This window comes from Sycon ciliatum, chromosome 9 (assembly GCF_964019385.1).
Source record: "Sycon ciliatum chromosome 9, ocSycCili1.1, whole genome shotgun sequence".
Classification (NCBI taxonomy): domain Eukaryota; kingdom Metazoa; phylum Porifera; class Calcarea; order Leucosolenida; family Sycettidae; genus Sycon; species Sycon ciliatum.
The window spans coordinates 24122436-24184354 of NC_088651.1; the positions used below are offsets into that span (position 1 = coordinate 24122436).

Consider the following 61919-nt stretch of genomic DNA (forward strand, 5'->3'; position numbering starts at 1 on the left):
TTGCATTTTATTAATTAGCCCGTAAAAGAGGCCTAGTATCTGATACTTGTAGTTGTACGGCCGGGTACGGGACGATTTCGCGTGGATAAAATCACGCTTTCCGAAACGGACGTTAGTTCATTCACCCACCCACAAGTTAGTTCACCCAACCTGGAATTTATTTTGTACGTGTACCCGCGTTCAGTGAGTGCGTTCGATTATGCACGCGAATCGATTCGCGCCATTCACATCACCCTATGTGAATAGCGTTATAATTTCCCATTTTTCTTGATTTTGTATTTAGCGCTTTCGGGTGTTATTATTGTTAGGGTAGAAATGCATACATTATAAATGACATGTACAGTGGTGGCCAAAAGTTTTGACCCACCCCATGGAATCGTCAGTACAGCTCAGCCTGGCTCCTAAACACGTCGTTTTTGACTTCTTTGAGGCCAAAGCCGATTGAAACTTGGCAAGGACACTAAAATTTGCAAGAATCCGTTGTCAACTGAGATTTGTGATGGATCACCATACATTTGGGTGGGTCAAAACTTATGGCCACGTGACCAAATTTTGCTGTACAGTACCGTACGGTTTCAAAAAAGTTGTCAGGCTGATGCACGTGCTGGGAAAGTTGAAAATCAACACTTGACTTCTCACTTTGAGAGTTTGCGATATCAAACTTGACAATTTTGACGACGGAGATGGTATTTTCAGCCAGGATAGTGAACCGAGGTCAGATTAGCAAGGATGTGAGGGAAATGGTCGTGAAGGTGAGTGTTGACGGTCTCTTTTGGCGTGGTATCGCTCCTCTGTTGGATTTGAGTGATCCTACGATACGTAGAATTGTCAGGAAACAAAAATTGACTACATTTCACCACGATCAGACCGACCAAGAGAGACCAGTGCAAGACAAGATCGCCACCATATCATGAAATCAATGGCGAATCGCCTCAAATCCGTCACTGCCTGCGAGCTGAGATGGTGAGCGACGGTGAGAACGCGATTTCTGTGCGTTCTGTGAGACGCAGGTTGCAGAGAGCAGGCCTACGTGGCTGTATGGCCATCAAATGGCCCTTCATCAGTGCTGTGAATAAGGCAAAACGCCTTAAATTTGTATAGACGCACAAGGACTGGAGCAGTGATGACTGGTGGTAATTTCTGTGGACTGATGAGTCTAAAATCAACCTCAGGGGCTCTGGTGATGCAGTTTACGTCAGGAGGTGGACAGGATAGGCTCTGGCTGGCACATGCACCCGCAAAACTGTGAAGCGCCGCGACGGCAATATCAATGTATGGGACCCATGGCCAGCAACGGCGTGGCGCGCATTTGCCGGGTGATGGATACGATGAATGCGGACCAGTACCTCGCATCCTCTGAAAACATGATGTTGCTGAGCATGATGCAGCTTGTGGGTGGTGTGGGTGGTGTCTTATGGCCGCAAACGCTCCGCAAACAGAACGGAGGCGCGGCAGACGGTGAACGGCATCACCGTCCTGACATGGCCCCTGCAGCCACCTGACCTCAATCCAACTGAGAATCTCTGCAAAATTGCTGGGCTGAAGCAGCACGATGTCGAAATAACCCCCAGAAACCAGTATGAGCTGTGGCGAGTGTGCCAGGAGGTATAGAAGTTGATTTCTCCTCACGAGCGCAAGAAGATCGTCGAGTCAATGCGGCAGCGTATGCAAGCGATCATCAAGGCCAAGGGATGGGTTACAAAGTGGTGGATGTATCTGGAATAGGCCGGGACTGACTTCTAGACTTTAGCTTAGTTGAATACTTTTTAGAAATCACACTATTCCGTGTATCCTATGGGCGGTTTATGATAGTGCGGGCGTTGGCCATAAGTTTTGACCCACCTTTTACATATACTTGACCACAGTAGTCCCCAGATGACTCTGTGTTTCAGCATTTTTCATTTCTACTTCACTATAGGGCTTGAAAGTGATGACGTCAAAAACGGCCAGGGAGTAGTAAGTTGACATCAGATTTCTATTTTGGATCCACTAAGGTGTGACTTTGCTATTGCCTAAGTATGTGGGTGCATAGCAACCCACTCATGTCGCATGCAGGTGCGACTTTTATTTTGCCACCAGTTGTCACCACGCCCCCAATAGCCAAATCAGTCAGTTTCACTGGCTACATCACCTTCCTGTGAGTAAGACCGCTTGAAATGTGCTTGGATCCATACAAAAGCTGGATCCAAGTGGATCCAGTTTTTGAATTTTTGAAATTGTTGCTATGCTGTGACGTAGCACTTTCAAGCCCTATTCTGCCTGATTCAGAGGTCCTCGACCAAAAATTTAGTAGCTTACAGCCCAAACCTTCAGAATTCGAAAAATCTGCATGGTGGGTCAAAACTTTTGACCACCACTGTACATGTACATGACTTGATTGCGACTACTACTACTAGTACTGTAGTACATGCACGTAAATGTAAGCCTCGTCATAAGCTATAATTAGATCTCCCATGCTTGTAACCTTGTTGTCAGCACTTCTAGAACTAGCACTTCTACCACCACTTCCTTTTAGGTAGTCAATCACGTCGTTGATTCCGGACTGCTCCATACCTTACAGTAATATGCCTGATGAGTAATGTTGCATAATAGATATCTCACCTTCTAGAATACCTCGCTTAGTCACTACTAGTATGTTAATGTTACGCAATGCTCATTTCATCTACATGTATAGCAATGATGATCTAGGTTTACCTGCTCCACTATTCTAGAACTTGTAGAAGGATGATTTCGTAATCCTTGTCTTACCACCAACCTTAGTTCTCTACCTTCGCTATAAAAGCTGCTGCCTTTCTAGTTTCCTACGGGATTAGTTTCTTGCCGATTAAGACCAGCTCTCCGCCGCAGAATCCGCGCAGATCAGTTCCCTGTGGATTAGTTTCAGGCTAGATTACAGTGTATTACCTGAGAACTCTTTCTCTCTCTCTCTGAATAAGTGTGCAATTCTGTATGATAACCATTATCCATTACTGTACCCTCGTGCTCTGCCGACTGAGCGAAACCGGGACTTAACATTATTTATTTTTCTTATTTTCGCACTAAATTATTATTTTTTGGCTACCGTTCTGCTTTCGTTTCGCGTGGATATTTTTCTCAGTACGAGTACATGTACAGTCGTATAATAAAATACCTAAAATTAGAAAAATGTGAATAGCGTGAATGGATTGCGAATCGATTCGTGGGTCATGGCATGAAAATCGAACGACTTGAAAAGTTGAATGTATGCGAATGGATTCAAGAATTGATTCAAGTGCATAATCTGATAATCGAACGCAGCCACTGTGATCATGTAAAAATGTTGTTGATTTTCACAGAACGACGTACAATGTCATGTAGATCTACGTACACTGGAGCTACCGTGCATGCACCCGCGCCGCCTGGCGGGACCTGTCAGGACTAAGTAGCGTATAAAAAAGGAACGTTGCCTGCCGGCCCACGGCACGAGTATCATTCTGGCACCTCACACGACCGTTCAGGGGCGGTTTTGTACCTCAGGAAAGTGTGAAAGTGCAAGGCAAGTGGTGTCTTGCTAGCTAAGTGATTGGTTGTTAGCTAAAGCTTGGTTTTCGCTCCCAACGTTTATCCATTCTTGGAACCTCACATTGTTCTAATGCCGTGTAATGGTCCAGGTAGTACAAAGGTCGGTGGTCAGCAAAGGGATCCGCAAAATAGATTCCTGCTGAGTCTTTTTGCAGAGTGCTTCGTGGTGACCAAAGTCTGAAACGATTTACGTCCATTGTGAAAAGATGGACTGCCGATCGTGGAACGCTCTTTCCTTAGTTTCTGCCGTTCTATGGATAGTCTGCTTACCAAGCATATCCAACGCCACGAGTGAGTGTGATTTGGTCCTTTGTCTGTGTTTGCTGTTCGTGTTACGTTCGGTCCCGTAGAGTTTCTTATGGCTGGTCCACACTTGGCCGATTTTTCGGCTGACATGATATCGCACGAAACAGTCTGCGGCAGCTAAACCGACCAAGTGTCTCGGTATCAACACTGTTCAAGCTCGCCAAGCAGAAAAAAGAAAACTGAAAAGAAAATGAATGAAAAGTAAAGGTGACAGAAAAAACGTTGAATGGAAAGAAAATGAAGGGGATTCCTGCACACAGGAAGAAATATGGCGTGTATGTAGAGCTCAGTGCTGCTATTATTCGTGAGATGGAACTTCAATGCCAAGTATGTGTGTGTGCACTTGTATGTGTGTGTGTGTGTGTGTGTGTGTGTGTGTGTCGCTCCCGGGAGCGACCATAGTCTTGTTGCCGCCAGGTTTTAGGCTCGGCAGGGTCTTGTGGAAACCGCGGAAATCCACAAAGAGAGTACGATTTGCAGTGCATAATCTGCCCGCAGTGGTTTCGACAGATGCTGAGGGAAACCACCGGAGGAAGGTTGACGACTACCAGGAAAACATCAATGCCAAGATTGATGCAGTGGCGGACGCGGAAACGGTAGACGAGAAATGGAATGCGATGCGGGACGTGGTGACGGCGGCAGCTGCGGACACTCTCGGTCATCAGAGGAGACGGCAGCCTGATTGGTTTACGGAAAGCCAGGACGGGCTGCGGCCACTGCTGGACGCGCGCAATGCATGCTATCGAACATGGATCACTAGTGGCCGGAATCAGGAAGAGTATTCGCGCTACCGTGTTGCGCGCACGAGGGCTCGCGCTGCCACCCGAGCTGCGAAGAATGATTGGTTTGCTGCCATGGCACAACGTACTGAGAAGGGGCGCTTTGACTCGGCGCGCATTTGGGCCGGTATCAAAACCATGCAGACGGCTCGGCGAGGGCTTGTGGGTGTAACTGCAGTCGCTGTGCGGGACGAGAACGGAAATGTCTGTAATTCACCGGCGGATCAGGGCCGCACATGGCACCGTCACTTCTCCAAGGTTTACAATGTTCCAACCTCGTATGAACCTGCAACTGTTGCCACCATTGAGCAACAGGAAGTGTGTGAAGACCTCGCCGATCCACCTACTCTGGAAGAGCTTAGGCAAGCTGTGCGCCGACTACGGAACGGAAAAGCAGCAGGAGGCTCTGGAATCTTACCGGAACTGCTGAAGGCTGGTGGGGATGGCCTCATGATGGCACTACTAGACCTTGTCCAGACAGTGTGGAATGCAGAGCGGGTGCCCCAGGAGTGGGTGGACTGCCAGCTTGTCCCGATACCAAAAAAAGGAAATCTATCCAGCTGTGACAATTGGAGGGGCATCGCTCTTCTGGAGGTGGTAGGAAAGGCTGTTGCTGGCCTCGTCCAGACAAGATTGCAGCGGCTCGCGGAAGACATCCTACCAGACACGCAGTGTGGATTCCGCAAAGGCAGATCTTGTGCGGACATGATCTTCGCGGTGAGACAAATATCTGAGAAACTATATGAACATCGCTGCTCTGGTTTCATGGTTTTTGTTGATCTACGGAAGGCCTATGATTCCGTCACCCGTAAGTGCATGTGGGAAATTCTCCGGAAGGCGGGCGTACCTGACAAGCTGGTTACCATTATCAGCTCATTTCATACCTCTATGTCTGCAAACCTGTCGATCCCGGGCATCGAGGCCGAGCCTATTGAGGTGCAAAATGGCCTTCGACAAGGTTGTTGTATGGCCCCAGTATTGTTCAATATATTCATGTGGGCAGTATTCCAGCTGTGGCTGCGTGAGGTTGCGGACATACCTGAGATTGGACTTCCCGTCTCCTCTAACTCTGGACCGTCTCTCCTTTTCAAACGCCAGAAGACTGACACAATCAACATCCATCGTGACTGTCAATTCGCAGACGATTCGGCACTTATTGCTACAACTCACCATGGTGCCACACTTGCGCTCAGCCGGTTCATGGACGTCGCAACTCGCTTCGGCCTCACCATCAACCTATCAAAAACCAAAGTAATGGCGGTCGGCTTCGGCATTTCTCCGGAGGATCGTCGTCCATTGGTGGTTGGCGGGGAAATTGTCGAGAGTGTGCATGACTTTCGCTACCTAGGCTCCATCATCCATACTGGTGGCCGCACCGCAGTGGACACTCGGTCCCGAATAGCGTCAGCATCTAGGGCATTCGGAGCATTGCGTCGATCTGTCTTTGATGATGGCGATCTTTCACTGGCAACGAAGCGAATGGTGTATGATGCATGTGTGGCTTCTCTTCTCCTTTACGGAGCGGAGTGTTGGGTACCACTGAAAAGCGAGCTTGCGGCGCTGTCCGCCTTCCATCTTCGCTGCGTTTCCGTGATCTTAGCCCTCGGTAGAAGAGACACCTGGGACTTCCACATCAACAGGAAGACCATTCTGGAGGCCTGGGATCGTCGAGATCCAGTGGATATTACCACACGTGTTCTTCGCTGCCGTCTGGAGTGGCTAGGCCATCTAGCTAGGATGGACGGCGATAGAACTCCGCGCCAGCTCCTGTTTGGTGCGCTCCTTCCGCCGAGGCCGGCTTGCGGTCCTCGGAAACGGTGGCGAGACTCTGTCAGAGCTGACCTCTCCGCAGTGAATATCGACCACACGGAATGGTACGACCTCGCCCAGGAGCGTGGGAAATGGCGCAGTGCGTATTCCGCTCAACCAGTACCGCGATCGGCTCAGCGTGACACTTCTGTGCTCTGCGATGTTTGCCAGCGTACTTTCGCCCACCAGAAATACAAGAATCGCCACAAGTGCCTGGCCGAGAGGAGGAAGCCCATATCTGAGCAGTCCGGCAGCCGACTATGTAATGCGTGCGGGAGATGGTTCTTGAGTGCTGGCGGGCTAGCTTCGCATAAGTGTCTCTCCAACTCGGCTGCTGAAGTGGCGCCGGTCTCGGCTGTGGCATCGGCAGACTCGGTCCGGAAACAGCGGGTTGCCCTGCCCTGCTGCAGAGCGCATTGTCTCGGCTGCGGTCGCTGCTGCAAGTCATCCCGTGGTTTCGACCTGCATAGCTGTGCTAATTTCCTGTCCAGGAAGTAGAGCGGCGTTTCTGGGTCCAATGCTGAACTCAGTGCTGTTGACCCCTGCACAGGGGACACGTGACCATTTGATGGCAGTGTTACCAAGGACCAAGGTGTGTGTGTGTGTGTTTGTGTACTTGCCTGTATGTGTGAACGCATGATGCGTGTACGTTTGTGTGTGTGTGTGTGTGTGTGTGTGTGTTCGTGTCTGTCTGGTGCACACACAGCACATACTTGCCAACCCCTGGCGAACAGTTTCCTTGGCACTGATTACGTTTTTCCTTGATTTTGTACATTTTTCCTTGATCTGCAATTTTACATCATAATTGTGCAAAATATTGTATATGACATCATAGTGACGTCCCCATGACCACAAAACATTCGCAAATAGTACAACATATACGACAAAAAAGTACCTTTTCATGCGCTAACTCAAAAGTTCTCGCTCGGTAGACCTTCGTTTTGGGCACAGCACTACGAGCGAGCGTCCAAAACACTGAAAATCAACAAAAAAGAGGTTGACAGATATTTGGAAAATCCGGTAGATGTTATAACGTTTCCCTTATACCGGGACGAAAGCGATTTTTCCTTGATTTTCCCGGAAATACCGGTAGGGTTGGCAAGTATGCCAGCACACGTTGCTATGGCTCCTGCTGTGGCATTGCTATCATCGCCTCCGGCTATGGGCGTCAAATGGTCTGATTTTTTTTTTTTGCTGACCTGCCTTGACGAGTTGTCGCGGAGATCTAGAAAAAAATTCACCCGTATTCAGTCATTGATCTACGGTTCATTCATCGGGAAATGAAAACTCTATTCAGAAGATGCGAGAGAGCTTGACTGTTTACAACAGCCACTCTTGCCAGGTTTTGCAATGTAATCATCTCTCCATTCGTCTTCTTATCTGCTATGCTTTATTTGCAGCCCCGGCAGGACCTTCCACCACCACCGCTAGTAAGCTTCGGACATTCGTAATGCAAGACACGGGTTTTTGAACTCGCATTGTCGGGCTTTACAGATTGAAAAGAAGATGTCTGCATCACGGTTAAACAAAGAAACACCGTGCAACGTGCGAGGTGTATTCTGAATTTATCGTTTCAATGTTGGCATCTTTCTCCCTATTTTGAGTGATAACAATCCATTATGTGCGCACTTCACTTGTGTGTGCCGCAACCTAGAATTCCCTGTACATCTCTTTGCGCATCCGGCACGGCTGACTTGGCCAGCATGCCTAGCAGATAGTTGCGTGGTTGAAATCAGGGTCCCTCAACAGAAAGATGTGCTCACCCCTGTGCATGTGGTGTGTCCAGGGTTTGGCTGGCGGAGGTGATTTTTTTGTGATTTCTCAGAACTTTTGAGCATAGTACCCTCTTGCTAATCCCCCCCCCCCTTCCCCCACCCTCCCCACCCCATTCCCAACACACAGCACTAATCCCCGTCTCAGCTTAGGCACGAAACTGAAAGCAATCAGTTCGAATATATACACAACTTGCCTGCACAGTTGTGTTTAGTCTTTGATATACCTTGGTTGATAGCTACAGGTAGAGCCTGTTGCAAGAGCCATCTTCTACTTTATCCTTCAGGTCAGAAGGAGGCTTCATGTGTTGCATTTGTTATTTTTTTGCTGACGTGGATTCTATTCTATGCTTGTTGATCATGTCTATATTTCAGGCTGCGCAAGTCTGACTTGTTACAACGGAGCATATTGTTATATATTTTTTGGAACGCCCACCTGCAGCTGTACCTTGTTTTACTACGGTATCCAGTGCCAATACTATGCGTTTGCAAGTGAGTGGTATAGATTCTTAGTTGGAGGCAAGAAAATCCGCACATGAAGTCCAAAAGCCATTTTAGTTTCAACTAGGATTAAATTTCCTGTCCTTTTTACAGACACCTATGATAAGACCACCAAACCGGGTCAGGCTTTCACACCATGCCTGTAGCCAGAGGGACCTGCTCATAACTTAGGCCGGATAGAAGTGTGGTGGGTGAAGCGTTCCCTATTGACAGGCTCCAAGCGCGTCTCCATGACTACATAGGTAGTGACGTTTGTCGGGACGCTTGCTGTGATATATCTACCATATTACCTGAACAGAAACGGAGGGAGTGGTTGGTGTGGACAGGTTTTTTGTTGGTGTTGTACACACAGTACAGGGATCATTCGGTCCCTTAGAGTTTCTTGCGCTTTTTTTATGTTTGAAAAGTACGACCGTACTCTCCTGCCCCTGAAGAGCTTTGCCCGTGTTTGAGACGGTGCACAAATGTACATCGGTGCTGCTTCTGATCGCGCTGTCAAGCTCGCGCTTTGCTGCTTATGTGTTGTGTTGTTTAGGTGCAGCCACGCCAACACCATCCTCAACCACTGAGTACACGATCACGACCACTGGTAGTAAGTTTCCGCCATACGTGATGCGAACAGGTCTCACAGGTTTTTGAACTACTGCAGCCGGTTAGGGCTTCACTGATGGAAAAGAGGACATTCTTCATCAGGTTCACGCAATGAAATTACTTGCAATGTGAATTAAAAGAACTCTGAGCAATTAACGGCAAATAAAAACCCGGTTGTTTCATAGCTGTGTGCAAATTGTATCATTCAATTGCATGTGAGAGGCCTGCAGGAGAGTTGATGTTGAGTTGAAGTGACTTGCATTGCTGGCCCGCACGCTGGCGATGCTTTTATGATTCCTGGAGAGTCAATTTCGGCGTTCCAGGAAATTGCAGACCAACATGTGTCACGCACAGATAAGACGAAGTGACAGTATGACAAACCTCATTCTCGACATATGCAGTACCAGTGCTCACGCAACGCAGGCGCAGGACTACAGGGCGTTTATCCTGTCCGTAAGTCAGTGGTTTGAATACCACCGGCTTCTCGTCAAGAAATTTGGTCAGAAAAGGTTTGGGATAGCCATTTTCCAAGAGTATGGAGGAAAGTCGAAACGCGACAGATGTGGAGAGCATATTCGATGGACACGATAAACTAGGGCTTTGACCAAATTCCTTTTTGGCTTTGTTGGTGTGTAGATTCCCCACGGAATGTATAAGCCAGTAAAGGGAAGCCTTCGATAAGCTATCCTGTCCAAAGAACGAGTGTTAAAAATTTGATGCTAACATCCAGAAGGAGGCTTCAAGTGCTGCATTTCGCTATTTTTTGCTGACGTGGATTCTGTTCTGTGCTTATTAATCATGTCTATACTACAGGCTGCGCAACTCAGACTTGTTACCATGGAGCATGTTATCTATCGTATGGAACGCCCACCTGCGGCTGCAAATTATTTTACTACGGTTACCATTGTCAGTACTATGCGTTTGCAAGTGAGTTGTATGCAAGAGGTACACAAAAGGAAGTATAATAGGGCTGTTTTGTTGTTGCTCAGAGTTTCATGCCAAAAACCATCATCAGACAACATAATGAGAATAGAAAAAAGAAGTGAGTGGTACAGATTCTTACTTGGAGGAAAGAAAATCAGCACACGAAGTACAGAAACCATTTAGTTTTTTGACAAGGCCTTTTTGTGCCATTACTTTTCTAGTCGAACACAATGGTGATTAACATGGCAGCAAGCATCAATTTTCCTCGTCCTTTATAGACACCTATGACAAGACCGTCAAACGGGTCAGGCTTTCACACCATGCCTATGGCCAGCAGGACCTGCTTTTTGTTTTACGAGTACTTCCGTGAATATAACAAGTCTCTTTTATGGGCAAAATTTACACAATGGATTAAAATGTAATGAAACATACTTCGAAGTACACTGGAGAAGAAATCAAAAAAATCATGTGTAAAATAAGGATTTTCAAACCCCGAACAAAAAACTTCAAATCATTTTCTTACATTTAAAGATATAAAATAAATTATTGCTAACGAACTCAATCAATCAACTCAACTCAAAAGGAGAAAAACAATAACAAAACGAAAAAGATCAAAAAGGAGCTGCTCATAGGCAATACAAGTGTGGTGGGCGAAGCGTTTCCTATTGACAGGCTCCAAGCGAGGCTCCATGGCTACATCGGCAGTGACGTTTGTCAGGACGCTTCCTGTGATATATCCACCATATTACCTGAACAGAAACGGGGGAAGTGAAAGGGAGTGGCTGGTGTGGAAAGGGTGTTTTGTACACACCATACAGGGACCATTCGGTCCCTTAGAGTTTCGTTTGCTTTTTACGTTTCTGCCCCAGAAGAGTTTAGCCAGTGTTTGAGACGGTGCATAAGTGATTCTGCTCTGATCGCGCTGCCAAGCTTGCGCTTTCTAGGAGACCAGGGACACTCGTCCTCGCGAATCCACATCATTACACCACGTTCGTTTGCGCAGAAAGCATATTGTTCGTGATGCTAGGTGTGTGTGTGTGTGTGTGTGTGTGTGTGTGTGTGTGTGTGTGTGTGTGTGTGTGTGTGTTGGGATTCACTGGCCAGAAAAAGTCACTTCAAATAGCTGTATGGCGGTGACCAGGCTGAATAGTGACGGTCAATTCTTCAGCCTTGCAAGCTGTTGAATGGTGCAATCCCAGCACAAGTTGCTATGGCTTCTGCCGTAGCATTGCTATCATCGCCTCCGGCGATGGGCGTCAAAAAGGTCAAAAGGTGTGTGTGTATGTATGTGTGTGTAGTGTACGGTGTTAGATTATAGTGGAACTCAGTTACATGTAGTACGTACACCTGTTGTAGAAGTGCATGGCGAGTTACTGCCCAGGGTTGTGCTGCATGTGAGGGTACCGTATTTTCCCGTAAGTTAGTTCTCCCCAATGACTTAGTATCCCCCTATCAAAAATACTTTCAAGTACACTTTCCACTGCCGAGGTTATCACTCCGAAAGATAGTAAGTTTGTACCCGTCCTACATGTACAGACACCGTACAGTACATACATCATATGCACGGACACAAGAGTTGCGCAGGCTTCTCACTGCGAGTCATTTACCCCCGATAAAAAGGTACTCCCCGAAAGATAGTACCACCCCCGAAAGTTAGTACTCATGTGGCTGCTAAGTTCGAAAGTTAATACGTACTAACTTACGGGGAAATACGGTAGTATGGAGAGATAGTTTGTAAGTGCCATACTGTTTTTAATATATGTACAGTAAAATGGGTCAAGGTGACCACTCGGATGAGGCGACCACCTGTCCTAGAAGACCACAAAAACCAGGACCGAGGGATGCTATTTCCAGTCAAATGACCCTGGCTAAGGGGACCACCTGGTAACAGAGACCACCGTGTGAAGGTCCCTTGAGCGGTCGTCTTAGACAGGTTTCACTGTATATACGTGTATGTGTGTGTGTGTGTGTGTGTGTGTGTGTGTGTGTGTGTGTGTGTGTGTGTGTGTGTGTGTGTGTGTGTGTGTGTGTGTGTGTGTGTGTGTGTGTGTGTGTGTGTGTGTGTGTGTGTGTGTGTGTGTGTGTGTGTGTGTGTGTGTGTGTGTGTGTGTGTGTGTGTGTGTGTGGTTCTGAGTTGTTGAGTTGAGTGACGGTTGGGGATTTTTTTCCTCCGTCTTCTGCAAGTAGATTTCAGCCACGGGCTGGCTTCTGGCCAAGGCCAGAGCCAGCCCTGGTTAGATAGGTTGCGCTGAACAAGACGACGTACATATTGTCATCGCGGGCAAGGAAATAAATCAGTGTCGACACCATGGTCACTTCCGATGTGACCACTCGTACTGGACCTCATCCGCCTGAGCGCGGAGGCTCTGCAAACCCCCGCTTAGAGTTCGGCTCGCAACGTGCACCAGCAGCAAGGAGATTTGTGTTGTCCATGGGGACGTGGAACGTCAGAACTTTGGTGAACGTGGACGGCGATTTGAACACTGCCTCAAAAAATATCAAAAATTCAAAAAGACAACTCCGCGAGGAGAGAAAAATCGATCTTGTTTTCCGGCAACTGCAGCGCTACAGTATGGACGTCGTTGGACTTCAGGAGACCCTCTGGTTTGGAACTAATTCCTACCAAGTCGACGACTGTCTCGTCTTGGCGAGTGGCCGTCCGACTCCGTCTGATGGGGAGTCGGCGCGGCGTGGTGAAGGAGTTGCAGTTGTAATGCGCGGTCGTTGCAGGGACGCATTTGTTCGCGGTGGCTCGCAGTGGAAGGGGCACAGCTCGAGATTGATTTCTGCCAGGGTCAAGTTCGAGTGTGGACGGAACCGTTCGCCATTGTATGTTCACATCGCCGTCGGATATGCACCGACGTTCGCCAGACCGCGCGCTGAAAAAACTGCGTTTTATGACAGCTTGCAGACCTTCATTGACAGCGTTCCAAAGTCAGACCAGTATTGCATTCTTGGTGACTTCAATGCTAGAGTTGGAGTTGTCGAGGTGGATGATGAGTGGAGTGATGTGCGGGGGCAGCATGGTTTTTGTCGTATGAACTCAGCAGGAGAGGAGCTGCTCAATTCCTTGGCACGAAATGGAGCTGTTGTATGCAACACATTATGCAGGAAGAAGGAAATCCATAAACATACCTGGTTTCATCCACGCTACAAGCACCTGCACTGTATTGATTATTGCATCATACCACAAGCACATCGGTCGCAGTGTTTGGACTGCCAAGCAATACGTAATGCGGAATGCGACACTGACCATAAGTTTCTAGGCATGAAATATCCTCTAGGTGCCATGCCCAGTTCACATGTCTCCCGCAATGGTGTTGGTCGATCGAAACCCATTGCTGTGTCGCGCCTGCGTAGTGGTGCTCCGGAGGATATGGAGGTTGCGCGTGAGAGATTCTCCAAGGGCATGGATGCTGAGCTTGAGAAGGTTCGGACCCCGAATCCGTCCATCGAGGAGAGGTGGAGTACCCTCAGGACGACCACCATCAACGTTGCCAGCGACTGCCTGGGTCGGGAGAGGCGTCGACAGCCAGAATGGTTTACAGACAAGCGCACTGAGATCGAGTCGGTACTCCGTGATCTTGACAGTTGTTACTCAACCTGGATGTCAACACGGAGGGCCAGTGATCTGTATTTGTACAAGAAATCTCGTAGTGCGGCGTGGTGCACCATGCGGAGGCTGAAGCGAGACTGGCTGCTGAGACAGGCAAAGGATTGTGAATGGTTTGGCTTGACGGCGAAGAGCGGTTGGGAGTGTATCGGTAACATCAAGACCGCCTTGGGTGGTATGCGTCCCCGTGCAGCAACTGCTATCAGAAACAAGCAAGGAGAGATCTGTGACACGGCTGAGGCCACCGGTGGAAGGTGGCGTGAACATTTCGATGGCCTCCTGAATATTGCCAGTGCTTACGACTTGGAGGTAGTGGACTCGATCGAGCAGCGGCCGGTTATGAAGGAGCTTGGTGTCGTGCCTGGTGTGATGAGATTTGGCGTGCATTGCGAGGGATGAAGTGTGGCAAAGCATGCGGCGGATCCGAGATATCTGTGGAGATGCTGAGGTACGGTGGCCCTACCCTGATTGCGAAGTTGCATGAACTGAAACGGGTGGTGTGGGAGACTGGCAGCGTTCCACAGGATTGGTCTGATGCTATCCTCGTCCCCATCCCCAAGAAAGGTGACCTGGGGTCTTGCGACAACTGGCGTGGGATATCGTTACTGGATGTGGCTGGAAAGCTAGTTGCTCGCATGATTGCCAATCGTCTGCAGGTTTTCGGAGAAAGGTGCTTGCCTGACTCGCAGTGTGGTTTCCGCAGGGGCCGTGGTTGTTCGGATATGGTGTTTGCTGTGCAGCAGATCCTGGAAAGGTTGCACGAACATGCCACGAAAGGTTTCGCTGTATTCATTGGTCTGAAGAAACCGTACGACTCGGTTCCGCAGAGTGCTATGTGGAGAGTGTTGGCTAGACTTGGCGTCCCAGGGAATCTGATCACCATCATCAGTTCCTTCCATAGCGACATGACTGCCAGTATTCGTGTGGGTGGAGACCTGCTTTCACCGATTCAGGTTAAGAATGGCTTGCGGCAATGTTGCACTATGGCCCCAGTTTTGTTTAACCTATATATGTGTGCAGTGTTCGAGAGATGGCGTGGTGTGATTCCTGATGATGGTGAGCTGGGGATCCCACTCGTCCAGCTTCGGAGGGAGCGGCTTTTCAACACCAGATTGGCAGAGTATCGCAGAGTTCGGCTGACGGAGTGTCAGTTTGCGGATGATTCAGCCCTGCTCGCAGTTACGCATGCTGGTGCTGAGAGGGCTCTATCCTCGTTCAGGGATGTAGCTGGTGCGTTTGGCCTTAGTATGTCCAAGACCAAATTCATGGCGGCTGGGGCTGGTATTGTGGATGCCGACCAGACCCCTTTGGATGGTGGTGTTGACCACGTTGAGGCCTTTCGCTATCTCGGTTGTCGTGTTACAGCAGACGCCCGGAGCTCATTTTGATGTGTCTCGGCGAGTTGCTGCTGCATCGGGTGCGTTCTGTACACTGCGGGAGTCGGTTTTCGACAGTGATGACTTCAGCATCGCCATCAAGCGCATTGTGTATGGAGTGACTGTCCTGGTGGTCCTTCTTTATGGATCTGAGAGTTGGACCGTCAGGCAGCGTGATGTCCGTCGCCTGGAGTCCTTTCACCTGCAGTGCGTGCACTCCATCCTGAGGATAAATTGTGGCCGGCAGATCGAGGAGCACATCTCCTCTCTCCAGGTTCTCAGGATGTGGGGCGATATGGAGGAGATCGCGGATAAAGTCAGAGTCCGCCGACTTCGATGGCTTGGCCACGTGTCCCGCATGCAAGATCGGATCCCTCGCCAGCTGCTGTACGGCGCGTTACCCTCCAAACGTCCACCGCATGGACCCCGTAAGCGCTGGAAGGATTCCGCGAAGTGCGACTTGATGGCTGTTGGGGTTCCTCTAGAGCAGCTTGGTGACATCGTCCAAGATCGACAGGGATGGCGGGTCACCTGCCGTGATGCTGTCAACGCTATTGTCCAGTCCCGCATGGAGCCTGTGGCGAAGCCCCTCATCTGTGGCACTTGTGCGCGCAGTTTTCGTCGGCCGCAGGATATTGCGAGGCACAAGTGTAACGCTGTTAGCGCGGCCCGCGCGCGCTGAGCGTTCCCCGCCCGGTGGACAACACGTCTCCTGGTCTGCCCCGTATGGGGCCACATAGCCAGTCATGGCAGTGGAAGCAGGAAGGAAGGAAGGTGTGTGTGGAGAAGTGTGTGTGTGGGGAGGGGGGGGGGAGGGCTCATTTGTATGCGTGAACGCGCCTGCGTGTCTGCATATACCGTGAGACTTGTTTACGACGACCGCTCAAGAGACCTTCAAAATGTGGTCTCTGTTACCAGGTGGTCGCCCTACCCATGGTCAACTAACTGGAAGTGGCATCCCTTGGTCTTGGTTCCAGTGGTCTTCTTTAATAGTCGTCTTATCCGAGTGGTCGCCTTGACAGGTTTTACCGTACGCGTCTGTTTATGTACTCGTCTGGATGTGTGTACTGTAAAACCGGAAAGTCTAACGAGTCACAAATTCTAACGTTTTAACGACCACTGTTTATTCGCTGTTTGAAGAAACGTCATCCTAAACCCGGTGTGTAAAGATGCATACGCAGTCAACGTCGCTTATAACGACACTCAGTGGGGCATCAAAGAAGTGTCCTTATTCGCGAAGTGTCGTTATACCCGAAGTCTCATTTTTATAATATTATTGTATATTATCCTAGTATTACAGTTAGATGGGGCTTTGCTCTGGGCATGGAAATTCTGACGTTATTCATGAATTGTCGTTATATCCGCAGTCGTTATTAGCGAAGTTGACTGTACATCGATGCATGCTCTGGGAGGCCAGGTAGCCATCGTTAAACTTTCTGCACGTTATCATGCCAATATTACAAAAACCCATTCGGGACGGATACGAGAATAATAATAATTACAAAAACGTTAAAAAACGTTTTGGTCGTTAGACTTTCCCCTTTTACAGTATGTGTGTATGTGTGTATTTAGGTTTGTTGTCCAGGTTTCATTCACTGGGAAATGCAGATTCTGTGCAGGAGATGCCAGAGAGCTTGGCTACTCATAATAGCCATGCTTGCTAGGTTGTGCGATATGATTATGTCCCAATTCCTCTTCTTATGTGTTGTGTTGTAGTTGCGACCACGCCAACACCATCCTCAGCCCCTGAGAGTAAGTTTCAGCCATACGTGATGCGAACAGAATTCACAGGTTTGTGAACTAGCCTGTTTGGGCATCACTGATTGAAAAGAAGACATTCTTCATTAGGTCCACGCAACGAAATTCCCTGCAATGTGTACTAAAAAGACCTGGTTGTTTTATAGCTGTGTAAAACGCAATCCACACAGTTTAGCCAATTTAGTAACCAAACGTTTTCGTTCCCTTTTCATATTGGGTAAGTACAGGGAATAATGGAAAAAAATGTCAAAATACAGCAACTTATAGAGCTAAAGCAAAAGCATAGTTCGAGAACCTCACGCTATACGTGTGGAAAATAAAATTCGGCTGAACAGGTCAAAAACAGGGTGAAGGTATTATTATATATTATCCTAGTATTACAGTTAGATGGGGCTTTGCTCTGGGCATGGAAATTCTGACGTTATTCATGAATTGTCGTTATATCCGCAGTCGTTATTAGCGAAGTTGACTGTACATCGATGCATGCTCTGGGAGGCCAGGTAGCCATCGTTAATGATAGCTTGCATACCGTCCTACCGGTAGGACCTGTGGTCCTACCGGTAGGACCCAAGAAATCGAGCTGCAAAAGTGCTTTTGGTTGAGAATTTTTTTGAAACAATTTTTGAGATGAGGTCTTTGTCAGGCAAAGTAATGGCGCAAAATGCAAGGCTATGTCCAGTACATTGAGTATGCGCAATTTTATCGATTGTCAAAATGGCCGCACATAATGCTGTCGGTGCGCTAGCAACTCTGTCCAAAGTGAATTTTGACCATGGCACATCAATTGTGGTGAGGTCCTAATGTTTTTATTAGCTTGCCAAGGCCGTGGAATGCGTAATATCATACTCCGTTTCCATGGTTACCATGGGTTGTTACCATGGAATTTCGTAGTATGCCTTGTGCGATCACGTCTAAAATTTGTGGACTCCTTCATTAGCCCCTTAGCAACAGTTTAGGGTCAAGTTTTAGGTCAATGTTAGAACAGAGGCCATGCAACATGTCTGTGTATGATGGTCCTACCGGTATGTCCTACCGGTAGGACCGAGGTCTATGCAAGCTATCATTAAACTTTCTGCACGTTATCATGCCAATATTACAAAAACCCATTCGGGACGGATACGAGAATAATAATAATTACAAAAACGTTAAAAAACGTTTTGGTCGTTAGACTTTCCCCTTTTACAGTATGTGTGTATGTGTGTATTTAGGTTTGTTGTCCAGGTTTCATTCACTGGGAAATGCAGATTCTGTGCAGGAGATGCCAGAGAGCTTGGCTACTCATAATAGCCATGCTTGCTAGGTTGTGCGATATGATTATGTCCCAATTCCTCTTCTTATGTGTTGTGTTGTAGTTGCGACCACGCCAACACCATCCTCAGCCCCTGAGAGTAAGTTTCAGCCATACGTGATGCGAACAGAATTCACAGGTTTGTGAACTAGCCTGTTTGGGCATCACTGATTGAAAAGAAGACATTCTTCATTAGGTCCACGCAACGAAATTCCCTGCAATGTGTACTAAAAAGACCTGGTTGTTTTATAGCTGTGTAAAACGCAATCCACACAGTTTAGCCAGTTTAGTAACCAAACGTTTTCGTTCCCTTTTCATATTGGGTAAGTACAGGGAATAATGGAAAAAAATGTCAAAATACAGCAACTTATAGAGCTAAAGCAAAAGCATAGTTCGATAACCTCACGCTATACGTGTGGAAAATAAAATTCGGCTGAACAGGTCAAAAACAGGGTGAAGGTATTATTATATATTATCCTAGTATTACAGTTAGATGGGGCTTTGCTCTGGGCATGGAAATTCTGACGTTATTCATGAATTGTCGTTATATCCGCAGTCGTTATTAGCGAAGTTGACTGTACATCGATGCATGCTCTGGGAGGCCAGGTAGCCATCGTTAAACTTTCTGCACGTTATCATGCCAATATTACAAAAACCCATTCGGGACGGATACGAGAATAATAATAATTACAAAAACGTTAAAAAACGTTTTGGTCGTTAGACTTTCCCCTTTTACAGTATGTGTGTATGTGTGTATTTAGGTTTGTTGTCCAGGTTTCATTCACTGGGAAATGCAGATTCTGTGCAGGAGATGCCAGAGAGCTTGGCTACTCATAATAGCCATGCTTGCTAGGTTGTGCGATATGATTATGTCCCAATTCCTCTTCTTATGTGTTGTGTTGTAGTTGCGACCACGCCAACACCATCCTCAGCCCCTGAGAGTAAGTTTCAGCCATACGTGATGCGAACAGAATTCACAGGTTTGTGAACTAGCCTGTTTGGGCATCACTGATTGAAAAGAAGACATTCTTCATTAGGTCCACGCAACGAAATTCCCTGCAATGTGTACTAAAAAGACCTGGTTGTTTTATAGCTGTGTAAAACGCAATCCACACAGTTTAGCCAATTTAGTAACCAAACGTTTTCGTTCCCTTTTCATATTGGGTAAGTACAGGGAATAATGGAAAAAAATGTCAAAATACAGCAACTTATAGAGCTAAAGCAAAAGCATAGTTCGAGAACCTCACGCTATACGTGTGGAAAATAAAATTCGGCTGAACAGGTCAAAAACAGGGTGAAGGTGAAGAAATGACAAAAAAACTTATTGAATACATCAATGAGGAGAAGCATTTCCGACACTTTTACCATGATTAGCGGCAAACAAATGGGACAACCTACTGACATGCGGATCAGAATGTGTGGTAGCAATAGTTTGTACCGTATGGCACAGGTCAGCCTGGCTACTGCTGGGTTGTAGTACCAATGGCAGCTTCAGTGCTTGTTTCACTCCCTGTAAAAGACTCCCGAACATGTTTTATTTTTCCTCTTTGTACTTTTTCTTGCTCTCTTTTGCTGTCCACTCAGCCCCCGACTCCAGCCTGAGTGGAAGCACAATTGCCTTGATCTGCGTCTGCCTCATCGTTATCCTGTGTATCGTCATTGGCGTATCTTGCCTGATAGTCCGCTTTTCCAGAAAGCTGAGTCTGAATCGGGAATACCAGCTCCTTATGGCTTCGGACGAGGAGGAACAAGAAGACACAGTACCAGAACCAACAACGACAACACCACCAACAACAACAAGCCACACTGTTGCACCCCCGAGCGATCCAACCTTCCCCGGGCACACCACGTGTCTTGAGCGTGCTGCTGGCACAGTGCCCCCGCCAACACAAAACCCACATGACACTGCAGATGCAATGTCCCATCCAGATCACAACCCACATGACACTGCTGGCACAGTGCCCCATCCAGCACACAACCCATACGACACTGCCAGTACCATGTCCCATGCAGCTCACAACCCATACTGTGCCGCCTACACAGTGCCCCAGCCAGCACACAACCCACATCATGCGGCAGGTATGATTCCCCAGCCAGCATACAATCCACAAAACACAGTCAGTGCAATGTACCATCCAGCCCACAACCCACACGATACCATGTACACAATGCCCCATCCAGCAGCACATGACACACATCACACGGCAGGCACAACGGAGCAGAAAGGATACCTGCCTGGCCACATGCCCGCATACACATCTGGTGCTTCAATGCCTGGACTGGCCAGTATGGCTGGCTTCTCGGCCGACCAAGCAGCTGCCATTTCCGAAACAGCCCCGCCAGCTTATGAAGATTCCGATCCAATGCCCCATTGTGTCAAGCATTGACTTTTTTTCACAAGGCAATATTCGCTGCTTCCGATTTAAACAGGATGTGAAAGCTTACACCGGCAGGCAACAACTAGGCATCTCTCTCCCGATCTTGTTAGTGACAGTCAACGTGTTATAATACTTCGTTCCCCATCTTAGTTCCCTCCAATTGAGGATTATTCAAGGGGTTATTTTTTTGATTTGCCAATGCTCCTTCATGATAGATATACCCATTGCATGATCATCCCACTTTTTCAGGAATGTGTAGGTCGTGCATTGTTACTGTCAAGGCTGCACTACATATCGCCTTGCATCATCTACTTTCGTTAACCGGTGTTACGCCTTATCCTGGATATCACTGGAACGTCATGTCCATGGGAGAAAGAACTACTCACTGAATTTTGTATGTGCCAAGTAGCCTCGTTCGCTTGGCACTTCATTCCGCCTCTCTGATCCTGTTTTGCAATTTGAAACACTTTAAAAAAAGTATTTTAAATTTGCCTTTGATCCATTGATATTCTAGATCAATAGGCTACTCTCGCTAGTTGAGGGCAGTGGTGAGTTACTTCAAAGTCCGTTAAATGATTGACCAAAGAACATGTTGTCAAGTGAAGATCTTATGGATAGCTAGAACATCACTTGTGCAGCTGCTGTTCTTTTCTTCTCCTCTTTTCTTACTTCCTGCACTTACGCAGTACCCTGCTGCTTCTCTCCTTCTGCAGCCATGTTCCTACGGAGAAATTGCATTACCATTACCAGGGTCAGTGCACTCAATAGGGCTTGAAAGTGCTACGTCACAGCATAGCAACAATGTCAAAAATTCAAAAATTGGATCCACTTGGATCCAGTTTTTGTATGGATCCAAGCACATTTCAAGCCGTCTTACTCACAGCAAGGTGATGTTACCAGTGAAACTGACTGATTTGGCTACTGGGGGCGGGGTTACAACTGGTGCCGAAGTAAAAGTCTCCCCTGCATACGACATGCTTGGGTTGCTATGCACCCACATACTGAGGCAATAGCGAAGTCACACCTTAGTGGATCCAAAATAGAAATCTGATGTCAACTTAGTACTCCCTGGCCGTTTTTGACGTCATCACTTTCAAGCCCTATGCCAATGGCAGTCAGAATGCTATCCCTGCATGTACACTATCTGTAATAGTTTTACCTTGACACTTCTTGCTTGTCTTATGGTAACACCTTGTGTTCCTACTATTCTCACTCCTGCGGTTCTTGCCTTTCTTTTGCTTTATAACCTCTGGTTTGAACATCATTCGGGGAATTCTCCAATCAATCAAGTCTATACTGTTACACTGGTAGCTTGAGGACGGTTGAGATCATCGTTTGCCCTTTGACGTGCCTTGTGCTCCTGGCCGCTACTGCTCTGCTATACGCCGCTTTCCGTGAGATCCGCCGCGCTCGGGACAACGCGGCTGCTACAGTTGGATGACATCAATTACCTGCTACATCAAGTCCTCCGGATCTAGCCCCGTGTCGATCGCGTTCTCTCTCCCAAACAAGCCCGAGCGTCAAACGCGTTACCAGAGAACCGAATGTTTTCCATGGCAACCCTTCCGAGTTCAAAGAGTGGGTATTTACGGTCGAGTTAGCCTTGAAGTGCTCACCTCAAGGTGACCCGGAGAGCCAAGTTAACTTTGTGGCTAGCTACCTCGCTGGGAATGCGCGTCTTTGGCTAATTTCTTCCATGGAAGCAGGTGAGCAATTTTCGGATTGGCATTCTTTGAAAAGCGCCCTAGCGCGAGTGTATGGCCCGCACTATGACGGGGAAAGAGTGCGGTTGGATATGTTCTCTATCCAACAGCGTGGGTCAATTGAATCGTACCTAACGGAGTTTTCTCGGCTAAGTTTACAGGTGCCGGAACTTGACGAACTCTCCAGAGCCTTGCTATTTGTCAACGGCCTGCACGGTAACATGCGGACCTTGGTAGTGAAGGAACACCCCACTACACTGTCAGCCGCCGTTCAGTCAGCGCTAGCAGTCGCCTCAGACAGCCGATTTCAGCGCAGACCACCACTGGCGACCGCGCCGGGATTCGCACCACCATCAGGTAGCAGAAAGCTAACAAAACTAAGCCCCGAGGAACGTGAGACATTACGAGCCCAGGGGGGCTGCTTCGCATGTCGTCGACCAGGCCATATGGCCCAGAATTGCCCGCAGCATCGAGATCACCCAAACGGTGGACGTCAGTAAGGCCGATGCGATTACTGACGCAGCAAGAAAAGGCATCACCTGCGTGTAGTGTGTGCTCCGTCTCTACCCGTAACCGATTCAGTAGCCTCGCTGTGGAGGATGTTGACGATGATGCTGAATGCTCCGAAGCCAATTTCAAGCGAGATGTTACACCAACTATTGAGGCCCAGGTTACCAGCGTCAATGTGTAAACGGAACATGAGCTCCTGCGTGTAGAAGGCAAAATCAACGGTCGTCGCGCGCTTATGTTAATAGATTCCGGCTCGACCCATGATTTCATTGCCGAACAGTTTGCCAGGAGAGTTAACCTGCCAACCGAAATTGGCTCGGAAAACCTGAATGTCACGCTGGCTGATGGAGCATCAAGCTCGTTTCCCATGGAGACGACCCATGAATTGAAGGTTATCGTAGGCGACTTCAGCGATAACCAAACCTTCACGGTGTTCCCCCTTCATCGCTATGATGCTATATTGGGGAAACCTTGGTTAACGCGTAACAATCCAGACATAAACTTCCGGACGAATGAAGTCAGGTTGAACTCGAATGGTTTGCCTTGTGCGTCGCCCAGTCAAAGCGAACCGACCGCTCCTGTGGAGGCGATGTTCATATCTGGTCGTCAGGCTAGGCATGCTCTTAGGAGTGGAGACGAAGGTGTTCTGGCGTGGGTCAGCGTAGAAGACGGCATTGGCAAGGAACCTCCCGACAAATCCACTCAGAACGAACACCCAGATCTCAAGGCCATGTTCCGTGACTATGACGATCTTTTCCCGGATGATCTGCCAGCTAGACTCCCACCAGAGAGGTCTGTAGACCACGAAATCCGCCTGGAGGAAGGCTCATCACCCCCATCGCGACCTGCCTATCGCCTGCCCAGGCCAGAAATGGAGGAATTGAAGAAACAGCTCACAGAACTCTTGAAAAAGGGTTTCGTAGAACCAAGTAAGTCCCCCTTTGGTGCACCGGTGTTTTTTGTCAAGAAAGCTGATGGTTCGTTATGCATGGTCTGCGATTAGAGTGAGCTAAACAAGATAACTGTTAAGAACAAGGCGTGCTTGCCCAATGTGGATGATTTATTCGATACCGTACAGGGCGCTAGGTACTTCACGAAACTAGACCTCCGATCAGGGTATAATCAGATTCGCATTCAAGCTGAGGACGTGCCCAAAACCGCGATTAACACTCCCTTTGGGCATTACCAATTTAGGGTCATGGGATTTGGTCTCACCAATGCACCGGCAACATTTCAATCCATGATGAATACGATTCTTCAACCATATCTGAGGGAGTTCGTAGTCGTGTTCCTAGATGACATACTCATCTTAAGCAAAACGTGGTCGGAGCATATGCAGCATGTCCGGTCGGTATTGAGCGTGCTCCGGGACAACCAGTTATTTTGCAAACGGTCAAAATGTGAATTTGGCGTGGAGAGTGTGCGGTTCCTGGGACATTGCATCGATGGACTGCTCATCGCCCCTGACCCAGACAAGATTGCCGCAGTAAAGGTCTGGCCCGCTCCGACTTCCGTCACAGACGTGAGGCAATTTCTTGGATTTACGAATTATTTTAGGCGATTCATAGATCAATACTCATCGCTCTCTAAGAACTTAGAGGAGATAACGGGAAAACATGCACGATTCGAGTGGAACAGCTCTCGGCAACATGCCTTTGAATCGCTAAAGCATGCCTTGTTGAATGCGCCCCTATTGCGGCTGGCTGATGTGAACCGACCATTCAGAGTGGTAACAGATGCAAGCGATTTCGACTTGGGATGTGTTCTTCTCCAAGAACTAGAGGAAGATGCCTGGCATCCAGTGGCTTATGCTAGCCGAAAATTGTCTGCTGCTGAACAGAATTATACAGCTACAGAAAGAGAAACATTGGCCGTAGTGTTTGCGCTAAAGACCTGGCGCATCTACCTCTTTCAACACTTTGAGGTCATTACAGACAACATGGCGGTAGTTTATCTGAAAACAAAACCAAGCATTACAAAGAGAGAGGCGCGATGGGTTGAATTCCTAGCTGACTATGACTACACAGTCCATCACAGACCCGGCAGAGAGAACCCTGCAGATCCCCTTTCGCGTCGCCCAGATCTCCATGAGAGTAACCTCGTGGAGAATGCAGTACCACGTTTGAATGCTATTGAGTATGCTTTAGCAATGAATGATGACGTGTCCAATACAATATCAGATGCCTACCAGAGAGACAAAGAGCTAACTCCCATCATAGAAAGATTGAAGCATTCTCTCCGAGATAATTTGCATGATCGCTATTATTGGGACGAATCCACTGATCGCTTGTACCTCAAGGCATCCCCCAATAACCGGCTGTGCATACCACAGTGCGGTGTCCGGTTAAAGCTCATTCAAGAACACCATGAGTGTGCAACGGCTGGCCACCCGGGTCGTGATCGAACGTACTTCCGCCTAGCACGTTTTTTCTACTGGCCCCGAATGGGTCTCGATATGAAGAGATTTGTCAAAACCTGTGATCTCTGCCAGCGAACGATGGGAGGTCAGCCACGAACAGGGCTTCTCCAGTCACTTCCAATACCTAATAGTCCTTGGCAGGATATCTCAATGGATTTTATTGTTAGATTGCCCCTTACTTCTCGTGGCTTCGACGCAATTTACACCTTTGTGGACCGACTTACGAAATGCGTACATCTTGTTCCAACAAACTCGAAGATTGATGCTAAGGGCAGCGCTAAACTGTACATTCAAAACGTGTTTCGTCTGCACGGGCTGAGCTCGACCATTGTTTCCGATCGCGATCCACGATTCACTGCAGCTTTTTTCAAAGAAGTATTCTCTCAGCTAGGAACTAAATTGGCATTCAGCACTGCTAACCACCCTCAAACGGATGGTTTGACAGAGAGAGTTAACCGGCAAGTGGGAGAAGTTCTAAGAGCATTTGTGAACTTGAGACAGGACAATTGGGATTCGCTTCTACCACTCTGCGAGTTTGCAATAAATAGTTCACAACAGTCATCTGTAGCTAATACACCGTTCTATCTGAACTATGGGTTTGACCCTAAGTCCCCGCCCGAATTCATTCTTACGGGAGGGGAAAGGAGTGATTCGGTCGATTGGCTTCATGAGCAGGAAGCCGCACTAAGGATAGCTCGAGATGCAATGCTCGACGCCCAGGCAAGGCAAGCTATATACGCAGACCAGACGAGAACGCCCAGTGATTTGAAGGTTGGTGATAGCGTTCTTGTCTACAGAGACTTTCTACTGACCCCGGAAGCTCGTGGCCAGCCCTCTCGGAAGTTGCAACCCAAGTGGTTTGGTCCTTATCGTATCCAGGCTAAGATTGGAGCGAATGCTTTTCGCTTGGAACTACCCCGTGAACTTCGCTGCCATCCCGTGTTTAATGTCACTGCTCTTAAACGCTACGAAGAGAACACGATTCCTGGAAGACACCAACCCCCGCCTCCGCCCTTCACAGATCTAGATGGACACACACGCTATGTTGTCGAAGCCGTTTTGAATCACCGACACCGTAGTGGTGAGCAACACTTCCTGGTGCATTGGAAGGGTTACCCCAGCAGCAAAGCTACGTGGGAGCCCGCTGGCAACCTATGTGATGAGTCTGGTCGGAATATTAAAACGCTGCAGAACTATCTAGCCTCGCAACGACAGCAGCCTTGATCTAACTAGGCTGAGCCATATGCATCTCTTACTGAGATAGTTAATAATATGTTATAGACTGATAAATATAGTTTTGCGTCATCTCCTTGTGAGAGTGATGAAGTTGAGTTGGATTACACTTCAATGTGGTTATGCATGTGCATGAGTGATTATTTAATATTCCCCTTTCCACAATTGCACCTCCTAACTGGATTGTGTTATCTAATAGAACCTTGGGCTTCCTATGGGGCCGGGAGAGTGTAATAGTTTTACCTTGACACTTCTTGCTTGTCTTATGGTAACACCTTGTGTTCCTACTATTCTCACTCCTGCGGTTCTCGCCTTTCTTTTGCTTTATAACCTCTGGTTTGAACATCATTCGGGGAATTCTCCAATCAATCAAGTCTATACTGTTACACTATCACGTTCTTGCCGTGTATGCTTGGTGTAACTTACTCTTTCATGCACGCTGTATTAAAGTAATTCGCCCATCTTGAGACAGGTTAGAACAAAATGAGCTGACAAAGACACCAAGGTAAGATTACTACGAATGAAAAGTCACGATGGACAAATACAGTAGACATGCGCGAAGCAGGCAGGAAGATCTGAATACGAAGCAGGCAGCAAGATAATACGCAACGAGAGCATATCGCAGCTTAAATCGTGATGAAAAGTTACTGCGATTCTATAACAATTAATCTCCCTGGAAAAATATCTGTTGGAGCACCTCGGGACCAAGCAGGGTAGCAAGAGGCAAAAGTGATAGTAGGCTCAGCAGATGGTTCACGCAACGCATTGTCCGCCACACAGCAGGTCATAGTGTCCGGAGCGGGAGGGGATAACAAGTTTTCAGCCGGAGAATCGGCAGATTCATGTGACGCCGCTGGCGCAGCATGAAGAGAAAAAAACTCAGGAAATCAGATTCAAGTCCTGCATGGAAGTGGTGATGCTTCCGAAAGTGGAGTTGGGTACTGTTGTTTGTTCTCTACGTCCGTGACATTGCGAAAGAGCTGTCCCCTTACAACGTTGCGACCCTGCATTTTGAGGACGATATCTCAATTAGATCCAGCAGCATGAGCACGGATGAGGTGTCCCAAAATCTCTCAAGTGCTGTCCAGCACCTCGCCGATTGGCTTAGGAACAGCGGTCTCATCTTGAATGAAACGAAGACGCAGATCATGTCGATATCGCCAGTACGATCTCAAACATTTGACTTGCAAGTGCAATGTAATGGACTGCCTCTGCCAACTGTTCGCTCTGCGAAATATTTAGGTCTCCACTTTGATGCGGACATGAGCTGGAACACCATGGTTGACCACGTCGCACGGGGCGTCGCGTCGAAAGTTGGCGTGCTCAGACGATACGCTACGTTCCTGCCTTTTCAATGTCGCATAGCCTATTTTCGTTCTTTCATTTTATCACACTTTATGTATGCCGCTTCTGCTTACTTACCATTTCTCACGGCTTATCAAAGTCGACGGCTTAATGGGCTCTTCAAGCGTGCTGTAAGCACAGTCTGTCGGTACCTCCCGGGACACCGACAAGCAATATTCTTACACGTATGAACATCCAAACATTGACCACATACGCCAACATGCACCTTCTGGTTTTTATCTGGCGTTGTATCCATGACTCCTTTAACATCAGCATGTTGTTTGCTAACTTTTTCAGCCACAGTATTTCCACTCAAACTCGTGGTGGGCACAGCAATTTACTGATTGTCCCAGCCAGCCCAACTGCATATCTTGCCAAACGTGTTACCTATGCTGGGACCATCTTATGGAACCAGCTCCCCGCTGCGGTCAGGCAAGAAAGAAAACGCAATCGCTTTAAGTCAATGGCTCTTGCTTTTTTGCTTACCAGATAAATAAGCCATTTTACAAATACTGTATGCACTGCTCTTTACGTTATTTTCTCCCTATGCAAGTCGCAACTCCTGTTTTGAGTTGTTTTTCTTCTCTCTTTTTCTTTCCCTACTAGTTGCTGTTACACTCACTGATCCTTATGCACAGATATACAGCATTCCCTCACTAGTGGGACCATTGTTATTAGGCTAGGGCCTGTTTTGGACTTCCCACTCTAAATAAAGAATACAAACAAACAAAACAAACATGTTACTTGTGATCTAGCACAAGGTTGACTTGGATGCGTCAAATATGTATTTGGCCTTTGGCCTCTGGTTAGTGGATCTGATATATCGTCTCCCACCGTTTAGAAGCTGCATTAATCGCCTGATCATGTGGTAGCTCTTGGCGAATTATGCTCAAAAGAGACAAAGCATTGGCAGATTCTGCTCGACTCCTTTCAGGCTGTGAAATCTGCAGAACCATGCACATCTTATGGCAGGCACTTCTTCGAATTCTGCTCCAATTCTTTAACCACATATCAAAAACATGCATGTAACATACCAACAAAGGTACCAAGATCTGCCAATTTCTGCCGGCATTATCCGCTAAGGTTCTAGTGGGGTGGGGGCGTCCCACGGAATCGGTGAGGCGGTCCTTGACCTAGGTGTACTTCACGCGAGGCCGTTACTTTTGTATTGTTTTCATTTACTCCTGGTGTATTGATTTCCCCGATCCCACGTCGGACCCTATTGCGGGGTTCTAGCGAAGACCTACGATTTCGTTGATGTTGGCAAGCATTGCATACAGTAGTCTTTGCAGTATTACTGTTTATCACTATCTTAGTATTGACTCCCATTGATTTTAGCTATACCTAAGCAGTCAAATATTCCTGCATATTTCACTCCTTAGCCCTATTATTGACTGCTTTTATTTGACTGCTTAGGGGTTCCGCAGTCGAACGGTGCCTAGTGCAGCATGGTGACTGTATGAGTGCGTGATGGTGCAATGGTTGTGCAATCATAAAACCGGGATTCATGAGTAGGGTCCAGCGGATAATGCTCCGAGAATGTTCGTATAATGCTAACCATAGTGCTCTAAAAACTGCCTTATAATGCTGATTATAATGCTTCAGCAAGGGATATAATGCTCTTGGTTTCGGACAAAAATGGAAGAATGTCTGCACATTGTCAAACGTCCAGGAAATTATGCATATCTGCATCTGAAGCTGCCACCTATCACTCACGAGCTCCACCACTTCTTAGCACTATAAAACATGATGGCTTCTACATTGATTGCTCTCCATTCCAACTTTGATGCAGGGTTGTGGAATAATAGTCGGCGTATCAAATATTTCCCCTAATTATCCATTTAGTGAGAGATGAAACCATTATTGCAGGTAGTCATTCATTGTTGGGATGAAGTTAATCTTGGCAAATAGTATTCCTGCCTGCAGACAAGCTGTCACTGAGTCCACTCTGTGAATAATGTCTTCATCTGGAACACCAGACATGAGGCCAGCTCCTGAGATCCGATCTCAGATGGAGAGCCCTCCCATTTGCGGAAATCCTGAAAACACGTGGTCAAAATCTATTTTTTTCCACTCTACATCCTTTGCTTGTGCTCTCATCTCCTTGAGATGGTGTGTAGAATTACATGTATGGCTTGCCACAATACTCTTCCTTTCTGATAGCATTTGACCGTAGGCCTGGCATTACTACCGTCCAGGCGTCCACAACTAACTGAACGTGCTTCGTCAGGACAGTAAGACAGGCGCTGCTGAGCAATCGACTTGGTACTAAGTCCATGAAAAATTGTAGTTCTTTTCGAGCCTCCTGAGCTGGACTCGGCAAAGGCAGTTCTTTTGGAACGAGGTATTTCTGTTTATAGCCGCTCCTTCATCCTGGTCCAAATTTAGCAATGCAACAGTGTCTACTTCAGTTTCGCTAGAGATGCTATCGCCAGAGCCTCTGGCACAACTAGAAAACTCTTCTTCGTCTGTTTGGTATTCACTTCGCGTATGTCTCCTCCATAGCTCTCCATTATTCTAAAAGTAAAAGAAACCTCATAAATAATTTCTCCGGATTTGTGTCACTTGAATTGCCTCGGCCTCGGTTGGGCATGCTTCACAAATGGCTTGTATACATTCACCTGACCACATCGCTACAATCATAACGTTTTTATGTAGCAATAGACTTATAGTTACTCAATCTGCGGACAGCATGTAGCAATAGTTATGTAACGTTAGTGCTAAAGGTGTTACGTGTCTACACAATCATAAAGTCAAGCGCCGGTACAATGCATAGTGCTCAAATGCCCGGAATGGGCGGAGCGTAGTACGCAAGGGGTACACAAAAGGTGTAAAATAGGGCTGTTTCGTTGTTACGCAGATTTTCATGGCAAAAACCAATCATCAGACAACATCTTATGATCATGATTGTAGCCGATTGTTGCCTGGGATTTCCACTATGAAACTCGTTATGCCGCTCAAACCTCACATAATGCTCGTTTTGTTCCTTTCCTATGCTTCATAATGCTCTGATGCTCGGATAGTCGTATAATGACGAATATAATGCCGGCATTATCCGCTGGACCCTATTGATGAGGTTATCGTTCTGGAATTTGAAGTTCTTGAGTTCGATCATGTTGATTTACACAGATCAGAACGTGCCGTGGTATTTCCATGTTCAAATCTTTCTTTTTTTTTAAATTCTGAACGTTCGGGGTAGTTTAAAAATTTTCTGAACGTTCGGGGTAGATCTACAGACCTCGAACCCAAAACGAAAAATTTTGTTCTTAGATCTACCGGTAACAATCCTGCTGGTGGAGTGATCTAACGAAAGATTTCGTGAACGAAAATGTGTACAGTTACACTATACTGCGTAGCTTGCCACAGTGCCGGTGCAGGAGCAATAGGGAGGTTCCGGAGTACGATTTTTCGTGCCAAAATCCGTACAGGCGCTACGGATTTTTTTTACGTCGTTTTCGAGCAGTGAAATGTTCCGGAGTACGGAACTTATGTGTTTGCGTCATTGCCTAGGTTACAATCGTAAACACGCCACATTCCCGCGCTATGCCTTTTTATTTTGAAAATTTGTACCGAAATCAAAACTTCCCGCGGAAAATCCATGTTTCTCGTACCAAATTTGTACGCGAAAAATCTTTCTGCACCCGATGACGCAAAATCTCCATACGAAACATGGTTCGTGTGAAAGCCAGTCCACACGGATTCTCCGTGCCGAAAAATCGTATGGAGCAAGCCTGGAAAAAATCCGTAGCGCCCACACGGATTTTGGCACGGAAAATCGTACCCCGGAACCTCTCTATTAGCTGGCACTTCATTCGTCCGTTCAGAAGCCGTTTTCGTACCTCAGGAAAGTGTGCGGAAAGTGCAAGACTCCGTGGGGACTTGCAATGCTAGCTAGCTAGCGCCGTGGCTTGGGTTTCGCTCCAAATGTTTATTTGGAATCTTTCATTACGCTAATGGTCGAGTTCCTAGTAGTACAGAGATCGTTGCTCAGTGAAGGAATCCGCGATTCCAACTGAGTTTTTGCAAGGTGCTTCGTGGTGACCAAAGTCTGATTTACTTCCATTGTAAAAAAATATGGACGGTCGATCGCGGAACGTTCTTTTCTTAGTTCCTGCCTTGCTATGGCTGATCGTGTTGCCTAGTTTGTCCAACGCCACACGTGAGTATGAATTGGTCATTTGTCTCTGTTTGTGGCTCATGTTGCGATAGGTCCTGTATAGTTTCTTGCGCCCTCTATGTTTGAAAAGTACTTGAGCTGACTGTGGGCTTTCGGCCATATTTGAGCCGGTGCATGCTTCAGTGCTGTTCCGATCGCGCAGGAAATCTTGCTCCCTACACTACCGAACTACGTAGGGCAGTAAAACTCAATCTACACATTGGCTCTGCGTTCCTGTGCACAGAAAGCCGCGTGTTTGTGATGCTAGGTCAGTGTAGTACACGCTGGCATTCTTTTCATGAGAGAACTGCATTCCCAATGAATGAAACCTAGACAACATACTGAATCAATATCTGGGTACAATGTACTCGAAGTATAACATTCTCTAGACCCCAGCGACTACTCATCAACACAGTTGAACAATACACACACACACACACATACACACACATACACACACACACACACACACACACACACACACACACACACACACACATACACACGCACACCATGTACATGAACAATGTACCATGTATACGCCCGTCGCAAGAGAAGAACGCAAATCTGCAAATGCACTGGATGTGCATCCACAGATTTTCTCCTGTAGCAACGATAGCGAACAAGATCTGAATGAGACAGATCAAGACTTGCGCCAGATAACTGTCTAATCCACACAACTGGCCAAGCCGCACGGGACTGGGAGCAGGTGGAGAAAAGGCAGTTACGACACATGTGAATCGGCCACCAATGCACTCGCACACACACACACACACACACACACACACACACACACATATACACACACACACACACACACACACACACACACACACACACACACACACAGCAGTACACAAACACCCGCACATACACGTATGCATGCACTCACTCGCTCAGGGAATGACACACACACACACACACACACACACACACACACACAAACACACACAAACACACACCAAGTCAAAAACAGATACAGACACAGACCCTAGAAGACACAAACATACTTCGTTACACTTACACTGAACCCAACTTGGCTGAAAAGATATTCCCCGCTCAGTACACTCGGGTCAACGATATTATATCAGGGATACTCTGTCCCTCATGCTTTCCCCCGTGCTGAACACTCGTTAATTTGTTTGGGAGTATTCCCCTCGTATTCATAACATGAGCCATGCATACCAATACCTTTCTGGACTCCTGAGTGCTAGACCACCTGCACAACCCATAGGGAGTAACAACCATACTTGACAGGACGGCAACACACGGGATTGTGTATTAGCAATGCCTGGGCTTCACTGATCGAAAAGAAAATATTCTGCATTATATTCACGCAACAAAATCACCTGCAAGGGGTATTCAGAATTTATGCAATTTCTGAAGCAACAACTGTTCTCGCCCACCAGTAGCGTCTCCAGGGCTTGGCTGCCGGACATGTACAATGTTTTTTTCGGCTTGGTCAGAATGTTTGGAGCAGAGTATCCTCCTCCCTCCCCCCCCCCCCCCTCCCCTATGCATAGAGACAAACATTAATCAGATGACTCCGACGTTGATCAGATGATTCTGATCAGATGATTTTTTTATATGTTTTATTCCAAGCAATACATGGCTGGGGTAGCCAATGACCACTGCATCCTTTGCTTGTGCTCTCATCTCCTCCTTGAGATGGTGTGGGTTTGATTCCTACGTTGATCACATGACTCCGACGTTGATCACATGACTCCGACGTTGATCACATTACTCCGACGGTGATCACATGACTTCGACGGTGATCACATGACTCCTGCGTTGATCACATGACTCCGACGTTGATCACATGACTCTGACGGTGATCACATGACTTCGACGGTGATCACATGACTCCGACGTTGATCACATGACTCGGACGATGGTCGCATGACTCCGACGTTTATCACATGACTCTGACCTTGATCTTATGACTCCGACGTTGATCACATGACTCCGACGTTGATCGCATGACTCCGACATTGATCACATGACTCTGACCTTGATCACATGACTTTGGCCATGATCTCCGTTTGCAAACTTTGTGGTCATTACCTTCTGCATCTAAGGTGTTTATAGGAAAAATGCATGATTGTGTGTTTGTGTTTTCGTAGTTTATTTTATTGTATTGTGTTCATGTGCTATTGTTTTGTGTATTTGTACATTTTGTCTATTTTTCAGCTTGCCCCAGTCAGCAATGTCAGAACGGTGCAACATGTCTTTTGACAGGTGATGGTAGCACATACATCTGCTTCTGCACCAGCTCCTGGTATGGTCCCCAGTGCCAGTATTCATTCTTACAGCCCACAGGTATGTTGTTTGAAACTTTGCCAAGTCTTGGCTTTGAACATACCGTGCTGGAGGAATACTGTCTAGAGTTTGTACAGTATATTTTACGCATTGTGTATGTGTGCAAAATCAGGCACATCATATACATCTACTACACCTGGCACGGAATCGGATTTTGTAGAGCTAGAGTCTAGCCATGGGTTCACATCGATCAGATAGCAAAAAGATTCATCAAACGTATTATTCATTACTTGGAGGGAAGAGATGCAAACGGGAAAATCCTGAAGAAAAATTGACTGTCACCATCAGGGCTCAAACTAAACGTATTATGAGTTGCATTGGCAATGGAACGGTTCTCTTGTTGTTACTGTGGATATTTTACAAGAGTACTACTTCCGACGGCCTGAGTCTGGACTATTCTCTCTCTGTAATAAGCATAGGATATTTCTGGCGCTCTCCAGCTTTCAAATGTCACCCTGTGTAACAGGGCCTCATTCTTTCTTTTCATAATGTATCTCTGTTCTTCTGTGTTTTTAAAGATACATTCTAATACATATGCCACCTACTATCTCTTCCCGGTCCTATCCTCTTCTTGTGGCATTTCCTGCCGGTGTCTAGCCTGTTCTTCCGACTACTGCAACTACAAAGGCAATTGCACTTATAACGTATTGCGCCTGAAGCAATGTTCATGCAGTCCCGGCTATACCGGTGCTCTGTGTGCCACTGAGATATTCACAAGTGAGTTCTTTTGGTGATTCTGCGAAACCTTTAAAGGCATCGTTGCTCCACATTGAACGAAATTAGAAGTGGACTTGTCAAGTATCTTTTTGCTCCATTTTTTCTATCGATGTAGCCGCCCATATTCATCTAAACGGTAGTTAGACCCAGCTGTAACAAAGGGAAGTTTGATACCATAATAACACGATCAGGGAAAAGGATTTCAGTGACTGAACCTAACTGCACCATTCCATGTGGACGCCAACTTAGAGCTAACAAAGCTAATCATTCTTTTTCGTCCTCTGAATTGAGTCATTGCCTTATCTTTTCTTGATGCTTTTGTTTGCGTCTTCATCATCTTGTCTTCATCATTTTGCCTCTGTTTCCGCTGGTGTGCAGGTTGTTCATCGTCCTATTGCCACTACAATGGCGACTGTACGTCGGACCCGTTTGGACAGGAGTCATGTTCCTGCCATGCCGGGTTCCTTGGCCTATGGTGCGAAGCAGTGGATACTTCAAATGGTGAGTCTATTTTTATGCGAGTGTTGCGGGCGAAGGACAGTCCTGCTCAATGAAATCCGGTCGCGTCACTCAAGTTTGTGCCTTGCACCGTTTCGCAGCCCGGTGTTCGCAGGTCTAGGACTGCACAATGCCCGGCGCACACTTTAGTGACTCGACTGGAATTCAGTGAGCGACACTGTATAATGGTATTATGACGTGAAACAGTGGATTGTGAGTCTATATCTTTGTGTGTGAATTAATATTAACCCTTTACCAGCCGCAGGATTTACTTCCTCCGCGTCATCGAAATTGTCGCAGTTTGACTTTTGATATGAAACGGGTTTTTTACTCACCAGCACTCGTACCAGAGGCAAGGAATCGGACATAGGCGACGGTCATCAGTATAGAGTGACGGCAAAGTTCTATTTTCTGTTATTGGAAGCTGGAATTTTTGAACTAGACGCAATTTCTTCGCTGATGTCGCTGCGATGGTAATTTCGACTCGCTGAGATCAGTCAGGCGTTGCAGCCTCCACATTTCTCGTGCTTATGGCCATTCACTCAAGCCTCATTACTGTTTAACCTTAGCTGGGGTGAGAATGACTTCGTGGAACAAGTGGCAGCGCTTGGAGAAACATCGAGGGGTCAGCAAACTAAATGCCTTCACCAGCGATAAAATTTGTCGCTCTGGCCGAGACACTCGGTACATGATTGTACCTGCAAGAGCCGTGTAGACTCTACACGTAGTGCTAGTGTCTGTACTAGTGATGCACACGCAGGTGCCGTACCATGATACCAGTGAATCAGGGCCGGGCCGGCAGTGATGCTGAAAAAAAGGGCACGCTGGACGTGATAGTACACTTACCTGCATGAGCTGTGACCACACAGCTAAAATAAATGGGCATGCCGCGGCTAAAAAAAGTTCATTTCAAGATCGAGGTGATTCCGCCGACGGTAATCAACCGACCTTGCAAGGATCGTGTATTCTTACTAGGCTTCGTTGGTGGTGAAGTAGAAATCATCCAGAGCTAGCAGACTACAAGTATAGCAGCTCTTGTCCTGTGGAGAAAGTCAAAGCGTTTGAGATGAGGCGCGACCAACTTTCAACCTTCCTTGAAATATTTCGGAACGATAATTTTGCGTCCATTGACATCAGCGACGACAAGGACTTCATCTCTGCATCAAAACTCTCAGTCCAACTGTCCTGGAACGTTACTCTAGTCTTCAGACTATCATACTGTGTAATAAGTTTTGAATAGCTTAGCTTATGGAGTTGTCAGTAACAAGTGACAAGTCACTAGTCAAACTGCGACAATTTCGATGACGCGGAGGAAGTATATGTAATAAAACGGGGTCCACTAGATTGAGAATAGAGACTAAACGGTAAATAATTTGTATTGACACCTTTATAGTTCTGAAAAGCTGGTAGAATTATCTTTCATATGAGACTAAAACCAAGCTGATAACATGTAGAATCGTTGCCATTCATGGCGAACAATAACTCGAGCAATGTGGCCGAATTAGCAAATTCGAGGACCATGACAATATGTACACTGTTCAGCTTCAGCTCATGCACCAGTTCATCTGTCAAGATTCAAACACCAGTAGAACCAGGCTCAGTGTTCTTGCGCTCATTTTTGATGCATGTCACGCATCATGGGCTGTGCAGCGTGCGCTGCACTGGGGAAATCGCAAACACATACTTCAGCATGAAGTGCGTCACAGCCACACATACACACTTGAAATTTCAACTCCACCCGTTTGCTGGACTTCGAGCTTCGGCGCTTGAGTATTTTACTTCGCGCTATATCGAATGATGCATCGTTGGAAAGCTGCGTTTAATAGCTTTCCAATGAGCCGTCATATGTTGAATATGAAGTAGGCAGACCGACGTTATAGCTGTTTGTACAGTGCTCTATGCTCGTTTAGCATGAAATGTGTCACAGTCACACGCTTGAAATTTCAACTTCACCCGTTTCCTGGACTTCGAGCTTCGGCGCTTGAGTATTTTACTTTGTGCTGTATCGAATAAAACATCGTTGGAAAGCTGCGTTCAATAGCTTTCCAATGAGCCGTCATTTGTTGAATTTAAAATAGGCAGACCGAAGTTATAGCTGTTTGTACAGTGCTCTATGCTCGTTTAGGATGAAGTGCGTCACGCTTGAAATTTCAACTTCACTCGGGTGCATTCAACCGTGATTTTCTCGAAAAAAATGATGTGCAGCACACGGTTTTCTCGATAGTAGGTGATTCCGTAGGTTTTCAGCAGTAGTTTGTGATTAGTCCGACTGCGGTGCGGCAAAAAACCATGGTTTATAGAGCGAAAAACGAATGCGTCGAATTCGACGCATTCGCACTATGTACGGCTGGTAAAGGGTTAAGGAGTAATATGTACGGTGTGAACTTGTCAAAGGCATCCTGGGGAATGACGTCCATCGTACATAGAGCCAGAGAACTTGATGGAGAAGGCTCCTGCGGGACATCGGGCGGGATGTAGTAGGGGCAAGGTGGCCCACAGCCAACCACCCACTCCGAGTCCCAACCAGACAGTAGATGCAATGAGTTTTAAAATGAACGGTTTTATCACTATTATGGCCCTCAGCACTAAGTTTAATGTAAAAGTTTTAGTAGGACAAACTACTGTTGTATGCCGAAGAACAGGGGGGAGGAGGGGGGGGGGGGGGGGAGGGGATTAAGCCTCCTAGACTAGACCGTTGTTATTTTCATGCTTCGCAGTCTATGCACAGTTCAGTCACCGCGCATACATTGGTATGCTGTGTTTGGTAAAATTCCAGCCTTGTCGTTCTTCGCCGCTCCGTTCTTCGGCGCCCGGCAGTGCGGCAGTTTGTACCACAGTGCCAGGTGACATGAAAATTGTAGCACATGTTTGCAATGGGGTTGGGGGCCGGGAGGGGGGGGGGGGGGGCTTCTCTGGTCCTTCCCCCATTGACGCCCGCTTGATTCGGTGTTGTATGGACATGTCAAAGTCATTTGCACTGCTTGATCCCGGGACCGCCCGGCTAAGAGAGATATCAGCGTTTTTGTTTTGTCTTCAGAGACAAAACTGTGGGTAAGTCCACGCCTTCTTACCGCTGGGTAGAAGTACCTTCTGTGCTTGCAGTACATTCTTGTTTCCTGTATCAAGTTACTATCAACGACTTCCAAACATGCTTTACTTTGCCTCTTGCCTTTGTTTCCTGATCTCTTCAGATATCAGCTCAGCTCCCGACACCAAGTCCAGCCCGAGAACAGCCATAATCGCCTCGATCAGCGTAGCTATCGGCGCATTGCTGTGTGTCACCGTCGTGCTAGTATGTCTGATCCTTCGCTCGGCCAGAAAAAGAAGGCTGAATCGTAACCACCAGCTCCTGATGGCGTCGGAGGAGGACCAAGTGGGCACATGCCCTGCACCACCAGCAACAATACCAGCAATGACACCAGCTACATCCGGTGCATGTCAAGTGGCTCCTGCAGCTCCGTGCACTCAAGCTGACAACGCCGATAGCCCGACTTCGCCGGTAGTGTCGGCCTCCATTCATACAGCCAGTGGAGGCAACGCTGATGCATCCCTGAACGTTCACACAATCCTGAGGGAGGACAAGTGTTCTGAGTATGCTGCTGGCACCGTGCCCCAGCCAACGCACAACCCACACGATACTGCAGATGCAATATCCCAGCCAATACAAAACCCACATCATGCAGCCTGTGCAACGTCCCAGCCAACACACAACCCACATCATGCAGCCAGTGCAATGTCCCAGCCAACATACAACCCACATCATGCAGCCAGTGCAACGTCCCATCCTGCTCACAACACATGCTGTACCGCCTACACAATGCTCCATCCAGCACACAATCCACATCATGCGGCAGGTATGATTCCCCAGCCAGCATACAATCCACATCACACAGCCGGTGCAATGTACCATCCAGCACACAACCCACACGATACCATGTACACAATGCCCCATCCAGCAGCACACGACACACACCACACGGCAGGCACAACGGAGCAGAAAGGATACCTGCCTGACCACGTGCCCACGCACACACCTGGTGCTTCAATACCTGGACCGGCCAGTATGGCAGGCTTCTCGGCCGACCAAGCAGCTGCCATCGCCGCTACCGCCCCGCCAGCTTATGAGGATGCCGTTCCAATGTCCCAGCGTGTCAAGCATTGATTGTGTCACAAGGCAATCATCGATGCTTTCGATTTACACAGGATGTGAAAGCTTACGGCTGCAGACAACAACTAGGTACGTCTCTCCAAATATTGTTAGTGACCGTCAACATGTTATAAAGCTGCATTTCCCATCTTAATTCCCTCCAATTGAGGATTTTTAAAAGGTGTATTTTATTGACTTGTCAATGCTCCTTCATGATAGATATACACATTGCATGATCATCCCACTTTCTCAGGCTTTGTTCCAATGCACCTGTAAGTGGTGTGTTGTGGCTGTCAAGCCCGCATTACATATCGACCTGCATTACATATAGACCTGCATTACATATAGACCTGCATTACATATAGACCTGCATGGCATATCGGCCTGCATTGCATATCGGCCTGAATCATTTACTTTCATTGTCGGGTGTTTAGCCTTCCCATGGATATTGCTTTTAAACAGGTCCGTGGAAGAAAGAACAACTCACTGATTGCTATTATGTAACAAGAAGCCTCGTTCGCTTGGCACTTCATTCTACCTCTCAGATCCTTTTCGTATTACCAATACCTTTTTCCACCATTGACCCATTAGATCGTTAGGCTACTCTCGCTAGATAAGGACAGTAGTATGTCAAGTCAATAGAGAATCTGTTAGATGAAAATTTATGAATCACCACACATGTTTTTCTGTTCAAATCTTGCGGAGAGCTATTATAGAACATTTATCATGCAGCTTCTGTTTTTTTTCTTTTTCATTATTTACGTCCTACACTTCTGAAGTACGCTGCTGCTTCTCTTTCTGCAGCCACGGTCCTATGCAGAAATTGCATTACCAGTATCGGGGCATTACTTTCAATGGCAATGGCAACCAAAGTGCTATCCATGCAAGTACATTGATAGATTGTGACGTATCCTTGAAGTTGTTATAACTTACTCTTTCATGCTCGCTGCACGCAACACCCTGAGTAATTCGCCCACAATTGATCTGCATGAAGTTTAGAACAAGAATGAGCTGACAATGACACCAAGGTAAGAATGAAAAGCAATGATGGAACAATACCGTAGACCTGCGCGAAGCAGCCAGCAAGATAATACGCAGCGAGAGCAACACTTAGCTGAAATCGTAATTAAGTGACTACACGCTATGTCAGGTATTCGCCCCTGAAAACATCCGTTGGAGCACGTCGAGACCCAGCAGGGTAGCAAGAGGCAAAGGTGAGAGCAGGATCAGCAGACAGTTCACACAACGTATTAGCCGCCACACAGTAGGTCACAGTGTCCGGAGCCGGACGGGACGAAACAGCAGACAATTCAGCCGGAGAATCGGCAGACGCGTGTGACACCTCTGGCGCAGCATTAAGAGAAAAAACTCAGGAAATCATATTGAAGTCCTGCTTGGCAGTGGGCGGATTTTTCTAACCGTGATGCCTCCCAAAGTGAAGTGGGCACTGACGTTACGTGTGGTCTAGCACAAGGTGGACTTGGATGCGTCAAATATGTTTTCGGGCTTTGGACTCTGGTGGAGTGGTGGGTAGATCTGATCTGTCAGTAGCACCCCCCCCCCCCCCCCCCATCCCCATCGTTTAGGAGCATTAGTCGCCATATCATGCATGGGGTAGCTCTTGGCGGATCATGCTCGAAAAGTTGGCAGATTCTGCTCGACTCCTAGAAAGCAGTGAAATCGGTGGAACCATACAAACCTTATGACAGGCACTCGAATTCTGCTCCATTTCTTTTAACCACAGACCAAAAATGCATGAAACTGACCAGCAAAAGTACCAAAATCTACGAATTTTCTGCCGGCATTATCCGCCAAGGTGCTGGGCTATCATGGGGTGAGGGCGACCCACGGAAGTTGCAAGGCGGTCCTTGACCTAGCTGTGTTTCACGCGAGGCCGTAATTCCTTTGTTGCTTGCCTTTACCATATTTACTCCTGGTGTATCGATATCCCCGATTCCACGTCGGACCCTATAATGGGTTCTAGTGAAAATTTACGATTTCATGATTGATATTCCCAAGCATCGCATTGCATTGCTTACGCGGTAGTCTTTACAAGCAATGTGTGTGTGTGTAGCATCTGGCACACCAAGATGCGGTGTAATGTGGATAAAAGCACGCTTTCCGAAACGAAAATGAGTTCGTCCACGCACACCAGACCAATGCTGAGTTTGACCATGTTGATTTACACAGAACGTTCCATACACATGTACGAATCATTTTTACTGATGAGTTGTTCTGTCAATCCCCCCGGTTAGTAGAAGTAGTGCCGTGGTAGTGCAGCGTAGCCGGCCGGTTCAGGAGCAATCTGCCACTTCATTCGTCCGTTCAGAAGCCGTTTTCGTACCTCAGGAAAGTGCAAGACTCCGTGGGGTCTTGCTAGCTAGCTAGCGGCTTGACTTGGGTTTCGCTCCCAAAGTTTATGTTGGAATCTTTCATTACGCTAATGGTCGAGTTAGTATACAGCTCGTTGCTTATCGAAGGGATCCTCAAATTGATTCCCATTGAGTTTTTGCAAAGTGCTTCGTGGTGACCCAAGTCTGAAACGATTTACTTCCATTGAAAAAAATATGGAGTGCCGATCGTGGAACGCTCTTTTCTTAGTTCCTACCGTGCTATGGCTGATCTCGTTGCCCAGTTTGTCCAACGCCATAAGTGAGTACGAACGGATCATTTGCCTCTGTTTGTGGTTCATGCTACGATAGGTCCTGTATAGTTTCTTGCCCCCTCTATCTTTGAAAGTACTTGTCTGCCCCTGACTGTGGAGTTTCGCCCACGTTTGAGCCGGTGCATGCTTCAGGGCTGTTCCGATCGTGCAGGAAACCTTGCTCCCTACACTACCGCACTACGTAGGCCAGTAAAACCATACCTATTGAATCTACTGCGTGACTCTGCGTTCCTGTGCACAGCAAGCCGCGTGTTTGTGACATTAGTACTAGGGCCGTGTAGCATGCTGGTATTCTGTTTATGAGAGAACGGCATTCCCAATGAATGAAACCTAGACAACAATCATGCTGAATCAATATCTGGGCACAATGTACATCATTTTCTTGACCTCAGCGACAGCTCACCAACACAGTTGGAATACTCTTCCCACTGACTGCCGTCTGGCCCCGTCTAGTCTTACTCTGTATGTAAACATGGTAAAAATTCACCTAGGGTTCCCTGTAAAAAGGCAACGCCACTTGGGACTCCCCTAGTAAAATAATAAAATATACTACTACTATTACTACTACTACTACTACTACAGTTGAACAAGACACACACATGCACACACGCACACACACGCAAACACACACACACACACACGCATGCGCACGCACACACATTCACGCACATACACACACACAAACGAACATACATATGAATACAAAACACACATACGTACATGCGTGCACCCACCCACACACCACCCACACACTCACACACAAACACACACACACTCACAAAAACACGCACCAACGGAAACACAGATACAGGCACAGACAAGGACACAACACATTCCTATACACTTACAAGGAACCCCGCTCGTCTCTAAATTTATACCCTGCTTAGTTCACCCGGTTCAAAGATATAGCCTTCTCAGTTGACTCGGGTCAATGATAAAAGTTTCAGGAAACGGTTTCAATGAATTCCATCGGGTCAAAGAGAAACGTTTCAGAAAACCCATTCAATTCCATCGGGTCAAAGATATACCCCGCTCAGTAAACTTGTTTCAAAGATGCATTTTACCCCCCTCAATTTACACCACGAGTAAATAAGGCAGTGGTAATGTCGGCCATGCTCTACATTTGGGACAGCAAGTGGGATAAATGGATTATACCATGCATACTCTGTGCATATCGTGTCGATCATTTGTTCCCACTTGCTGAAGCACTCGTTAATTTGTTTGGGGTATACCCTCATATTCATGACATGAGCCATGCATACCAAGGCCTTTCTGGACTCCTGAGTCCCAGACCACCTCCACAACCCATAGGGAATAACAACCACACGTGACAGGAAGGCAACACACGGGATTGTGTATTAGCAATGCTTGGGCTTCACTGATCGAAAAGAAATTGTTCTGCATTACATGCACGCAACAAAATCACCTGTTAGCGGTATTCTGGAATTTATACAATTTCTGCTTTTTATTTTTATTATGAGTGATGGTAGACAGGTTCCTCACTAAATTAATCCGAGCAACTTTACGTAATTGGGCGGGGAAACCCGCGAATTCGCGAGTTTGCACTCCAATTACGTAAGATTGTCTACACAGAGCACGGAATGGAGCTCTAGTAACGGAGGTGCTCGGTAAGTGGATTGAGGTATAAATGATTGTATGACTCTTTCCCTGGGCCGTACACTGTCGCGTTCGCAGTTGCCCTGGGCAGCTACGCTATTCGAAAACTCTGTGTGGGAGAACACCGATACACATGCGGTGTACGTAAGACTTTCGGTAGATCGACTGCGTTTTTCACTCGAAGTACTAACGTAGGTACGTTGTGCCCGAACCTCTCCAATGATGAATTATGCGTGCAATTAACATGTGTGCTCTGCAACCTAGAGATCCTGTGCGTTGCAAAGTGTAACTGTAATTTCTTACTTAGCAAGTATACACTATCTTGCAAAGCATATTGTCACATGGATAAAATCACGCTCACTGGAGCAACGACTGTTCTCGCCCACCAGTAGCATCTCCAGGGTTTGGCTGCCGGATGTGTACAAGGGTTTTTTCTGCTTGGTCAGAATGTTTGGAGCAGAGTACCCTCCCCTCCCCCCTGTGCATAGAGACAAACATTAATCAGATGACTCCGACGTTGATCACATGACTCCGACGTTGATCACATGACTTCGACGTTGATCACATGACTCCGACGGTGATCACATGACCTCGACGTTGATCACATAACGCAGACGGTGATCACATGACTTCGACGTTGATCACATGACTCCGACGTTGATCACATGACTCCGACGTTGATCACATGACTCCGACGTTGATCGCATGACTTTGCCCATTGTCTCCATTTTCCAAACTTGGTGATCATTACCTTCTGCATCTAAGGTGTTCATAGGAAAAAATGCATGAGTGTTTGTTTGTGTTTTTGTAGTTTATGTTATTGTATTTTGTTGATGTGCTATTTTCGTGTACTTGTACATTTTGTCTATGTTTCAGCTTGCTCCAGTCAGCAATGTCAGAACGGTGGAACATGTCATTTGACAGGTGATGGTAGCACATACAGCTGCGCCTGCGCCAGCTCCTGGGATGGTCCCCAGTGCCAGTATTCATTCTTACATGACTCAGGTATGTTGTTTGAAACTTTGCCAAGTCTTGGCTTTGAACATACCTTGCTGGAGTAACAGGTACGCTGTAGAATATGTATAGTATTCAGGCGCATACGCAGGGTCACCTCTAGGGGGCGTTTCCAACCGAATCACAACCAATGAGTTTTAAGTTGTAATCCTTTCTCAAACCACAGGAAATTTTAAAAATTCCGCATTTTTTCATATTCCTTGGACCATATCTTCAGTTCCACTCACTCAATCTTCATAATCTTGGGCTTCCTGGAATTAGAATGATAGGTATCCAGGAGAGGAATAGGCCAGGGCATTGTACCTGTATATCCAGCGCTAGAGTGCAGCAACAGTGCGAAAAATGCCCCAAACGCACCCTGCTAGCTCCAGCTAATCGTTTTTCTCCATCACAGTTTCGATTTTGGCTGTATACTCCTGAGAGCATCACAAGTGAAACCGTGCAAATTTCACCAAGTCAGGTTGAAAAAAGCCTCGAATTCTCAACACTCACGTCGCGCTGCACGCTTTTGAAATTGCCGAGATCGCGGCTCAACTTACGAATGATGTATCTCAAGAAATATTCGCACCGCTTCGCGAATTGTTTCAACTGACAGCTGAGAGTTTTCTCTCCGACCTGGATATTTTGATTTGATAAAGATTTGACTGAGTTTCGGTCTGTTGAAGTTTTGCATTCTTGTCACATCGATCGTGTGCCCTACCAAAAAAATACCCAAAAACGTTGCACGTTTGGAACATTAGGGGGGTTTCCGGGCAACGGGAACCCCCTCCCCTGCGTACGCGCCTGATACTTTATGCATTGTGTGAACGCAAGCGGGCACGTCATGCACGAAACTAAAACCGGCACGGAACCAGTTGTAGAGTCAAAGTGTACCCATTGGTCCACATCGATCAGATAGCAAAAAGGTTCATCAAACGTACTATTCATTAGTTGGAGGGAAGAGATGCAAACGGGAAAATCCTGAAGAAAAATTGACTGTCACCATCAGGGCCCAAACTAAACGTATTATTCGTTGCATTTGCAACGGAACGGGTCCTTTGTTTTTAGTGTGGATATTTTGCAAGAGTACTACTTCCGACGGCCTTAGTCCGGACTATTCTCTCTCTATAATAAGCATAGGATATTTCTGCAGCTCTCCAGCTTACAAATTTAACCCTGTGTAACGGGGCTTCATTCTTTCTTTTCATACTGTATCTCTGTTCTTCTATGTTTTTATAAGTTATATTCTATTACATATGCCACCTACTATCTCTTCCCGGTCCTATCCTCTTCTTGTGCCATTTCCTGCCCGTGTCTAGACTGTTTTTCCGACTACTGCAACAACCAAGGCTTCTGCAATTATAACGCACTGGGCCTGAAGCAATGTTCATGCAGTCCCGGCTATACTGGTGCTCTGTGTGCCACTGAGATATTCACAAGTGAGTTCTTTTCGTGATTCTGCGAAAACTTTTAAAGGCTCGACATTCAACAAAATTAGAAGTCGACTTGTCAAGATTCTTTTGTCCATTCTTTCTCTCCAGTTAGCTGCTCGTGTTCATCTAAACGGTAGTTTGACCCACCTGTAACGAAGGGATATTGATACCAAAATGCCACTAGCAGGCAAAAGGATATGAGTGACTGCACCTAACTGCACCATTCCATGTTAACGCAAACTGAGAGCTAGCAAAACAAATCATTCTTTTTCGTCCTCTGAATTGATTCATTAGACACCCTTAGCAAAAAACCTTATGTCGTAACGGTATTATCGTAAGGGGGAAAATACCGTGATTTGGGTTCGACCTTTAGCAAGATGCACGCTATTTTTAGTACGCTGTTGCCACGAGAATAGCTTTGATTTCGCGCGGTACAACCATTTTTGTCACCATATACGCGATACAAGGTGAAATGCGTACGGACTATGCAATATTTGGCCAAAACACGTACCGTTGGTCACAACGATAAATCAGCCCCCATCACGTTTATACGCTGCAGCTTCAACGCTATTTGGGTGATCAAGGTACGAGTACCGTAAAAAAATAGCGTTACCGTTGTTTGCTAAGGGTGTCTATTGCCTGATCTTTTCTTGATGCCTTTGTTTGCGTCTTCATCATCATGTCTTCATCATTTTCCTCTGTTTCCGCTGGTGTGCAGGTTGTTCGTCGTTAACTTGCCACTACAATGGCGACTGTACGTCGGACCCGTTTGGACAGGAGTCATGTTCCTGCTATGTCGGATTCCGCGGCCAATGGTGTGAAACAGTGGATACTTCAAATGGTGAGTCTATTTTCATGCGAGTGTTGCCGGCATAGTACAGTGCTGCTCAATGAAATCCAGCCGCGTCACTCAAGTCTGCGCCTTGCACCGTTTCGCAGCCCGGTGTTCGCAGGTCTACGGCTGCACAATGCCCGGCGCACACTTTAGTGACTCGACTGGAATTCAGTGAGCGACACTGTATAATGTTTGCCAACCAACCACCCTCTCCGACTCCCACCCACACAATAGACGCAACACGTTTTAAAGTGAACGGTTTTATCTTTCGTATCTCAACAGAAATCTAATTTGTCGCTCTCCACTAAGTTCAATGATAAATTTTCAGTTGGACAAACTACTGAAGTGAATATAAGAACCTGAAGTGAAACTAGATTGTACCACACTGCCAGGTGACATCAAAATCGTAGCACACGTTTGCTATGGGGTTGGGGAATGAGGGGGAGGGGGGTCTTCTCTCGTCTTTCCCCCAATGAAGCGTGTTTGATTCAGTTTTGTACAGAAACTTCAAAGTCATGTATACTGCTTGATCCCCGAACCGCCCGGGTGAGAGGGATATGAGTGTACTGTGTGTGTTTGGTCTTCAGAGACGAAACTGCGGGTAAGTCCACGCCTTCTTACCGCTGGGTAGATGTACCTTCTGCAGCTGCAGTACATTCTTGTTTCCTGTATCAAGTTACTATCAACGACTTCCAAACATGCTTTATTTTGCCTCTTGCCTTTGTTTCACGATCTCGTCAGATATCAGCTCAGCTCCCGACACCAGGTCCAGCCTGTCAACAGCCGTAATTGCCTTGATCAGCGCAGGCACCTTCGCATTGCTGTGTTTCATCATTGTGTTAACATGCCTGATCCTTCGCTCGGCCAGAAACCGGAGGCTGAATCATAACTACCAGCTCCTGATGGCATCGGAGGAGGATCAAGTGCGCACATGCCCAGCACCACCAGCGACAACATCCGGTGCATGTCAAATGGCTCCTCAAGCTCCGTGCACTCAAGCTGACAAGACCGATAGCCCCACTTCGCCAGTAGTGTCGGCCTCGAGTCCTGCACCCAGTGTAAGCCACACTGATGCATCCCCGAATGTTCACACAGTCCCGAGGCAATCGGTTCGCACCGTGCCCCAGCCAACACACAACCCACATGACACTGCATATGCAATGTCCCAGCCAACACACAACCCTCATTATACAGCCAGTAGAATGCCTCAGCCAGCTCACCGCCCTCATCCCGCCGCTAACACAACGGAACAACAAGGATACGTGCCTAGCTATTCACCGGCGTATGCACCTGGTGCTTCCATGCCTGGACCATCCAGCATACCTGGCTTCACAGCCAACCCAGTACTTGCCATGCCTACACTACATGTACCAGCTTATGGTAAGACCGTACCAATCTCCAGGTGAGCGAAATATCGACTTAAGTTTGTCATAGAACTACCATTGCTGCTTTCGATTGAAAGAGAAAATCAAAGTTCGTGGAAGCAAGTGATATGGTTGGTGACGGTGAACTCTTTATAAGACGTCTTTCCCCATTTTAGTTCCCTCACACTAAGGATTGCTGCAATAGAGGTATCCTTAGTTTGCCAATGCTCATTGCATGACAACTATACGTAATGCATGATCAGCCCACCTGCTCAGGCTGTTTTCTTCTTTTTTTATTCACCTGTAGGTGGTGTGTGTTTTTATGGCCAAGCCGTAGCATACATTGGACATCGGCCTGCGTAATTTTGCCTTAGCTACTGTAAACTGTGAAATTATTGCCATGGTCTGATTTCTGCGAAATTCACGACCGCGTGGAAATCGCGAAATTTAGACAGCGCGAAAAGAAGATCTATGAAAGGTTTAGCAAGAATGCCACAGGTTGAGCATGAGTGCCATTCTGCAATCGTAAAATTAAAACCTCGCAAACCTGTCCGGATTCTGAAAACGCGAACTAAAAACGCCGCGAAAATTTCACGCTTTACAGTATTATGTGTTTTGTAGGGCTGCAAGGAATATTCGATTGATATTCGTTCGTTACGGATGAGTATTCGTTAGTTTGTGAAATAAAATATTCGTTGCAGCCCTAGTGTTTTGAACTTCACTGCGAAAACTGGAAGAAAGAACTTTTTTTCCTGAATTTCATTTTGTACAATGTAGCCTCATTAGTCTCGTTTTTCGTAGCCTGTAACTATTTGCAATTGCTTTTTGCTGCGTTGATACTCTAGATCAATAGGCTGCTCTCACTGGATAAGAGCAGTGAGTTAGGTTAGATGTCATGATTTACCACACGATACCATACAATTATGTTTCCATGTGAAAATCTTGCGCTTTTTGTGGACAGCTGCTGTTCTTTTCTTAGATAGTCCACTTGTAATTCACTTTCTTTGCCTCTGCAGCAACTTGCTGCTTCTCTTTGTGCATACCTGCTCCTATGCAGAAATGGTGTTCTGGTAGTGCATTCAACAGCATGCATTAAGAGTTCAACCCATGCATGTACACGTGGTATTAAGAGATTGCCAATGGCACTGAGCAGCACTGTAGCAGGCCACGGGGAGCAGTGCCAGCTGTCACAGCACCAAGCTGTGGTGCTACTCCACTCCACAACACATCTGGATTAGAATGGCGATAACCGTATCCTCCACTCTCATGTCACTAGGAATGCAGCAGCAGCACCACCCAAAGATAGAAAGCTGTGATCATTGTCTTGGATTGTGTGATGATGTTCAGAGCGCATCAACAATGGCAAGCAAATATTCAAGCACATCACATCTCTACAAGTCATAGTACCTAGCATACTATATTAGGCCACCCAGAATTAATTCGTTGTTTCGGGTCACCCGACCGACCGTCTTTTTTCACCCGAACGCAATTTTTTTAGTGCATGCAAATGGGCATGACTATAAGGTACACTATGTACACACGCGACCCAAAATATAGCAGTCCAGACGTCGACCTCAGAAGCAGCGGACAGGATGCAGCACTTGGTGACGACGTTGTCTTCTATCTCCGATTCGCAATCGGTCCTGAAACAGCATCAGCTCCGCCACTGCGTCGCTCATTGACAGAAGTTTTCAAGCTGCTCGTGAGACTCGTTCGCCAGCGAGGCCAACTGAGATCTGGTCCTGGAGGGGACCCGGATCTGATGGGACAATGGCTACGCTGGATCGACTACAGTCAGATTTGATCGACTGGCTTGATGGAGAAAAGCTATTCGATATGCACAATTGTACATGTATGCACATGCCCGCAACTAAAATAAAAAATAAAATAAAAAATAAACCCGACCGACCGACCCTGGTACGGATGAGTGAAGTGACCCGAAACAACGAATTAATTCTAGGTGGCCTTATTGTTATAACGTCATAGTTCAATATTGCCATATAGGGAGATGCTTTACACCCTAAGCAGTCTCTCTTTAATTTTAACATAAAAAAGCTCTGTTTAGTTCGCCCAGCAACAAAATTATCAATGTACAATATCAACGGGTGAAGGCAGGATCTATATCGGAGAAAAGGCATTCAAGTACGCTTGCGGTCAGAGTTACAAATGTACGATATCAACGGGTGAAGGCAGGATCTATATCGGAAAAAAGGCATTCAAGTGTAGCGGGTCGCAGTCTCTCGGAGGCAAGAACGCGCAAGGGTCTCAGTGAACACACTGTAATTGGCAATTGAAAATGTACTGGAAACGAAATTAACTATATCTGGCCATGAAATTAACTAACTGGCTATAAAAGAATCGTGATCAGCAGCTTTGATACAAAGGCAGACTCCGTACGCTAATGTACGGGGATACGCTAACGTATGGGGATACAGTACGGGGATATGCTATACTCTAAACACTAAACGCTATACGCTTTGAAGTCCCCAGCGTGCCAACGCTACACCTCCCCTCTCAAATATATTCACGTCCTCGTGATTCGAATACTACATGTAGGTGATAGCTGGACATCAACAACTGGCTGCTATTTAGAAAAAAAACTGGCGGCATGCATGGTCGCGTCGGAATAAACTCGACGACTTGCATAATATAATACAGGTATGGAGTCGTGAACATTGTAGTAGATCGCGAATTGCTGGGAGAGCGTCAACCGGAGTATGGCAAATAATATCGGAAATGGTAACGTTTGGAATAGACAGAAGAATGAACTGATAAACAAATCATAAAGTAGAAGCACACCAGGTTCTTTTTATTTGCATTTGTGTAATTTCTGATCTTCTCTTTCTCATTTCTGTTGCATTCTCAGATGCTCCCATAAGTGTATCATTCATAGTATGCCCCCTTGGCCCGCACAGTCCATGTCGATTCCGAGACCGAAATGGTCGGAGGAGTGCACTGCGCCTGACCAGCACAGCTCTTGTAGCACCTACTACTCCTTTGTTGTCTTTGTCCCTTTTATTACCCCTATTACTTTGTAGGGATGTGCACATAGTATATAAAAAAAAAATAAAAAAAAATAAAAAAAACACGATCTCAAGGGGTCAAAAGGGGAAAGAACTCCAAGAACTCCAGTCTCTCCGGAGGCGTGGGTTCGAATCCCACCGCTGCCACCAATTTGTAGCGGGTCGCAGTCTCTCGGAGGCAAGAACGCGCAAGGGTCTCAGTGAACACACTGTAATTGGCAATTGAAAATGTACTGGAAACGAAATTAACTATATCTGGCCATGAAATTAACTAACTGGCTATAAAAGAATCGTGATCAGCAGCTTTGATACAAAGGCAGACTCCGTACGCTAATGTACGGGGATACGCTAACGTATGGGGATACAGTACGGGGATATGCTATACTCTAAACACTAAACGCTATACGCTTTGAAGTCCCCAGCGTGCCAACGCTACACAAGTATGCTTGCGGTCAGAGTTACAAATGTACGATATCAACGGGTGAAGGCAGGATCTATATCGGAAAAAAGGCATTCAAGTACGCTTGCGGTCAGAGTTACAAATTGCTCATGGCTACTGGTATTCTCATACTATTCCCATCGCAATCGAAATAGTGCGCAAATGCACGTTTGGCTTTGCAATGTAAACATTAATGGAAACAAACAAAGAAAACTCCAGAAAGCCTAGCAGTTCTCTCAGGCTAGAACAAAACTGAGAAGAGTGGTCTGTAAGTAGAGTTGCCAACGGGCAGTAGGATACCCGTGCTGCCCGTAAGTAGATTGGGTATTCGGGTAGCAATTTGCTCCTGCGAACCCGATCGGGTACTGTAGAGCGGGTAATTTTAGCGACTATTAATTTTAGCGTTTTCCCATTGTCAACCGGTTAGCGACATTTTATTTTAGCGATTTGCACCGATTTTTACTCACGGATCACCAGTGCACTACTAATGTCTCAACGGATTAGCGACTTGAAATGTTAGCGAAAATGAGTCGATCGCTAAATTCGCTAGGGTTTTTACGTCGCTAAAATTACCAGTTCTACAGTAGTTGAAGTACTGTGTACTAGCAACGGTGCACGTAAAAAGCATGGCTATGCGCTTCCTGTAACCTTTCTATGTAGCGCGAGTGCACACTCACTCTACACGCTATGTCCAAAAATAAGCGATAGGGTGCCTGTGCTACCCGGATAAAATACCCGACCAAACCCCTACCCGTTGCAGCCCTAGCTGAAAGGTTGAGCACATTGCAGAATGTTTAAATGAAATGTCAGTGCCTAGAGAAACCCACACGCAGGACTCTGATGATCTGATGCTAGCGTACGAACATACACGACATCATTGTGTAATACGTCGGTACGCATCTGATGAAGAGTTTCCCGGAATACGACTGGCCCGTACGCTCAAACACGTGCAGGGCACCTTCTAGCACGAGACAGCCGCAAATGCCGCACGACATCGCGATGCGCTCAAGCTCGATGCAGCGCTGAGCCAGTGATCTCCCTCGGGCACTGTCCAGTGCCCATGCCTCTACGCGCTGATCAAACTCACTGGCCTCCTTGGGGCAGACCCTGAAGCTCATGTCGGGATCAGGCAGGTAGAGAGGGTCTGTGAAGGTGGTGGGCTGAGTGTGAGCAAGGTCACCTGTGGATAGGGCACAAGAGAAAAGAACACATCAAATAAATATATGATATTTCATGATGTGTGAATTACGATGATTTGCAATGGAACGAACAGAGAAGGCTACACTAAATACACACACACACACACACACACACACACACACACACACACACACACACACACCATTGGACCATTGGACGCCCATCGCCGGTGGCGATGATAGTGATGCTACAGCAGAAGCCATAGCAGCTTGTGCTGGGATTGCACCATTCAACAGCTTGCAAGGCTGAAGAATTGACCGCCACTATTCAGCCTGGTCTACACCAGACAGCTATGAAGTGGCCTTGTCTGGCCAGTGAATCCCTACTTTTTAGTCTTTCATTTTTTTCACGCACACACATCACACCACATACTCCGGCATACACTGGTTGTTGGTAACTACCCAGGAGAATGAAAGCAAAGTCAGGAGGAGACGTGTGTGACTATAATAGTCGGGAATCGAGCCCGCAACCTATCGATTGGAAATCGCTGCACATACCACTGCACCATATGGGACACACACACACACACACACACACACACACACACACACACACATACACACACACACACACACACTACACCTCTACATACACATACATATGGTAGCACGAGCAGGCTGACAGACATACACACACATGCACGGGCATGCACACGCCCGTATACCATGCATAATGAAACACACACAAGCATACACAAACACATGCACACACACACCTGTAGATACACCCAGTGACACAAAGGAATGCAAATATCTTTCCTCCCCCCCCCCCCCCCACACACATACTCGTACAGGCACCTGCATGCGAAACATAGAAATGATGCCTGGAGTAACGGAAGATAAAAAGGCGTGCAACGGCCCCCGTGTGTTATGCTGCCAGTGTATTATGCTGGTCGTGAAAACAAAATTCACGATTTGCGTGCAGGTCGTGGAAGAACATTGGAATTTTTAAAAGGATTGAAAACTTACCTGACACACCAAGAAACACTCGCTTGTCTTTCCATACTCCCTCTGAACTGAACCGTGCCAATGCCTCTCCTGCTAGGTAGTATTGGTCAATCATTGCTTCGTCTACGCACATCCAGTGATTGTTCCGTGACCAGGGAATGGAAGCGATCACTACCTCTCCCGTGAAGCCGGCCTCCTGTAGTTTCAAGCGACGGAGAAAAGATGCAGTTACAACGATATTATAAGCAAAGTACATCCCTGGAGAAAACGTGCTTTTATTAAGTTCAACCCTTTCCGGGTATATGACGAGAATACCCCCCCCCCCCCCCCCCCACACACACACACACAAACACACACACACACACAAACTGGTAGCAAACGTACCTTGATAAACCAAAGCGGAATGACTTCAGCCCAAGCCAGAGGAGCACGAAGGTCCGAGAATGCCATCAGACCTTGAGCAGATACACCGTCACTTTGCCATGCCTCAAGCAATTCCGTACTTCTTGTACGGCTTAGCTCCGTCTACAGAAAAAAGAAAATAATCATGGTTCGCAACAGACTCGGCTAGAGCCTAGAGGCCAAGTTTCCGCATCCGTAGGAACGCCACCACCCTTCAAGGATCAAGGCGCATATGCAGCTCCTAAAGCGGTGGGAGGTGAGTGGGTGAAATCAAACATGGCCTTCCAGCACCTGGACCGGTTCAGCACGGAACACCACGAAGTGATATGGATATCTGTATCAACAGCTAGCCGGTCCAAGATTGTTATCTGTGCACTCTACCGATCAGGCTCCGCAGCCGGGACAGACACCGAGCTGATCGAATACCTTGATACCCACCTAGATGAGGCCCGCAGCCACGGTGACTATGTTATCCTCGCAGGGGACTTCAATGTCCACAATGCAGCATGGCTAGGGAGCACCAAGACTACCTCGGCAGGAGAAACAGCCGAGGAACTCTGCTATGTTCATGGCCTGGAGCAACATGTCAACATCCCCACACGTGGAGACAACACCCTGGACCTTGTGATGTCTGACTTCAGTGAACCCGTTCAGGTGAAATGCCATGCCCCACTGGGGTCCTCTGACCACGCTGTCCTCACCATGGACTTCCCTATCTCTGCGTTCCGTGAACCAAAAACCACACGCACTGTCTGGCGGTACAACCAAGCAGACTGGAACCGCCTCTGTCACTTTTTCCTAGCCTATGACTGGTCAACTGCCTTCACCACCAGCGCTGATGAGTCGTGCGCCAACATCACCGAAGTTATCCTCCAGGGTATGTCACGTTTCATCCCATCCCGGCAACTCACATCCCGGCCGACGGATCCAGCTTGGTGGACCCCTGAGTGCACGGATGCCATAAAAGCAAAAGAGAGGGCTTGGGCTACTGCCAGACGGCAGAAGTCAACAGCAGCGCGGCAGACAGCCTCAGCAGCCACTCTACGTTGTAATGACATCCTCCAGCATGCCAAGGTGGCCCGCCTGGCTACCCTGCGTACTAAGCTCTCCAAAGCTAGCCTGAGTGACCGCTCGTGGTGGTCTACCATCAAGCAAGCAGGTGGCAGCAGCAGAAACACGTCCATCCCAACTCTTACGCCGCAGCCTGGTTTGGAATGCGTATCGAATGCCGAAAAAGCTGAGTGTTTTGGGCAGTATTTCGCCTCAAAGTGCAGCCTGGGCGCCGACGACTTCCCCGTGAACCAACCAGCGACTGATTTCCCCCACGTTGCAAAGCGCACGGCTGAAAAGCTCTCAACGGTTCGGTTCCGCCCTGCCACTGTCAAGAGAGAACTCCGCCGCCTAAATGCATCGAAAGCTACTGGACCGGATTGCATTCCCGCGCGAGTTCTGAAGATGTGTGCCGACCCCCTAAGTAAGCCACTCTCCAAACTGTTCTCCCTTAGCTTCTACAGCATGGTTATGCCGACATCCTGGAAGACAGCTAGAGTCACACCCATTCACAAGAAGAAATCCAAGAACCTGCCTCAACACTACAGACCTGTGTCTCTGCTGTCTATCATATCCAAAGTGATGGAAACAATTGTCAATCGTCAGATAACCAGTTTCGTGGAGTCCCACAATGTCATCTCTGCGAAACAGTTCGGGTTCAGAAAGGGCCTGAGCACAGCCGACGTCTTAACCAAGCTCCACTGTGAATGGTCCCGAGCAGCCGGCCTAGGAGGAGCCGCCCATGTTTTGGCGATAGACATAGCAGGCGCCTTTGATAAAGTCAGCCATGCTGGCCTGCTGCATAAGGCTTCCGTGTACGGTCTAGACGGCCCGCTTCTCGGATGGCTGGAAAGCTACCTGCACAACCGGCGCCTGCAGGCTGTTGTGGGCGGCCAAGAGTCCTCCCTGCACCATATCCAAGCAGGGGTACCACAAGGTAGCATCCTTGGACCAACGTTATTCCTCCTGTACGTGAATGACTGCGAGGACACCTTGCCTGCTGGTGCTGAGCTTGCCACGTATGCAGATGACACGACACTGTATCAGTGCATCTCTGCCACCGCCAGCATATCCGACTCTGCAGCACAACTCCAGGAAGCAGTGGACGCCGTCTCCCACTGGGGTTCCAAGTGGAAGATCACCTTCGAGCTATCCAAATCTCAGGCCCTCATCATCGACCACCGCAAGCCTCCCCCAGCATTCCCACCAGTGCTCTTCAATGGAGTGACTGTTCCTGAAGAGAAGGAAATTAAACTTCTGGGCATAGCATTCGACTCGCAACTGTCCTACGCAGCACACCTCCGGGCCGTGGCCTCAAAGGCTGCCCAACGCCTACACTTCCTGAGAAAGGTTGCGCCCCTGTTGGACTCCAGCGGCCGCACGGCAGTCTACAAAGGCTTCGTGCGGCCAACAATGGAATACTGCTGCCTGGTGTGGATGGGGTCAGGTACATCCAGACTGGACAAAATCCAGCACAAGGCACTGAAGGTGATTGGCCCAGGCGCCTGGCTCCCCAGCCTGAAACACTGCCGACTGGTTGCTGCGCTTTCGTTCACGTTCAAGCTGTCTTACCTTCCAACAACAAGCCCCCTGAAGCCCATCCTCCCACCTCCAGCCAATCCCCGCCCAGTGGGTGGTCGATCCACTAGGTTAGCCACGGAGACTGCCCACTGCCACCCACTCCAGCTGAAGTCGACGCTGCCCGTGCGCATTCGTAGCAGCCTCCAGGGTTCCTACCCAGACTGCATTATTCCCTTGTGGAACAGCCTACCAGCGACCATTCTACCAGCACGGCCGCAACCCAGCCAGCTCCAATTATTCAAAGAAAAATGCAACAAGTATCTGCTGCACCTGAACTGGCAAGCAGCCACCGACGCCCTATGAAACGGTTTAGACCAGTGCCTCACTAGCATCCTCCCCCCCCCCCCCTTACCACAATGTGACGTTGTCTTTCACTCTGCTTCTCTCACGACCATCTACCCATTGTCCTTGTTTCTCACTATTATTCATTTCCCCTCTTCCTCCTCTCTACATGGTTTTACTGCATTATGGCGCGCTTTGTCTGCGTAGACGCCGAGACCTTTGAGGTCGGCAGAGCAGCCTGGCCCCGCCACCACTTCTCGCACATATTCGGGAATATAGTGGACTTTCGTATAAAAAAAAAAAAAAAAAAAAAAAAAAAAAAGATCAGACCCACCAAAGTGGTCAAAGACCGATAATCCCATTCATTGCATCCATACATAAATACAAAGGTTTACGGTAAACCAATCGCTGAGAGGTCGGGGGGGGGGGGGGGGGGGAGAGGATGTGTCAAAGTGGGAAATATAATCCACTAAACCACATACGCTGTGGAAGAATGTGATAAGATGGTAAAAAGACCCCCCCCCCCCCCCCACACACACACGTACACACACAGCGGTAGGAGTAACTGTTGCAAGCTTGTGATGCCCGATTTCTTGACACAGTAGTTTGCGACGTGTGCAGGAAATGTAGGTGGTCCACGGCATGCCACTCATGTCTTTCTATTTCTATCCGAACCCAGAAAGTACGGGCACCTCGGTCTACAGGGCACTCATGGGTTAGTTTTCGGTGGAAATACTACTATGGCCCTTCCAAAACGTAACAGTATTCTGAGTTAGTTTTTGTTTGTATTCCTTACTTAGAGTGGGAAGTCCAAAACAGGCCCTAGCCTAATAACAATGGTCCCACTAGAGACGTATAATTCAAGACATGACCAGTGCCCGGTTCCGGATTGTTCTCACAATAGAGATACGAGTGCGCCCTTCTCAATATGTACAGACTGCACTGTAGGTATCCAGTGTGAGTATTTATAAGAAGAAGTAGCTGGGGGTGTTATTGCACATTATAGCGCAGCTTGCGTTTCCTTGGTCCTTATTTATTTTATAAATTAATCCTCGGCTGGCCACCCGAGTCCAATTATGAGTATTATTAATTTTCAAGTTATGAGTATACCTTGACTTCAAACTCCGTCCATTGCTTGTTCCACTCAGCAGTACCGTCTGCTTCAGCGTTCAAGTAGACGCCAATGTCCTTGTTCAAGCTCAGGCCGTGCGGTGTGAGCAGGACAAGCACTTCCACATCCAGTGCGGCGATTTCTCTGGCCATCTCCATGGTCTTCTTGTGCAGCTCAACTGCGCCGTCCGGGAGCCCTGCAGAAACGCGGACAAACTTCACAAGTTTCAAACGGAGACTCAGATTCCTGGGCAATGGCTGATTATTTTCCAGAGTACAGTTCTCAGCATGTGCAGCCACCATTGTAGCCATCCGTTATATCCGTACATACTCACAATACAGTCAACTTGGCTAATACCGACTGCGGATATACAGTCAACTTGGCTAATACCGACTGCGGATATACAGTCAACTTGGCTAATACCGACTGCGGATATACAGTCAACTTGGCTAATACCGACTGCGGATATACAGTCAACTTGGCTAATACCGACTGCGGATAGAACGACAATTCGCGAATAACGACAGAATTTCCATGCCCAGAGCAAAATCCCATCTAACTGTAATACATAGAATGAGACTTCGGGTATAACGACACTTCGCGAATAACGACACTTTTCTGACGCCCCGCCGAGTGTCGTTATACACAAAATTGACAATACCCTCCAATCGATTTTATTCTCACTTTTTTTAGTCGAATTTTCTAGAGAAACCAGCTTGTTTTCACCATATCTGATGGACAGCGACAAGTTGGGTTTGATGTGGCATGCAGTTTCGCGTTTGATGGTGTAGATGTAGATACATGGACAGACCTCACCAACTGCCTCCATACATCAATGGTGTGTAGTACACAGAACAGCAGGGTGGCAACTGCGGGCAAGGCTAGTTCGTCGCAACTACTGTAAAACATGTGATTTTAGGTGCATTGAAATTTAGGTGCCAGGGACCTGCCAGGTTTCAGGTTTAATTTAGAATTAGGTGACCAGCGTTCCCTTCACATATAGTGCATATTCTAGTGCAATGTGTAATTTAAATTTACTTGTGCCTGTTTTCTCTACCGAAATCAGCGAAATTAAAGTTACACCGAAAATTACATGGTTTACAGTTAATATTTACAGTATTACTTTGTGTTTCATACTCGCACCTGTGCAACCCTCAGTCAATACCTACTTCTAAGGTGTATGGTGTGCATTGTATTCAACGCTATACGTTTGTTTCAGGATTTGATTTTACTTTACGTTATCAAAGGAAAACGTGTGCACGCACCAGGGCAACGGTTGATTAAACGAACAAGGCATGAACGCTACGTTACGGCGTTAGGCACTTGCTTGTGTGCTCACTTCTTGCTGCTACAGCGCGTGTATCCGTTGGAGGAACATTGTAACAATTATTCCAAATGAAATTCGAATTTCAAAAGGCCAAATTGTCCTCACCGGATTTCTTTGGATCCAGTATCATCGCTCCATGTGGAATCAAAGCTCCGCCGAGGAACACCATTGTCACGGCAGTTCCGCAGGGCGGTGCGCAAGCTGGAACGTTTTATCTCTGTTTCCTGGGCTATGAACTGAAATACTAACAAATGAATTTGTTCTACCACCACAACAACAAATTAAAAATTCATTGATGAATAGGCGCTAGGCCGAAAGATGTTGGTCGTGTAATGAACTGAGTTGTTTCGTTGATCTACGCTCTCTCAAGACTCAAGAGTCAAGTACAAGTGTCATGCCACTTCATACTTGTGACATGGTGACACAGACAGACTGTTAGCATGGTTAGTGCAGTGAACAATGCAAATCGCATGGTGAGTGCACTAGTGCTAGTGCCAGTACTGGCAGTAGGGTAGTGCGCGCGGTGTGCAAGTCAGGTAAAAAAAAATTCGTGCCTTGCATCCGGCCGGGGGGATATCCCTAACTACCGGTATCGTGATCACACAAAAGGCAATACTTTCACAAGTGTTTGTTCTAAATGCCATGGAAGAAGAGCGTAGAACTGACCAGTCAAACATGGTGACCACTGGTTATACATGTGTTAATGGACAGGTATTATGTACATGTGTAAAATGTACAGTCAACTTTGCGTCTAACGACTCTGGGCGGGGCATCAAAAAAGTGCCCTTATTCGCGAAGTGTCGTTATACCCGAAGTCTCATTATGTATTACAGTTGGATGGAACTTTGCTCTGGGCATGGACACTGTCGTTATTCGTCAATTGTCGTTATATCCGCTGTCACTTATTAGCGAAGTTGACTGTATGCTGTTTGCATTACGCAGAGCTCACTCACTTGTCAGTTTGAGCACTCTGGCAAGGTATGTTCGGGCCTGATTGGAAATTTATATTTCCATTGCTATCAGGTTCGGCCTCAATTCCTCTGTGCTGCGCTGATGAGTTCACAAAGAACGAAACAGCATGCTGTCCGCATATTGAGTACAATGTACATGTACATTGTACATAGTATGTTGTTAGTTTGACAGCATGAAACAAGGTGGAGGACACTGTGTTCGGAAACAGTGACCTTACCACTGTACAACCAGCCACGGTTGATAGAGTTTCCGAAAACAGTGTCCTCCACCTTGTTTCATGCTGTCAAACTAACAACAGGTGTGAACTATATAAACTGGTATAACAAGGTTTATCATTGGGTTATCGGTATATAATACCATGCATGTGCATACATGTGCATGTACAGTAAAACTGCCCAGATCCGGACGTCCCTACCCCGGGCACCGTTCTGACCCATCTATTATTATCTTTATTCTCACGGTGGCCGTAGCCAATAAGAGAGACATCTAGACTGAGAGTCACGCAAAATGGCAGATCGAACTTCGAAGGACAAAAAGACCCCAAAACTATTGATTCGCATGGAGAATGGTTTCTTGCATTCTTAGATATGTACTTGTCTGTGTATGTTCCGAGTTACGGGCAGTGCTTGGTCCCAATCTTCCGGGATCTAGGCGGGGGGGGGGGGGGTACTGTATTGTGAAGGGCACCCTGATTGTTCCCGCACCTTGACTTCAGTCAGTTGAGTAACACGCCCGTTGAGTAATTCGCCATGTACAGTGCCGCTCAAAGAAATCCAGTCTCGTCATTCAAGTGCACGCCGGGCGTTGCGCAGCCCTAGACCGGCGAACATTGGACTGGGAAATGAGCCAAGGCGCAAACTTGAGTGACCCAACTGGTTTTCATTGACCAGGACTGTACTTATCTCTACCAGCATAATACTAGTACCCTTACGATAGGTTGGACATGACGTAATCCAGTAGCGTACTCCACTGCTCGAAGAGTGCTCATTACCCAAAT

The 61919-nt window shown here is 47.2% G+C and overlaps 4 protein-coding genes across 9 annotated transcripts; 3 read left to right on the forward strand and 1 right to left on the reverse strand.

The window, feature by feature from the left end:
* Positions 1-3483: 3483 nt before the first annotated feature.
* LOC135825292 (soluble scavenger receptor cysteine-rich domain-containing protein SSC5D-like) lies at positions 3484-21133 on the forward strand. 4 transcript variants are annotated; one of them, XM_065338028.1, is made up of 9 exons: positions 3484-3831; positions 7835-7864; positions 8582-8698; positions 9243-9299; positions 10112-10225; positions 16928-16963; positions 18322-18396; positions 19163-19198; positions 19842-21133. In XM_065338028.1, exons 1-9 carry the CDS (start codon positions 3747-3749, stop codon positions 20642-20644), a joined length of 1353 nt encoding a protein of 450 aa, XP_065194100.1. In that variant the 5' UTR covers positions 3484-3746; the 3' UTR covers positions 20645-21133. The 4 variants fall into 4 exon arrangements, with proteins under 4 accessions (XP_065194100.1, XP_065194101.1, XP_065194102.1 ...); XM_065338029.1 differs by having other exon boundaries at positions 18322-18357; XM_065338030.1 differs by lacking the exon at positions 18322-18396 and having other exon boundaries at positions 3485-3831.
* Positions 21134-31668: 10535 nt separating this feature from the next.
* On the forward strand, positions 31669-40459 carry LOC135824821 (DNA-directed RNA polymerase II subunit RPB1-like). Of its 2 annotated transcripts, none has more exons than XM_065337538.1 (5): positions 31669-32003; positions 34191-34319; positions 34838-35036; positions 35415-35537; positions 38726-40459. In XM_065337538.1, exons 2-5 carry the CDS (start codon positions 34242-34244, stop codon positions 39694-39696), a joined length of 1371 nt encoding a protein of 456 aa, XP_065193610.1. In that variant the 5' UTR covers positions 31669-32003; positions 34191-34241; the 3' UTR covers positions 39697-40459. The 2 variants fall into 2 exon arrangements, with proteins under 2 accessions (XP_065193610.1, XP_065193609.1); XM_065337537.1 differs by having other exon boundaries at positions 34917-35036.
* A 1469-nt stretch (positions 40460-41928) lies between these two features.
* LOC135824822 (protein jagged-1-like) lies at positions 41929-49692 on the forward strand. Its single transcript, XM_065337539.1, has 5 exons — positions 41929-42333; positions 44840-44968; positions 46276-46395; positions 47108-47230; positions 47966-49692. The coding sequence occupies exons 1-5, from the start codon at positions 42249-42251 to the stop codon at positions 48628-48630; spliced, it is 1122 nt and encodes a 373-aa protein (XP_065193611.1). The 5' UTR covers positions 41929-42248; the 3' UTR covers positions 48631-49692.
* Positions 49693-51806: 2114 nt separating this feature from the next.
* Positions 51807-60289, reverse strand: LOC135824823 (uncharacterized). Of its 2 annotated transcripts, none has more exons than XM_065337541.1 (5): positions 60056-60289; positions 58623-58819; positions 54582-54722; positions 54219-54393; positions 51807-53230 (listed from the first exon to the last, which is right to left on the reverse strand). In XM_065337541.1, exons 1-5 carry the CDS (start codon positions 60117-60119, stop codon positions 52902-52904), a joined length of 906 nt encoding a protein of 301 aa, XP_065193613.1. In that variant the 5' UTR covers positions 60120-60289; the 3' UTR covers positions 51807-52901. The 2 variants fall into 2 exon arrangements, with proteins under 2 accessions (XP_065193613.1, XP_065193614.1); XM_065337542.1 differs by having other exon boundaries at positions 58623-58838.
* Positions 60290-61919: the final 1630 nt, after the last annotated feature.

Bases quoted from the DNA above. Each gene is read 5' to 3' on its own strand.
- LOC135825292 (XM_065338028.1), top strand. From the start codon at position 3,747: ATGGACTGCCGATCGTGGAACGCTCTTTCCTTAGTTTCTGCCGTTCTA. The intron at 3,832-7,834 runs GTGAGTGTGATT...CTTTATTTGCAG, and splicing joins AAGCATATCCAACGCCACGA to CCCCGGCAGGACCTTCCACC. The intron at 19,199-19,841 runs GTAAGTTTCAGC...CTGTCCACTCAG, and splicing joins ACCATCCTCAGCCCCTGAGA to CCCCCGACTCCAGCCTGAGT.
- LOC135824821 (XM_065337537.1), top strand. From the start codon at position 31,919: ATGGACGGTCGATCGCGGAACGTTCTTTTCTTAGTTCCTGCCTTGCTA. The intron at 35,037-35,414 runs GTGAGTTCTTTT...GCTGGTGTGCAG, and splicing joins TGCCACTGAGATATTCACAA to GTTGTTCATCGTCCTATTGC. The intron at 35,538-38,725 runs GTGAGTCTATTT...TGATCTCTTCAG, and splicing joins AGCAGTGGATACTTCAAATG to ATATCAGCTCAGCTCCCGAC.
- LOC135824822 (XM_065337539.1), top strand. From the start codon at position 42,249: ATGGAGTGCCGATCGTGGAACGCTCTTTTCTTAGTTCCTACCGTGCTA. The intron at 42,334-44,839 runs GTGAGTACGAAC...TCTATGTTTCAG, and splicing joins CAGTTTGTCCAACGCCATAA to CTTGCTCCAGTCAGCAATGT. The intron at 46,396-47,107 runs GTGAGTTCTTTT...GCTGGTGTGCAG, and splicing joins TGCCACTGAGATATTCACAA to GTTGTTCGTCGTTAACTTGC.
- LOC135824823 (XM_065337541.1), bottom strand. From the start codon at position 60,119: ATGGTGTTCCTCGGCGGAGCTTTGATTCCACATGGAGCGATGATACTG. The intron at 54,394-54,581 runs GTACGTTTGCTA...TTGAAACTACAG, and splicing joins TTCCGCTTTGGTTTATCAAG to GAGGCCGGCTTCACGGGAGA. The intron at 53,231-54,218 runs GTAAGTTTTCAA...CCCTATCCACAG, and splicing joins AGTGTTTCTTGGTGTGTCAG to GTGACCTTGCTCACACTCAG.